The sequence below is a fragment of the Pan troglodytes genome, chromosome 20 (genome assembly GCF_028858775.2).
Source record: "Pan troglodytes isolate AG18354 chromosome 20, NHGRI_mPanTro3-v2.0_pri, whole genome shotgun sequence".
NCBI classification, from domain to species: Eukaryota; Metazoa; Chordata; class Mammalia; order Primates; family Hominidae; genus Pan; species Pan troglodytes.
This window is the reverse complement of record NC_072418.2, coordinates 44,034,556-44,093,660: the sequence shown is the minus strand read 5'-3', so window position 1 is coordinate 44,093,660 and position 59,105 is coordinate 44,034,556. Positions and strand designations below refer to the sequence as shown.

The 59,105-nt window shown below is 45.1% G+C and overlaps 1 protein-coding gene across 1 annotated transcript; it reads right to left on the bottom strand.

Annotated features, from left to right (window-relative positions):
* Window positions 1-31,493: 31,493 nt before the first annotated feature.
* CYP2B6 (cytochrome P450 family 2 subfamily B member 6) lies at window positions 31,494-57,421 on the bottom strand. The gene is made up of 9 exons (XM_016936038.4): window positions 57,213-57,421; window positions 45,689-45,851; window positions 45,406-45,555; window positions 42,794-42,954; window positions 40,471-40,647; window positions 39,728-39,869; window positions 37,394-37,581; window positions 37,063-37,204; window positions 31,494-33,241 (listed from the first exon to the last, which is right to left on the bottom strand). Exons 1-9 carry the CDS (start codon window positions 57,405-57,407, stop codon window positions 33,060-33,062), a joined length of 1,500 nt encoding a protein of 499 aa, XP_016791527.1. The 5' UTR covers window positions 57,408-57,421; the 3' UTR covers window positions 31,494-33,059.
* Between the last annotated feature and the right edge of the window lie 1,684 nt (window positions 57,422-59,105).

Below are 59,105 nucleotides of genomic sequence, written 5' to 3'. Positions count from 1 at the left end.
TCTTCTTCTAATCTTCCTTTCCGGTTGCTCTCACCACAACTCCCAATTCCAAATACTCCCCAGTCCGTTTGTTTGGAGATGGAGTCTCACTCTGTGGCCCAGGCTGGAGTGCAGTGGCACCATCTAGGCTCACTGCAACCTCCACCTCCTGGGTTCAAGTGATTTTTGTGCCTCGGCCTCCCGAGTAGCTGAGATTACAGGCACGTGCCACTGCACCTGGCTAACTTTTGTAATTTTAGTAGAGATGGGTTTTCACCATTTGCCCAGGCTGGTCTCGAAATCCTGGCCTCAAGCGATCTGCCCACCTTGGCCTCCCAAAGTGCTGGGATTACAGGTGTGAGCCACCATGCTTGGTCTTTCCACTCCATTTTTGAGGATAGCTCAGTTGTTCCCACCTTCTATCATTCCGTTTCCAAACTCCATTAACTGACAAAAATGTTCCCTCTTTTTCATTTATTCAGCCAATATTTACTGAATACCCAACAAGTGCCAGCGTAGTCTTCAGGGACTTGGGATCCATCAGTAAGAAAAACAGACAAAAACTCCTGCCTTCAGGGAGCTAACATTCTAGTAAGGAAGGTGGACAATAAAGCATACATGAAATAAATATGCAAATGACATACTGCATTAGAAAAGCAAGGCTGGTAAGTGGGATATGCATTCTGTGATTGGAATTTAAATGGATGGTTAGGGGTGTTTTCACAGGGTGGTGGAGCAGCGAGCTGTGAAGATATCTGGGAAGGGAGTGTTCCTGACAGAGTGATTAACCAACAGCAGTGGCCAGGCGCAGTGCGGTGGTTCACGCCTGTAATCCCAGCACTTTGGGAGGCTGAGGTGGGCGGATCACGAGGTCAGGAGATCAAGACCATCCTGGCTAACACAGTGAAACCTCGTCTCTACTAAAAATACAAAAAATTAGCTGGCCGTGGTGGCAGGTGCCTGTAGTCCCAACTACTTGGGAGGCTGAGGCAGGAGAATGGTGTGAACCAGGGAGGCAGAGCTTGCAGTGAGCCGAGATCCTGCCACTGCACCCCAGCCTGGGCAACAGAGTGAGACGCTGTCTCAAAACAAAAACAAAAACAAAAACACAAAAAACAAACAAACAACAACAACAACAACAAAAAACCAGCAGCGACTGAGCATGGTGGCTTACACCTGTACTCCTCACACTTTGGGAGGCCAAGGCTGGCGGATCACCTGAGGTCAGGAGTTTGAGACCAGCCTGGCCAACATGGTGAAACCCCTGTCTCTAAGAAAAATATAAAAGTTAGCCGGGACTGGTGGCAGGTGCCTGTAATCCCAGCTACTGGGGAGGCTGAGGCAGGAGAATCACTTGAACTCGGGAGGCAGAGGTTTCAGTGAGCTGTGATCACGCCATTGCACTCCAGCCCAGGCAACAGTGAGAGACTCTGTCACAAACAAACAAACAAGCAAGCAAGCAAACAAACAAACAAACAAACAAACCAGCAGAGTCCTAAGGCAGGAGGCTGTGTGCATCCAGGAATCCACAGGGAGCAGGTGTAGCTGGCATGGAGGAGGGAGGCAGAGTAGGAGTGAAGGAAACCAGGCCAGGGAGGCGATGGGGGCCAGACTGTGTGAGGTCTTGTGGGCCAAGGTGAGGTTTTGGCTTTTACCCTGAGAGTGATCAAGGTCTTTGGAGGGATGGTGAGCAGAGGGTGATATGTACTGACATATTTTATAGGGCTCACACTAGCTATCATATGATGGATATGAAAGCAAAGACCTATTAGCAGGCTACTACAACTGGTGATGTTGACTCAGACCCAGCAGCAGCAGTGAAGCTGGGGAGGAGGTGGTAGATTTGAAATCTGTTTCACTCTCTGAGATGGTGGGGTTTGCTACGGTTCTGTATATAGGGTGTGAGAGAAAGTGGGAGTTCAGGCAGGAGTGCACACCTCATCTTTGATCACTTCTTCAACCTGTCACCTCCAGGGAACCTCGGGACCCATAACAGTCAGCTCACTGCAAACTCTGCCTCCCAGGTTCAAGCGATTCTCCTGCTTCAGCCCCCTGAAGTAGCTGGGGTACAGGCGTGCACAACCACGCCTAGCTAATTTTTGTATTTTCAGTAGAAACGAGATTTCGCCATGTTGGCCAGGCTGGTCTCAAACTCCTGACCTCAGGTGGTCCACTTGCCTCGGCCTCCCAAAGTGCTGGGATTACAGGCGTGAGCCACTGCGCCTGGCCAGGGTTCCTATTTTTAAGCAATATAAAGTGACTTTGGTTATTTTAAATAGAAAGGCTGTTAGCTAGTGGAAGGTGATTGTTTAGCTCACAAAATTAACAGCAATTCTGGAAAAACAGCATAAGAATATGAGTAGAAAAAAGAGGCTGTGGTAGGGGACCAACAGCCAAGGTAATGTTCAAAGCTATTCGGTAGGACCTGCTGCCACACCACCCATCTCCTGGGTACTGAACACCTGACCCATCCCCTGGGTACTGCCATGGGACTCTAGACCCACTGACGCCACTATAGATGATTTCCTGATTGTGTCTGTGTTTTTGTCTCACATCCTCATGATTAAGAGTTCCAGACATCTAGCCACGTGTTAAAACCTTAGGGTTCAAGGTGAGGTGAGGAAGAATGAATACCTCCTTCAGCTGTTGTAGTGGGAGGCAAAGCCTTGTCCCTGATCAAGAGCCACACAATAGGAGGTACTCAGAAAATCAGAAAAGAGTTTCGAGACTGTGTATATAATAAACAATAAATGCGGCCAGGCATGGTGGCTCACACCTGTAATCCCAGGACTTTGGGAGGCCAAGGTGGGCAGATCACTTGAGGCCAGGAGTTCAAGACCAGCCTGGCCAACACAGTGAAACCCCATCTCTACTAAAAATAGAAAAGAAATTAGCCAAGCGTGGTGGTGCATCCCTGTAATCCCAGCTACTCAGGAGGCTGAGGCATGAGAATCACTTGAACTCGGGAGGGGGAGGTTGCAGTGAGCCGAGATAGTGCCACTGCACTCCAGCCTGGGCAACAGGGGGAGACTCTGTCTCAAAACAAACAAACAAACAATAAGCACCATTATGTACATTTTGGGAATTACATCTTCTGGGAAGCTGAGACTTAGATGGAGTTAGGGGTCCATCATTTTATTGGAGGGAGGAGGGTAATGCATGTGAAAGACAAAAAAGGAAGGAAGCAGATGACACTAGAAGCAGAAAAAGTCTTCAGACCAGGATGCAGATCCAATACTTGTGAAAGAAAAGAAGGAAGGAAGGAGGATTGGACAGGGACAGGCCAAGACCACCAGGCAGAGATAACAGACCCATAATCCACAGAAAAATGCTGTTGGGGATGGCTTATGTTGGGCAGATAGGGTCATGCCCTGGATCCAAGAGTCCTTAATTACTATCTGGGGCTTCCTTGGAAAAGCATGGGTTCTGCTCCATGCTGAGGTGGGTCCTAATGGTGCTGCAACTGGAGACTCTCAGCTCACTGCCCTTATTGAAGCTGATTGGAAAGTTCTCCATGAATGAAGATTCAAGCAGCACATTCCTATGCCCACCACAGACACCAACATACAAACCCACATCATTAAAGCCTTGGCACCCCTTCTATAAATGCAGCATCTCAGAGCTACAAACACATCTCACAAGTACACAGTACAATGGGCATCAAACATTTTTAGCTGCGAAAACCTTTTTTCAAATGATCTTACGTCCAAATAGAATACATAAAGCAGGCTGGGCACGGTGGCTCACGCCTGTAATCCCAGGGCTTTGGGAGGCCAAGGCGCGTGGATCACCTGTGGTCAGGAGTTCATGACCAGCCTGGCTAACATGATGAAACTCCATCTCTACCAAAAAAAAAAAAAAAAAAAATTAGCCGGGCATGGTGGCATGTGCCTGTAGTCCCAGCTACTCGGGAGGCTGAGGCAGCAGAATCACTTGAACCCGTGAGGCAGAGGTTGCAGTGAGCTGAGATCACGCCACTGCGCTCCAGTCTGGTGACAGAGCAAGATTGTGTCTCAAGGGGAAAAAAAAAGAATACATTAAGCAGGAGAGAGAATTGTTGATCTCTCTTTAGGTAAAGCACAGAAGAGCTATAGGTCCGCAAAATAGCCTTCATTTCTGTTTATGATGCGAGCCTATTAGAAAGTTCCTAGAGGCTGGCGTGGTGGCTCACGCCTGTATTCCCAGCACTCTGGGAGGCTAAGGAGGGCAGATCGTGAGGTCAAGAGATTGAGACCATCCTGGCCTACATGGTGAAAGCCTGTCTCTTCTAAAAATACTAAAATTCGCTAGGTGTGGTGGCACGTGCCTCTGGTCCCAGCTACTTGGGAAGCTGAGGCAGGAGAATCACTTGAACCCAGGAGGCGGAGGTGGCAGTGAGCCGAGACTGAGCCATTGCACTCCAGCCTGGCTACAGAGTGAGATTCTATCTCAAAAGAAAAAAAAAAGTTCCTAGAAATTCTGAGGATATAAGATAAGACATTACATTGTAATTATTCAACACACATCAGGTTCTTTCAAGGGGCCCACAGAAGGACCTAATGACATAATGGTGACCAGGAAAAGCTCAGTGACTCACCACATAGGGCTCACAGCCCAGCAGGGAAGAGTGCTCCATCTCTCACAGTGACAGCCCAGCATAGCCCAGCATAGCTCTGATGAAGGGAGCACGGAGTAGAATGTGGAGGACTGTGATGGAGGAAGCCCAGGTGGATTAGGTAACACCAGGAAGTATGAGGCAGGTTAGAGGGAATCGGTACTCCTGCTATTCCCTGGAAGTAATTCATTTAATTAGAGTAAACATTTCTCAGAAACTAGGTGAATCAATTTTCTTCCTAGAACTAATCAAGACCTACAAGTCAGAGAGGACATTTTCTTTACTGTGAGCTTTTTTACTTTATATCTGTTTCTTTTCTTGTTAAAAAAGCCTTTATTGATATAACTTACAGATCATAAAGTGTACAATTAAATGGGTTTGGGTGTATTAATCAATACTGCAACCATCACCATGGTCAATTTTAGAACATTTTCATCACCTCAAAAAGAAACCTCATACCTTTGTCTTACCGCTTTCCCCCCACACTCAATTCCTCGCCCTGAGTAACCACGAATCTACTTTTCTTTATAGATCCTCTATTCTTTTTTTATTTTCTTTTCTTTCTCTCTCTTTTTTTTTTTTTTAGATGGAGCCTTGCTCTGTTGCCCAGGCTGGAGTACAATGGCATGATCTCTGTTCACTGCAACCTCCGCCTCCCGGGTTCAAGAGATTCTCCTTTCTCAGCCTCCTGAGTAGCTGGGATTACAGGCACTCACCACCGTGCCTGGCTAATTCTTGTATTTTTAGTAGAGATGGGATTTTGCCATGTTGGCCAGGCAGGTTTTGAACTCCTGACCTCAAATGATCCTCCCGCCTCGGCCTCTCAAAGTGTTGAGATTACAGGCGTGAGCCACCGTGCCTGGCCTAGATTCTCTATTCTTGACTTGTATGTAAATTGAGTCATATATTATATGATCTTTTCTGATTGGCTTCTTTCACTAACACTTTTGTAAGGGTTCATGCTAGTCATAGCATGAAGTTCTACTTCATTCCCCTTTGTGGCTGAACGAAATTGCATTGTATGGATATTTATCCGTTTATCCAGGGATGAGTTTATTAGCTTCCCAGGGCTGCCTGGGAACCTAGGTACATATAACAAAGTACCACAAACTTAGTGGCTTAAAAAACAGAAATGGGCTGGGCACGATGGCTCACACCTGTAATCCTAGCACTTTGGGAGGCCGAGGTGGGTGGGTCTTTTGAGTTTAGGAGTTTGAGACCAGCTTGGCCAACATAGTGAAACCCCATATCTGCTAAAGAAATACAAAAATTAGCCCAGCATGGTGGTGCGTGCCTGTAATCCCAGCTACTCAGGAGGCTGAGGCAGGAGAATCACTTGAACCCAAGAGGTGGAGGTTGCAGTGAGCTGAGATTGTGCCAATGCACTCCAGCCTGGGTGACAGAGTGAGACTCTGTCTCAAAAACAAAAAGAAAAACCTACAAAGCAAAAGCAAAAACAACAGAAATATATTGTCTCATAGTTCTGGAGGCTAGAAGTTCAAAATCAAGGTGTTAGCAGAGCCATGCTCTTTCTGAAACCTGTAGGAGATCAATCTTCCTTGACTCTTTCAGTTTTAGTATTTGCTGATAATTCTTAGAATTTCTTGGTTTGGATTTCTTGGTTTTGGATGCATTGCTCCAGTCCCTGCCACAGTCAACATATGGCCTTCTTCTCCCTGTGTGTCTCCCTCGTTCCCTCTGGTGTCAATAAGGACACCAGCCAGACTGGAATAAGACCCACCTCAAGGACCTCATGTTAACCTGATTATATGTGATGGCCCTATTTACAAATAAGGTCACATTCTGAGAAACTGGAGGTTAGTACATCAACATGTATTTTTAGGGGACACAATTCCACCGAAGACAATAGGCAATTGTGTTCTTTCCACCTTTTGACCATTGTGAATAATGCAGCTATAAACACTCATGTAGAAATTTTTGTGAACATATATTTTCTTGTTTTATTTTATTTTACTTTAAGTTCTGGGATACATGTGCAGAATGTGCAGATGTGTTACATAGGTATACATGTGTCATGGTGGTTTGCTGCAACTATCAACTCGTTATTTAGGTTTTAAGCCCCGCATGCATTAGGTATTTGTCCTAATGCTCTCCCTCTCCTTGCCTCCCACCCCCCGACAGGCCCCGGTGTGTGATGTTCCCCTCCCTGTGTCCATGTGTTCTCATTTGTGAACATATATTTTCATTTCACTTAGCTTCATATCTAGGAATGGAACTGCGGTGTCATCTGCTCTTTGTTTAACCATTCCAGGGACTGCCAGACTGTTTTCCACAGCAGCTGCAACAGTTGCATGCCCATCAGCAGTTTATGAGGGCACCATTCTCTTGCTATCCTTGTCAACACTTGGTATTATTGTTTTACTACTTTTTTATTCCAGTCACCCTCATATATTTGAAGGGGTACCTCACTGTGGTTTTGATTTGCATCTTCCTTCATGACTAATAATGTCTAGGATTTTTCATGTGCTCACTGGCCATTTATTTATTTCACTTGGAGACAAGCCCCATTTTTTTAAACTTTTTTTGTCCTTTTTTTTTTTAATAAAGAAAAGAAGTTTATTTCTTACAGTTCTAGAGGCTGGGAAGTCCAAGATCAAGTCGTAGTCCAGGCACAATAGCTCACGCCTGTAATCCCAACAGTTTGGGAGGCCAAGGTGGGTGGATGGCTTGAGGTCAGGAGTTTGAGACCAGCCTGGCCAACATGGTGAAACCCCATCTCTACTAAAATACAAAAATTAGCCAGGCGTAGTGGTAGGTGCCTGTAGTCCCAGCTACTCAGGAGGCTGAGGCAAGAGAATCGCTTGAACCTGGGAGGTAGAGGTTGCAGTGAGCCAGGATCATGCCACTACACTCCAGCCTGGGCAATGGAGTAAGACTCCATCTCAAAACAAACAAACAAACAAACAAACAAGATCAAGTCACTGGCATGCTTTGTGTCTGGTGAGGGCCTGTTTCCTGGTTCATAATCTTTGTGCTGTGTCCTCACATGGTAAAATGAACAAGGGAGCTCTCTGGGGCTTCTTTGTAAGGACACGAATCCCACTCATGAGGGCTCTGTGCTTGTCACCTAATCATCTCCCAAATGCTCCACTTCCAAATACTATCACATTGGGGACTGGATTTCAACATATTGATTTTGTCAGGAAAGAACCATGCAATCTATAGCTGTTTCTTGCTACTCCTGTTTCTTTCCTGATTGTTTTTGTACTTCCTTTAGTTAAATTTATTCCTTTATCATGTGATTATGAATGGATGCTTTCTTAATTTCATTTTTCAGTGTAAAAGATTCCATTGATTTTGTATATAGATCTCATATCTTGCAACCTTGCTGAACTTGTTTTTATTAGTTATGACAGGTTTTTTGTGGGTTCCTTAAAATTTTCTATATTCAAAATCATGTCATCTTTGACTAGAGAGAGTTTTACTTTTTCCTTCCCAATCTGCATGATTTTAATTCCTGTTTCTTGTCTTATTGTCCTGGCTAGAACCACCAGTACAAATGTTAAGTAGAAGTAATGAGAGTGGACATTCTTGTCTTGTTCCTGATCTTAGTGGGGAAGAATTGGCCCTTTCACCTATGGGTTTCATCTATGGGTTTTTCAAAGAGGACCTTTATCAGGTTGAGGAAATACTCTTCTATTCCTAGTTTGTTCAATTTTTTAATACATTGACCCTTTTATCATAATAAAATGTCTTTTTTCTCTATTGATACTTTTGTTTTAATTTCTATTTTGTTTAGTATGAGTATAGGTATTCCAGCTCTCTTGTGGTTACTATTTGCACTATATATATCTTTTCCATTTTTAAACTTTTATTCTATTTGTATCCTTGAATCTAAAGTATGTTTATGGTGGACAGCATATAGCTGAATCACATTTTTCAAACCTAGTCAGAAAAACTGTGCCGTTAGATTTGATTGTTGAATTCATTCATAGTTAACGTTATTTCTATGGTTACATTTACATCTGCCACTTTACTTTTGCTTTCTATATGTGCCTTGTCTTTTTTTCTTCCTCTAGTCCTCCTTTACTGCTTTCTTTTGCATTAAATGAATATTTCCTAGTGTAGAGTTTTAATTTTTTAAATGATTCTTGTACTATATTTTGAGTTTCTTCTGAACATAATATAAAGTATGTTTGATCTAGGTTTTACCTAGATCATCTTAACTTATCAGAATCAGATCCAGATTTATACTAGCTCAACTCCAATGATATAGAAAAATATTACTGCTACACAGCTCTATTTATTTTCCCCCCTTTAGTAGCATTATTGTATACATATTACAACTATTAATATCACAAACAGAACAATATATTGCTATAGTTATTAGCTCATTATCTGTAGTCATTTCCTTAGCTTAATACAGCTTTGCTGTCACCTACCTCCTTTGTGTGGCTATTGGCAAATATATTTCACATATACAGATGTTCCTTGACTTATGATGGAGTTACATCCTGATAAACCCACTGTAATTTAAAAATATCAAGTGAAAAATGCATTTAATATGCCTAACCTACCAAACATCATAGTTTAGTCTAGCCTACCTTAGCCATGCTCAGAACACTTACATTAGCCTACAGTTGGGCAAAATCATCTAACACAAAGCCTATTTTACAATAACGTGTTGAATAGCTCAAGTAATTTATTAAATATAGTATATTATATAGTATCAATTGTTCACCTTTGTGATTGCATGACTAAGTGGGAGCCGCTCATTGCCACCTCCCAGCATCACAAGAGAGTATCATAGCATACATTGCTAACACACAAAAATATCAAAATTTAAAATTCAATGTATAATTTCCACTGAGTGTATATCACTTTCACACCAACATAAAGTTGAAAAATTGTAAGTCAAACAATTGTAAGTTGAGGACTGTCTGTGTCATGTTTTGTCATATGTTATAGGCCCAACAATGTATTAGATACACATATTTTATACAGTTGTTTTAAAATCAGTTGGAAGCAAAATAAATATACATTTATACTGTCTTCTACCATTACATAATTGCCTTTCTGGTGCTGTTTGTTTTTTCACATGGATTCAAATTACAATCTGGAGTCACTTGCTTTCAGCCTGAGGAATTTCCTTTAGTTTTTCTAGTAAGGCGGGTCTGTTAGCAATGAATTCTCTCACTTTTTATCTTGGAAAGTATTTCATCTTCTTATTGGAAAGATAGCTTTTCTGGTTAAAAAATTCTTGGTTAACACTTTTTTTTTCTTTGAGTACCTTGAATATGTCATCACACTGCCTTCTGGCTTCCATTGTTTCTGCTGAGAAATAGGCTGTTATATTAATGGGGTTCACTTGAAACTGATGAGTCATATTTCTTTTCTGCTTTCAAGATCTCCTACTTCTTTTTGAATTCCAATATTTTTTATTATGAGGTGTCCATTTGTGGATATCTGCATTTATCCCACTTGGAATTATTGTGCTTAATGAATGTGTAGGCTATTGCCATTATTTCTCTGAATATTTTTTCTGGCCCCTTTTTCTCTCTCTTCTTCTGGTATGCCCATTATGTGTAGATTGGTGCACTTAACAGTGTCCCACATTTCTCTGAGGCCCTGTATATTTTTCTTCATTCTTAATTTTTCTCTATGCTTCAAGTTGCATAATCTTAATCTATTTTCAAGTTCACAGATTCTTTCTTTTGCCAGTTTAAACCTACTATTGAGAATTCTCTCTAGATAAATTCCCTCTGGAAAATTTCTCATTTCAGTTGTACTTTTCAACTCCACATTCCCATTTAGTTGTTTTTAATTATTTCTATCTTTTTAAATATATTCCCTATTTGCTATAATATTGCCATCATTCCTTTCATTCCTTTACTTCTTTTTAACCTTTTCTTTGATTGTGGTAACAAACACATACCATTAAATTTGCCATCTTAAATATTTTCTTTTCTTTTCTTTCTTTCTTTCTTTTTTTTTTTTTTTTTTTTTGAGACAGAGTCTCACTCTGTCACCCAGGCTGGAGTGCGGTGGTGTGATCTCAGCTCACTACAACCTCCTCCTCCCAGGTCCGAGTGATTTCCCCTGCCTCAGCCTCCCAAGTAGCTGGGACTACAGGCATGAGCCACCATGCCTGGCTAATTTTTTTTTAAATTATACTTTAAGTTCTAGGGTACATGTGCACAATGTGCAGGTTTGTTACATACGTATACATGTGCCATGTTGGTTTGCTGCACCCATCAACTCATCCTTTACATAAGGTATTTCTTCTGACGCTGTCCCTCCCCTAGGCCCCCATCCCCTGACAGGCCCTGGTGTGTGATGTTCCCTGCCCTGTGTCCAAGTGTTCTCATTGTTCAATTCCCACCTATGAGGGAGAATATGAGGTGTTTGGTTTTCTGTCTTTGGGATAGTTTGCTGAGAATGATGGTTTCTGGCTTTATCCGTGTCCCTGCAAAGAACAGGAACTCATCCTTTTTTATTATGGCTGCATAGTATTCCATGGTGTATACATGCCACGTTTTCTTAATCTAGTCTATCATTGATGGACATTTGGGTTGGTTCTAAGTCTTTGCTATTGTCAATAGTGCTGCAATAAACATAAGTGTGCTTGTATCTTTATAGTAGCATGATATATAATCCTTTGGGTATATACCCAGTAATGGGATTGCTGAGTCAAGTGGTATTTCTAGCTCTGGATCCTTGAGGAATTGCCACACTGTCTTCCACAATGGTTGAACTAGTTTACACTCCCACCAACAGTTTAAAAGTGTTCTTATTTCTCCTTCTTAGGTATTTTATTCTCTTTGTAGCAATTATGAATGGGAGCTCACTCATGATTTGGCTCCCTGTTTGTCTGTTATTGGTGTACAGGAATGCTTGTGATTTTTGCACATTGATTTTGTATCCTGAAACTTTGCTGAAGTTGCTTATCAGCTTAAGGAGATTTTGGGCTGAGACAATGGGGTTTTCTAATATACAATCATATCATCTGCAAACAGGGACAATTTGATTTCATCTTTTCCTAATTGAATACACTTTATTTCTTTCTCTTGCCTGATTGCCCTGGCCAGAACTTCCAACACTATGTTGAATAGGAGTGGTGAGAGAGGGAATCCTTGTCTTGTGCCAGGTTTTCAAAGGGAATGCTTCCAGTTTTTGCCCATTCAGTATGATATTGGCTGTGGGTTTGTCATAAATAGCCACAATATTTATGACAAATTATTATTTTGTCTTATTATTATTATTATTTTGAGATACGTTCCATCAATACCTAATTTATTGAGAGTTTTTAGCATGAAGGGCTGTTGAATTTTGTCAAAGGCCTTTTCTGCATCTATTGAGATAATCATGTGGTTTTTGTCTTTGGTTCTGTTTATGTGATGGATTACGTTTATTGATTTGCGTATGTTGAACCAGCCTTGCATCCCAGGGATGAAGCCAAATTGATCTTGGTGGGTAAGCTTTTTGATGTGCTGCTGGATTCAGTTTGCCAGTATTTTATTGAGGATTTTTGCATCGATGTTCATGAGGGATATTGATCTAAAATTTTCTTTTTGTGTGTGTCTCTGCTAGGCTTAGGTATCAGGATGATGCTGGCCTCATAAAATGAGTTAGGGAGGATTCTTTCTTTTTTTATTGATTGGAATAATTTCAGAAGAAATGATACTAGCTCCTTTTCATACCTCTGGTAGAATTCGGCTGTGAATCCATCTGATCCTAGACTTTTTTTGGTTGGTAGGCTATTAATTTTATTGCCTCAATTTCAGAGCCTGTTATTCGTCTATTCAGAGATTCAACTTCTTCCTGGTTTAGTCTTTGGAGGGTGTATGAGTCCAGGAATTTATCCATTTCTTCTAGATTTTCTAGTTTATTTGCATAGAGGTGTATTCTCTGATGGTAGATTGTATTTCTGTGGGATTGATAGTGATATCCCCTTTACCATTTTTTATTGCATCTATTTGATTCTTCCAGCTTTTCTTCTTATTAGTTTTGCTAGCAGTCTATCTATTTTGTTGATCTTTTCAAAAAACCAGCTCCTGGATTCATTGATTTTTTGATGTTTTTTTTTTTTTTTGTCTCTATTTCCTTCAGTTCTGCTCTGATCTTAGTTACTTCTTGCCTTCTGCTAGCTTTTGAATCTGTTTGCTCTTGCTTATCTAGTTCTTTTAATTGTGATGTTAGGATATTGATTTTAGATCTTTCCTGCTTTCTCTTGTGGGCATTGAGTGCTATGAATTTCCCTCTACACACTGCTGTGTAGGGAAAAGAAAGAGAGATCAGACTGTTACTGTGTCTATGTAGAAAAGAAAGACATAAGAGACTCCATTTTGAAAAAGACCTGTACTTTAAACAATTGCTTTGCTGAGATGTTAGTAATTTGTAGCTTTGCCCCAGCCACTTTGACTCAACCTGGAGCTCATAAAAACATGTGTTGTATGAAATCAAGGTTTAAGGGATCTAGGGCTGTGCAGGACGTGCCTTGTTAACAAAATGTTTACAAGCAGTATACTTGGTAAAAGTCATCACCATTCTCTAGTCTCAATAAACCAGGGGCACAATGCACTTCAGAAAGCCACAGGGACCTCTGCCCTTGAAAGCTGGGTATTGTCCAAGGTTTCTCTCCATGTGATAGTCTGAAATATGGCCTCATGGGATGAGAAAGACCTGACCGTCTCCCAGCCTGACACCCATAAAGGGTCTGTGCTGAGGTGGATTAGTAAGAGGAAAGCCTCTTGCAGTTGAGATAGAGGAAGGCCACTGTCTCCTGCCTGCCCCTGGGAACTGAGTCTTGGTATAAAACCCGATTGTACATTTGTTCAATTCTGAGATGAGAGAAAAACCGCCCTATGGTGGGAGGCGAGACATGCTTGCAGCAATGCTGCCTTGTCGTTCTTTACTCCACTGAAATGTTTGGGTGGAGAGAAACATAAATCTGGCTTACATGCATGTCCAGTCGTAGTACCTTCCCTTGAACTTAATTATGACATAGATTCTATTGCTCACATGTTTGTCGCTGACCTTCTCCTTATTATCACCCTGCCCTCCTACTACATTCCTTTTTGCTGAAATAATGAAGATAATAATCAATAAAAACTGAGGGAACTCAGAGACCAGTGCTGGTGCAGGTCCTTGGTATGCTGAGCACCAGTCCCCTGGGCCCACTGTTGTTTCTCTATACTTTGTCTCTGTGTCTTATTTCTTTTCTTAGTCTCTCGTCCCACCCGACTAGAAATACCCACAGGTGTGGAGGGGCAGGCCACCCCTTCACTGCTGTAAATGTGTCCCAGAGATTCTGGTATATTGTGTCTTTCTTCTCGTTGGTTTCAAAGAACATCTTTATTTCTGCCTTCATTTCGTTATTTGCCCAGTAGTCATTCAGGAGCAGGTTGTTCAGTTTCCATGTAGTTGTGTGGTTTTGAGTGAGTTTCTTACTCCTGAGTTCTAATTTGATTGCACTGTTGACTGAGAGACAGTTTGTTGTGATTTCTGTTCTTTTACATTTGCTGAGGAGTGCTTTACTTCCAATTATGTGGTCAATTTTAGAATAAGTGTGATGTGGTACTGAGAAGAATGTATATTCTGTTGATTTGGGGTGGAGAATTCTGTAGATGTCTATTAGGTCTGCTTGGTGCAGAGCAGAGTTCAGGTCCTGGATATCCTTCTTGACCTTCTGTCTCATTGTTCTGTCTAATATTGACAGTGGGGTGTTAAAGTCTCCCATTATTATTGTGTGGGAATCTAAGTCTCTTTGTAGGTCTATAAGGACTTGCTTTATGAATCTGGATGCTCCTATATTGGTTGCATATATATTTAGGATCGTTAGCTCTTCTTGTTGAATTGGTCCCTTTACCATTATGTAATGGCCTTCTTTGTCTCTTTTGATCTTTGTTGGTTTAAAGTCTGTTTTCTCAGAGACTAAGATTGCAACCCCTGCATTTGCTTGCAACCTCCATTTGCTTGGTAGATCTTCCTCCATCCCTTTATTTTGAGCCTATGTGTGTCTCCACATGAGATTGGTCCCTGAATACAGCACACTGATGGCTCTTGACTCTCCAATTTGCCAGTCTGTGTCTTTTAATTGGAGCATTTAGCCCATTTACATTTCATGTTAATATTGTTATGTGTGAATTTGATCCTGTCATTATGATGTTAGCTGGTTATTTTGCCTGTTACTTGATGCAGTTTCTTCCTAGCATCGATGGTCTTTACAATTTGGCATGGTTTTGCAGTGGCTGGTACCGGTTGTTCCTTTCCATGTTTAGTGCTTCCTTCAGGAGCTCTTGTAAGGCAGGCCTGGTGGTGACAAAATCTCTCAGCATTTGCTTGTCTGTAAAGTATTTTATTTCTCCTTCACTCCTGATGCTTAGTTTGGCTGGATATGAAATTCTGGGTTGAAAATTCTTTTCTTTAACAATGTTGAATATTGGCCCCACTCTCTTCTGGCTTGTAGAGTTTCTGCTGAGAGATCAGCTGTTACTCTGATGGACTTCCCTTTGTGGGTAACCCAACCTTTCTCTCTGGCTGCCCTTAACATTTTTTCCTTCATTTCAACTTTGGTGAATCTGACAATTATGTGTCTTGGAGTTGCTCTTCTCAAGGAGTATCTTTGTGGCATTCTCTGTATTTCCTGAATTTGAATGTTGGCCTGCCTTGCTAGATTGGGGAAGTTCTCCTGGATAATATCCTGCAGAGTGTTTTCCAACTTGGTTCCATTCTCCCTGTCAGTTTCAAGTACACCAATCAGACATAGATCTGGTCTTTTCACATAGTCCCTTATTTCTTGGCGGCTTTGTTCATTTCTTTTTATTCTTTTTCTCTAATCTTCTCTTCTCCCTTTATTTCATTCATTTGATCTTCCATCACTGATACCTTTTCTTCCAGTTGATCAAATCGACTACTGAGACTTGTGCATTTGTCACATAGATCTCTTGCTGTGGTTTTCATCTCCATCAGGTTCTTTAAGGACTTCTCTGCATTGGTTACTCTAGTTAGCTACTTGTCTAATCTTTTTTCAAGGTTTTTAACTTCTTTGCCTTGGGTTCAAACTTCCTCTTTTAGCTCGGAGACGTTTGATTGTCTGAAGCCTTCTTCTCTCAACTTGTCAAAGTCATTCTCCATCCAGCTTTGTTCCATTGCTGGTGAGGAGCTGCATTCCTTTGGAGGAGGAGAGGCGCTCTGCTTTTTAGAATTTTAAGTTTTTCTGCTCTGTTTTTTCCCCATCTTTGCGGTTTTATCTACCTTTGGTCTTTGATGATAGTGATGTACAGATGGGGTTTTGGTGTGGATGTCCTTTCTGTTTGTTAGTTTTCCTTCTAACAGTCAGGACCCTCAGTTGCAGGTCTGTTGGAGTTTGCTGGAGGTCCACTCCAGACCCTGTTTGCCTGGGTATCAGCAGCGGAGGCTGCAGAACAGTGAATATTGGTGAACAGCAAATGTTGCTGCCTGATCATTCTTCTGGAAGTTTTATCTCAGAGGAGTACCCGGCTGTGTGAGGTGTCAATCTGCCCCTACTGGGGGATGCCTTCCAGTTAGGCTACTCAGGGGTCAGCGACCCACTTGAGGAGGCAGTCTGTCTGTTCTCAGATCTCCAGCTGCTTGCTGGGAGAACCACTACTCTCTCCAAAGCTGTCAGACAGGGTCATTTAAGTCTGCAGAGGTTTCTGCTGCCTTTTGTTTGGCTATGCCCTGCCCGTAGAGGTGGAGTCTACAGAGGCAGGCAGGCCTCCTTGAGCTGCGGTGGGCTCCACCCAGTTCGAGCTTCCCGGCCACTTTGTTTACCTACTCAAGCCTCAGCAATGGCAGGCGCCCCTCCCCCAGCCTCACTGCTGTCTTGCAGTTTGGTCTTAGACTGCTGTGCTAGCAATCAGCAAGGCTCTGTGGGCATAGGACCCTCTGAGCTAGTCACGGGATCTGATCCCCTGGTGTGCCATTTGCTAAGACCGTTGGAAAAGTGCAGTATTAGGGTGGAAGTGACCCGATTTTCCAGGTGCCATCTGTCACCCCTTTCTTTGGCTAGGAAAGGGAATTCCCTGACCCCTTGCACTTCCTGGGTGAGGCGATGCCTTGCCCTGCTTTGGCTCATGCTCTGTGCACTGCACCCACTGTCCTGTACCCACTGTCTGACAATGCCCCATGAGATGAACCTGGTACCTCAGTTGGAAATGCAGAAATCATTCGTCTTCTGCGTCGCTCACACTGGGAGCTGTAGACTGGAGCTTTTCCTAATTGGCCATCTTGGCTAGACTCTCCCCCATTTCTTGTGTCTTCATATACCTAGTAATTTGAGATTTCATCCTGGATATTACAAGTGATAAGTTGGAGAGAACATGGATTCCATTATCTTCTGTTGAAAAATACTGATTTTGGTTGTTTGTTTAATTTGGAAAGCAGTTAACCTGGCTAATCTCAAACCCTCAGCTCTGAAATCTCAATTAAGTTCCTTTAGCCTTAGCAGGGTACCTGGAGTTCTCCAGCATATAAGTAGTTCAACAATTGGTCAGAAATTTGGACAGAGTTTATTTACAGAATTTGGGGCTCCCCCTCTCTGGCTCTTTCCTTTTTGCAATTCTACCACCACTATCAGCAGATGCTATAATCACCTTGAATTCTGTCCTCTGGTTCTTGAAGTCAAAAAAATTAAAACATCTCTATCTGGGATTAAGCCACCCCACAAAGCACTTTCCAGGGTCTGCCTTTAGGCTGAAAGCATTAAAAAAAACACCCAAAATAGGAAATCTGCTTCATCCAACCCCCTTCAGTATCTGCTGCTTTTGTTCACTCTCCAGTAATTTCAGAGAACTGGGTTCTTAAAAATGTTTTCTTCAGAGTTAATAGCTGTTATTCACGGGATGCTTGATCCAATAGAAGCTACTCAAACATTACCAGAAGAAACTCTCCAGACACTTGGATACTGACACCTTCGCCCTGTTATTTAAAAAGTTGTTCATCCCTGTCATCTACCCAACTTCTTTCCTGCCTCTCTACTCTAAGCCCTGACATTCTACTGGTAGGGAAGCCCTTTATGGCCAGGAATGTGAGCTATCCAAACACTCAGAAAGAAAGAATCTTGACTCTCTTCTCTTCTTTGACCTTCTTCACTCTATTTCAGCCAATACTTCCACAGGCCCACCTTTATCCTTGTCATCACTCTGAAATATGAAACACAGACATTTCACTCTCCGCCCACAACATCTACTTTCCCAACTCCCGCACTGTCTCACTGCCAATGGCCTGAGGGGTATACCAGCTGACCATATCTTTGGTTAATCTTCCAAAGAATGCAAAAACTAGAAGTTGAAGTCTCCCTCCTATTAAAAGACTTTTTTTCCCCCTGACATTTTGGAATCTTTTGTTATGTGCTTATAGGGAAGTTTTTCAAGAACCACAGGAGATTAGGGGCAATTTTCTGATGTTTCATAAAGAAAACAGGTGGGGCTTGGCAGTCCAGGGTGGTGGTTGACAGCATGGACTTGACAGTCACACAAGGCCATACTCCAGCTCTACCCTCATTCATTGTAGAACCCAAAGCAAGGGACTTCCAATTTTGGGAGCCATATTCAACTCATTTGCAAAATGAAGATGATAAAACCAACCTCACAGGCTTACAGTGCAGTGTGTAATTAAGATCATGCTCATAAAAAGCTTCACATGGTTTTTTTTTTTTAGAAGAGAAATGGGTCTGGGCTAGGGCTATTTTTGAATCCAAACACAGAGAGGTAGAGGCAAATACCACATGTTCATGTGTACACAACAGGGCCCACATGCCTGCATACAGACACCAAAATGTATGCATAAAACATCCAAACACTTATATGTAGTCACCCAGTTGTGCATGAATCCACACAAATGTGAACATACAGCCATACATCAGGTTGGACAAAGAAATGCATGTCATAGGTACCCCCCAAGTGGCATAACACCAAGCATGCACTCAGGCTACATGCACAGACAGACAGAGACTGGCAACCATTCAGGAAAAGTGGCAGGAACACACATGCACCTCATCAGGTACTCACAAAGATGTGCATGTGTAGACATAAGTTGGAATGGATGCCCACTTATCAAGCACAAACACACACTCCACAAAGCCTGGTGCATGCATAAATTCATCTGTCAACAGGGACATGCTGAAACATACATGCACACAGGAACCTCAAACATGCACCCAGAGTGACACACACACAGACAGACATATAAATAAGGATAAACATGGCAGAGGCATCTAGGAGAAACCACTGGACAAAATCATGCAAACTTGCAAAGTTGCAGGAGCACACAGGGCAGTTAAGGGTAAGGTTGACTTGCAGGGAACGAGAAAGAGGAAGACAGAAAGACAAGATCAGAGAAAACGGGAGAGAGACAGGTGAGCAAAGTCCTGTGCAGGGCTCCAGGCCCATCCAGAGTAATCTGAGGGCCTAACACTGGCCTTTCTTCCTGCGGATACTGCTTAACTCAGCGCCATGCTCTAGGAGGCAGCCTAAGTTCAATTTCCTATTCACAGCTTCATGGGTAAGGCTTGGCTATGCTAAGGAAGGGATGTGGAGAGAGGTTCCCAAAAAACTCTGTCTCCCTTCCCCCTTCTCAAAGGAAAAGCTTTGATAACGTTAGAGCAGAGAATTGTAAAAGCCAGGCGGGGGCTTAGAGAACATCTCATCCATTCTCTTCAACCTACAGATTAATAGAAACAGCTAATATTCATTGAGCACTTACATGTACCTCCCCTGCTTTGACCCATATACTTCTCACCTAAATAGCTGAAGAGCTAGGAGCTGTTTTTGGCTCCATAAGGTTCAGAGAGATGAAGTCAGCTGGTCAAGGTCACACAACAAAGACGGGATAAGGTTTGGATTCCAATCCATGCCTTAACCTTGCTCTTAACCACTGTACCATCCATCCAGAAAGGAAAACAGAGGCCCAGCAATGGAAAGGGATTTTCCTGGGTTCACCACTAACTCACTCTGAAAGCCTGTACCCGCACCGCCACTGGGACAAGTCCCTCCCACTTAATTTCAGACACCATTCTCTTACTCCACATTTCAGAGTAATCAACAAGACCAAAATTGCTTGACCTCTATGTCCCCAAATACTACAGTTCTCCCAATCTGACTCTCCCCACCCCCACCCTGGCCAGGTCATGGCAGCCTGTCTGAACACTCAGTGCCCTTCCTAGTGCCAAACTCACTGAGAAACAAACTCTCCAAATTTCTACCTCTCTCCTTTTTAAGAAACAAGGGAGAAGAGGAAGGACCCAGGCTTGTGGCGAGCCCAAGTGCAGGCTGGTGACCAGGATTAGATGGATTGATGTCTGCCCAGCTGGTGCTAATCCTCCTTCCCACCTCTTCCCCCACAAAATCAATAAACAGCTTTCCTCTCTCTGCTTTGTTCTCTGCTCTTTGATTCCTCCACACAGGTCTCAGAGCTCAACAGCCAATTTGAGCCAGTTAGAGCCAGTCCTGGGAGTGTCAACCTCACCCACATCCACTTGTCCAAATTTGGTGACCTAGAGGAGAGGTGCAACCCTGGAAGGACCAACCATCAGAGCCTGTCCTGTGGCCATCTGGGGCCCCTCTCAGGATCTGGCTGAGGCTCATCTCAGGCCCACATAGGACCAATATCAACACCTGCCTCATGCTCATGTCACAGCCCACTGGGACCAACCTCAGACCCTATATGGTGCCATTCTTACGCCCTCCTGAAGCAGGACACACTTATGCCCTCGATGACACCTGAAACAACACACAGAGCCCTCTTGGCACCAAACATGACTTCAATATTCTCCTGGTGTCAAGTTCAGTGCCAACTTGTTTCCCATCCTCGCATACACCTGGGGGCAGTCCCAAAGCCAACACGATGCCTTTCCCTCCCTGGACACACCTGATGCTGATATCAGAACCCGCCAATGTCATCAGTGTGTCCACTGCTGATGCCAGTCTCAGCACTCACCTTCTGCTAAGCCTGGCCTGCACTTGACTCCCAGGGTGATCTAGGCCAGTCAATGACGGGGGATGAGAAGAAAGTTCACATCCCAGCTCCCTCACTTATTCCCTGTGTGACCTCACTCAAGAGGATTTATGGAGTCTAGATCTGCTCATCTTCAAAATGAGGATGATCATGATGAACCAACCTCACTGTTACAAAGATTCGACCAGATCATACACACCTAGACTTAATCTTCCCATATACGACCATGCTCACCAAAGGGTAACTGCCCTGTTTACTAAGGAAGAATTTCCCTGAGGGAAGGACAGGAGGGCTACTCATCCCTTCTCCACTCCCACCCACCCCAGGATCTACCTCTGTGCCTAACACTGGAGTTTACCCCAATCTCTTCTGTGATTGTTCCCTCTGCCTGCTAATAGTAGTAGCGCCTGACAAAGCAGGAATCGCCCTTAAAGGAGACTTAACTCACCCTCAAATATGATCTTTTCCTAAATACTCCCTTTCTACTGGTGGGAAAACCAAATCCAGAAAGGGGAACTAAGTACTCAGAGCAGGAGAGATGGGAGTTCAGGGCCACTCATGCATGTCCCCTGCCTACTGTCTGTTTTCTGTCCTCTGTAGACCCTTATATAAAATGAGAAACATAAATAACAATCATAATATTAATAGGGATGATACAATCAATCTAGTGGGTTTCCCTAAGGATCTGGGTTGGAAACCAGTGGAGGTCTTTGTAAATTACAACCCTTGGGACACTTGAGCTTTTTCCACCATTTGGGGGTTGTTGTTACTATTTCTCCAGACCTGGCCAATCCCTCTGCCAACTGATAACACAAGGTACTCTTCTCCAGGTGTGTGGAAATTTCCCTTGAAATATGGCTCTGGTCTTCCACCCCTTTCCCAACCAGAGATGGTCAGTGGAGTTTCCATGGCACCCATCCTGGCCTCACTCTGAGGTTCCAGTGAGGATTCCGGGCATCAAGAGACAGCTCTGGGCAAAAGCAAAATCAAGTCAGCCCCTGGGCCCAGTGCTGGGCTGCTGGGCTTTCTGGGACGACCTACTGGGCTTGCTACACACTCCTCCTCCCAGAAACTCCACACCCACAGCCCTGGGTCTTCCTAGCCCCAAGACTCTCAAGTCCATATGCCTGGAGTCCCCCCTCCTGAGACCCTTAACCCTGCATCCTCCACAACAGAAGACCCCTAAATGCACAGCCACACTTCTATCTCACCCTAATAAAACCCAGACCTTTGCATTCTTCTCCTCGGAACCCCCAAATCCACAATTTTGGGGTGCATTCTCACTCCCAGATCCCAAATCCAAAGCCCAAGTGCTCCCCTATGCAAATATTCCCAACTCCTTTGTTCTACAGCTTATCTGTTGCCCCCTCCTAAATCCACAGCCCTGGGGCACCCCTCCTGAGGTACCACAGATTTAGTCGGCAGGTACCCTCTCTGTTCAGCTTCCCTGGGGTCCCCCTCCTCCTCCTTTGCTGGTTGTGTCCAAAGCTAGGTGGGGTTCACAGAGAGGATGTAGTTGGGAGGTGAAATGAGGTGATTTTATAACCAGCCAAAGTCCACCCCTTTTTTTCAGGCAGTATAAAGGCAAACCATCCCAGCCGTCACCATCTATCATTCCACTGCCACCATGCTGGCCTCAGGGCTGCTTCTGGTGGCCTTGCTGGCCAGCCTGACTGTGATGGTCTTGATGTCAGTCTGGCAGCAGAGGAAGAGCAGGGGGAAGCTGCCTTTGGGACCCACCCCATTGCTCTTTATTGGAAACTACCTGCAGCTGAACACAGAGTACATATGTGACTCCATCATGAAGGTGTCCTAAGGCAGGGAGATGGGTGGCACGGGGTGGGGGCTGCCCAGTTGGCTGGGGCTTTGTGGCAGGGGATTGACCAGTGTGGACCAGAGTCTTAGGAAAGGGAGTTTTGGAGTTTCAGCATCAGGGTCCTAGGCAGGAAAGACAGGATCTTGGGATGTCCAGCTCCCTGACTGTGAGAACCTGGGGGCGAAACATCCCAGTACATGATATCTCGGTGCTGGGCCCATTCAGAGTGGGGGCTGCTCCCTCTAACCACTCCCACCTGCCTCCATCAGATCAGTGAGCGCTATGGCCCCGTGTTCACCATTCACTTGGGGCCCCGGCGGATCGTGGTGCTGTGCGGACATGATGCCGTCAAGGAGGCTCTGGTGGACCAGGCTGAGGAGTTCAGCGGGCGAGGTGAGCAGGCCACCTTCGACTGGGTCTTCAAAGGCTGTGGTGAGGGGGTGCCCAAGAGGGGGAAGGTGGCCAGGCCGACTCGATGGCCTCCGTGTCCGCAGCCTTCTCCCTGACTCTCCTGCCCACTGAAGGCTGCGGCAGAGCCCCCTGTCTGGCCTTCTCTCCCCAGCTCCCTTCATTGCGGCCTCTCCCTCTTGCCTGTCTCCAGCATCCCTGTCCCTGTCCCTGTCCAGATTTCTCCCTGCCTCTCTCACTGGAGTCTCCTCTTTCCCCATCTCTGAGGACAATCCTGGGTTTCTGTTTTCCAACCCTGGTTCTCTGTCTTCATTTGTCTTTTTGTCCTTCTCAGCTTCTGTTCTTCTCTGTGTTTCTCCTCTGTCCACTGACCTCTCCTTCTTCTTCCTCTGTCTTAGGATTTCGCGGTATTCCTACTTCCACATCTCCAGCCTCCTCTCCTGATAACAGTCTCTCCTCCTTCCCGACCGTCTCTGTTTCTCTTTCTGTAGTTTTCTGTCTTCATCAGCTCAGCTTAGGAGTCTTTCACCATTTTTACGCTTGAACCTGGAAGGTGGAGGTTGCAGCGAGCCGCCAAGATGGCGACAATGCACTTCAGCCTGGGCGACAGAGCGAGAATCCGTCTCAAAAACAAATAAACAAACATACAAACAAAAAAGACTCTTTCACCATTTTTATTTTCTCCTCGCATATCTCCCCATACCTCACTTCCCCCCCTTCCATCATCTTCTCCCATCTCTGTCTTTTTCTCTCCCTCCTTCCCTCCCTATGCTCCATGGAGTGTCCGGTCTCCCTCTGTTCTGCTGTGCATCTGTCTGTCTGGCCTGTCTCTTTTCTGATCCTCTTGTTCCTATTCGGTGTCTGTTTCTCTCTGTGTTTCTCTGATTGAGTTTGCAGCTCTCCTGCGCGAGGCTTCTGTGCCTGTCCCCACGGCCTGACCTCTCCCCACCTCTGCGTTCCTCTCCCAGGAGTGACCTGCCGCACCTGGGAGCGCACCAAGCCGCTCAGGCGCTTCTCCATCGCCACCCTGCGGGACTTCGGGGTGGGCAAGCGCGGCATCAAGGAGGTATCCAGGAGAAGGCGGGCTTCCTCATCAAGGCCGTCTAGGGCACGCGCGGTGAGCAGAACACCCCGAGTGTGGAGGCGGGAGAAGGAAAACACCCAGGGCGAGGAACCCGCGCGCGTTCTGTCTGGGGACCGGGCCTCGGTGGGGAAAGGCGCCCGCGCTCCCAGCCCTGTAGTCTGGCGCTTCAGAGCTCTGAGTTGACTCTCTTCCCAACCCCCTTCTCCCCCAATACACCGCCACACCCGCAAGCTCCAGCATCGATCCCACCTTCTTCCTAAGCCGTACCACCTCCAATGTCATCAGCTCCATTGTCTTTGGGGACCGCTTTGACTATGAGGACAAAAGTTCCTGTCACTGCTGTGCATGATGCTGGAAAGCTTCCAGTTCACGGCAACCTCCACGGGGCAGGTAACCGGCTGCAGCCTGGCCATCACGCCCCTACCACAACCTGCCAACTGCTCCCCTACATGGGGACAGGTGCCCCAAACTCCCACCCCCCTCCAGACAGTGTCCCCTCAAAATCAGCCCCCAATATTGGACAACTGGACAGTTGCACCAGAACCCAGGATGGGTGCCCAATACCCAGTCTCCAAGGACACCTGGATAGCTCAACAGATGCTCCCCAAAACAGAGCCTGCTGGCAGGATGCATACCCTCAGCTCAGCTCTCTCACCTGGGCACATGTTCCCATCTCCAACTTACCGTAATTTCTAGCAGATGCTCCCTACCCAGTTCTTCTGAATATTTTAACACCTGGACAAGTGACTGCCTCAACCAGCCTCCTGCATACCTCAACATCTGGTGCTGCAAAATCCAGCCCATCATAATCATTTCACATCTACACAAATGTCCCAGATTAGCCCACTGGAATATCTGGCCAAGCGCCCTCTACTTCACCCACTTAAATACCTGAAAACATGGACACGTGCCCTAACCAATACCCTAAACACATAAATATCTAGACAGATTATTCCCCAGACACCCAAATAAGTGTTCCCCAACCCTTTCCAATCACACACCTTACAGAGGTGCCCCCAGTGCATCCCACTTGGATAGGTAAACACCTCAACAGGTATCCCTTCCTCTTCAACATCTTCACCAGCCCCACTTTAATACCTGAACATCTGAACAAAAGCCCCCAATCCAGACCCAATAAGTATCTCGGTAGTTGTCTTCAACCGGGCCCACCTGAATGCCTACATACCTAGACAGGTGACACTCCCCTCATACCAGCCCCGTCTGAGTAGCTAAACAGTTGAACAGGTGTTTTCCAACACATCCTGCCTTGAATGTCTGAACACCTAGCTGTGCGCTCCAATCCACCCTCATTGAAACCTGGATGTGTGCCTCAGTCCATGTTACCTAAATTTCTGGACAGTAGCCTTCTCACTTAACCCTCATGAAGACTTAGATATATGTTCCCATCCAGCCCCACTGAAATACCTAAACACCTGGGTAGGTAGGTGCCTTTAACCCAGTGCCTTTCTTGCTCTGACACAGGTCCCATTCCCATCAGTTCCTGCCTCCTGACAGCAGTCCTTCCCTTCCCATCCTCTCTCTGCAACCCCAGCTCTATGAGATGTTCTCTTCGGTGATGAAACACCTGCCAGGACCACAGCAACAGGCCTTTAAGGAGCTGCAAGGGCTGGAGGACTTCATTGCCAAGAAAGTGGAGCACAACCAGTGCACGCTGGATCCCAATTCCCCACGGGACTTCATTGACTCGTTTCTCATCCGCATGCAAGGGGTACACCCCAGCAGCCAATGGGAGGAGCTGCAAAGCCAGGCAGAGGGAAATCAGGCTGGCAGTGGGGAGGGCAGACAACACAGGCCCATTCAAATTAGCCCCTGTCATAATAATCCTCACAATCCCAACTATATCAACCACCGCTGTTCCATCTACTGAGCCCTCACCCACAGGCAGGACCTGTGCACGTGAATTAAAATAGCAAGCACTTCTACAGAACTACCATGTGCCAGGCACTGCATTAAGTGCTTTAAGATAGTATCCCCTATAGCACTCACAACAGCTCTTGAAGGAGGTTCAATCATGGCCTCAATTTTACAAATGAGGAAACTGAGGCCCAAAGAGTATAAGTGGCTTACCTGAGGTCACACAGAGAGGAAGCTGAGGTCCCCCAAGCTCAAATCCTGGTCTCTCTGAGTCTAAGGCTGGTGCTTTTTTTGAGACAGAGTTTCGCTTTTGTCACCCAGGCTGGAGTGAAATGGCGCAATCTCGGCTCACTGCAACCTCTGCCTCCTGGGTTCAAGTGATTCTCCTGCTTCCCAAGTAGCTGGGATTACAGGCGCCCACCACCACACCAAGCTAATTTTTGTATGTTTAGTAGAGATGGAGTTTCACCGTGTTGGCCAGGCTGGTCTTGAACTCCTGACCTCAGGTGATCCAAGGGCTGGTGCTTTTAGCCACCACACTCTCTAACCTATCATGCCCTGGTTATCAGACACACCTCTGTGGACAGGTGACCTGGCTTTACATTGCAGGGTCCCCACCTCCATCTGGATGTCAGTTTCTCATGTGGGAAGGCTTAAGAGAGTCTGAAGCTCAGGGATAAAGGATCGAGCTCACACCAGCAGGGGCCTCCCTCACCCACCTCCTGCTCACACCAGCAGGGGCCTCCCTCACCCACCTCCTGCTCACACCAGCAGGGGCCTCCCTTACCCATCTCCCCTCTCTGAGGTGTAGCCTAGTATTTCTCCAGCTTGGAAGTTCCTGTTAGAATCTACCCTTGAGCCACCAGCTGATACTCCCTTAACTACAAAGCACCCAGTACCTGCGCCCAGGCAAAAGGGAAGGAAACATCATACCCCTTTCAGAGGCAGGGAAAACCAAGGCCCAGAGTGAATCAGAGGTTTATTCATCTAAGGTCACACAGCAGATTCTTCATATCCCTAAAAAGTAGATGACGACACAGCAGTCATATTTGCGAGTGTATCTGGAGGAGGGAGCACCTAAACCTCCCATTATTTTTCTAGTACCTCTTGTGTACCAGGCCCTGACAGACCTCTTTTAATCCCAAGATTAATCCCAGATCTCTTTTAATCCCAACAACAAGTCTCAGTGATAATCATTACAGCTCATTCTTACAGCACACAATGATATCCCAGACACTTTTTGCAAGTGCAAAAAGCTCTTTGCACATACCTCACCGAATCGTCAAACAGCCCCACATGAGAGGCGCTACGATGATCTCCATTTACAGAGGCAGAAATACGGCACACAGAGGGCTAAAGTCACTTCTCAAAGGCACCAGCAAGGAGCTGGGATTCAACATCCAGACAATCTGGTTCCAATCGGTGATATTATCTCCTTCATTCCTGAGAGACGGAAAGCTGAGAACTCTAAAGATGTGGCCCCCAGATTTGGAGAAGTGGGAGTTCTTATACAAGCATCAAAAGATCAACCAGAGAAGCCAATGAACACCCTGAAATAGTCGTGCAGCTGGGTGGCATCGTGCCCACCTAGAAAAACTCCGTGCAAGTATTTTGGACCCCTTGAAGGCTCAGCTCTTATTTATTCCACAAATATTTATTGTGAACCCTACTATGTGTCAGGCACTTGTTTCAAAGGGTGGGGGAACCCACAGGGACCAAAGCAAACCATGACAGCAGTAATAATTAAATAAATGAGAACCAGCTAGGTGCAATGGCTCACACCTGTAATCTCAGTGCTTTGGGAAGTCAAGATGGGAAGATCTTTTGAGACCAAGAGTTTGAGACCAGCCTGGGCAAAATAGCAAGACTCTATCTCTCCAAAAAATTTAAAAGCCAGCCAGAGGTGGTGTCACACACCTGTAGTCACCACTAATCGGGAGGCTGAGGTGGGAGGATTGCTTGAACCCAGGAGTTGGAGGCTGCAATGAGCCATGATCATACCACTGCACTCCAGCCTTGGTGATATGGTTTGGCTGTGTCCCCACCCAAATCTCATCTAGAATTGTAGCTCCCATAATCCCCACGTGTTGTGGGAGGGACCCGGTGGGTGATCATTGAATCATAGGGGTGGTTTCCCCCATACTGTTCTCATAGTAGTGAATAAGTCTCATGAGATCTGTTGGTTTTATAAGGGGAAACCCCTTTCTCTTGGTTCTCATTCTCTCTCTTGCCAGCCACCATGTAAGATGCACCTTTTGCCTTTCAGCATGATTGTGAGGCCTCCGCAGCCATGTGGAACTGTGAGTTTATTAAACTTCTTTTTCTTTATAAATTACCCAGTCTACGGTATGTCTTTATCAGCAGCATGAAAATGGACTAATACAATGGACAACAGAGCAAGACTCTGCCTCTATAAATAAATAAAGACAGACGGATAGATAGATATATGATAGATAGATAGATGATAGATAGATAGATAGATAGATAGATAGATAGATAGATGATAGATAGATAGATAGACAGGAAATAAGAACCCTGCCCTCCTAGAGCTGTCATTTTAGCAGGAGAAGGCATTATCAGAGCCAATGCCTTGTTGCTCCTGGAAGATTCCAAACTTGCTTTCTTACCTCTGGGTCTTTGACCTTGCTGTTCCCTCAGCTGAGAAGGCTTCTCCCCACACCTTCCCATGGCCAATTCTCAGAAGTCTTCTCAAAGGAGCCCTCTCTGACCACTCAATCTGAAGTAATCCCCATGGAACCCTTGTACCCTGTTGGTGGTAATGTAAATTAGTAGAGCCACTTTGAGGAACAACATGGAGTTTCCTTAAGAAAAAGAAAAAAAAAAAGTAGAATAGGCCAGGTGCGGTGGCTCATGCCTGTAATCCCAGCACTTTGGGAGGCTGAGGTGGGCGGGTCATCTGAGGTCAGGAGTTCAAGACCAGCCTGGCCAACGTGGTGAAACTCCATCTCTACTAAAATTACAAAAATCATCCAAGCGTGTCGGCGGATGCCTGTAGTCCCAGCTACTCAGGATGCTGAGGCAGGAGAATCGCTTGAACCCAGGAGGTGGAGGCTGCAGTGAGCTGAGATCATACCACTGCACTCCAGCCTGGGTGACAGAGTAAGACTCCATCTCAAAAAAAATGAATAAATAAATAAAATAAACAAACAAAAAGAAAGAAAACCACTAAAAATAGAGCTACCACACAATCCAGCAATCCCACCGCTAAATCTATATCAAAAAAAAGGAAATCCGTATACTGAAGAGATATCTGCACTCCAGTGTATTTTGCAGCTCTGTTTGCAAGAGCCAAGATATGGAATCAACCTAAGTGTTCATATGGTGCCCGTACAGAAGGGAGTACTATTCAACCATTAAAAAAGAATGATATTCTGTTATTTGCAGCAACATGGATGGAACTGCAGGACATTATGTTAGGTGAAATAAGCCAGGCACGGAAAGGCAAACTTTGCACATTCTCACTCATTCGTGGGAGCTAAAAATTATGACAATTTAACTCATGGAGATAGAGTAGAATGATGGTTACCAGAGACTGGGAAGGGTGGAGGTGAGGGACTGGGGATGGCTAATGGGTACAAAAATAGAGTTCGATACAATGAATAAGATCTAGTTTTTGATAGCACAATAAGGTGATGGCCGTCAGCAATAATTCATTGTACTTTTGTTTGTTTGCTTGTTTGTTTTTTTGAGATGGAGTCTCGCTCTGTCACCCAAGCGGGACTGCAGTGGCACAATCTTGGCTTACTGCAAACTCCACCTACCAGGCTCAAGCAATTCTCCCGCTTCAGCCTCCAGAGTAGCTGGGATTACAGATGCATGCCACCATGCCCGGCTAATTTTTTTTGTATTTTTGTAGAGACAGGGTTTCACCATGTTGCCCAGGGTGGTTTCGAACTCCTCAGCTCAGGCAATCCGTCTGCCTCGGCCTCCCAAAATACTGGGATTATAGGCATGAACCACTGTGCCCAGCCTGTGGTACATTTTAGCATAATAGAGGGAATATAACTCTAATGTTTGTAACACAAAGAAATGATGAGTGCTTGAGGTGATGGTTACCCCATTTACCATGATGTGATTATTATATGTGACTATACACTTTATGCCTGTCTACATTGTATGTCTGTGATTATACATTGTATGTCTGTATCGAAATATCTCACTTACCACATAAATATATACACCTGCTATGTAGCCACAAAGATTTTTAAAAATAAAAATAATTGCATAGACTCCTCAAATCCCAATCTCCAGTACTTTTCTTGTCTTGCTCCACCCCAGGACCACATCTCAAAGCCTCAAGTCTATCAGAATTTCACCCTCCAGTCTGTCTCCTCTCCATTTCCCCTTATAAAATTCCAGAAGCTTCTGTAGTTAATATATAAGCCAGAAAGGAACTCCCAAGCTTGTCTGTGGAGTTCCACCCAAAGTTTGACCCCAACTGCCTTGCTGTGTGTGAGCTGTTTCCCATCTACCCACCTCCTCCTTTTCCATCCCTTCCACACTCTCCCATCTCACCACCTGGACAGACTTGAGAAAGCCCTGTGGTTTATTTGCAAAATGCTACCCCAGGAAGGGCAGAGGCCAGGGCCTAGGAGAGAGGCAGCCCTGGGAGGTGGGATGGCCCCAGAACCAGAGTAGCAAGGGGCCACTGGGGACAATGAGGAATGAGAAGGCTGAGGGCACCATGGTCCTCATTCCTCCCGCCTTCCATTCTGCTGTCACTCTTAAAAGACATGTTGCTCTGTTTGTTGTTTTATTTCTGTGGTTGGTGAGGGAAGGTGTGCCATGCATTTGCACAGGCAGAGTCCCTGCTAACTCTTCAGAGGATACAAGGAGCCCAAAGCTGGCAGGTGCTGCAGAAGCCAAAAGGTTAGCATCTCAGGGCTGAGTCCCAGAGACAGCTTCCCATTGGCCACAGGCTGGCTGATGTATCCTTGGGATAAAAGTATTAAACTTGCAGAACCTCCCTCAGGGAAGGGTGGTTGTCCTGCTGGTGGAATGTGTGGAGACTGGATTTATTTATTTATTTATTTTTGAAGTGGAGTCTCACTTTGTCACCCAGGCTGGAGTGCAGTGGGGGGATGTTGGCTCACTGCAACCTCTGCCTCCTGCGTTCAAGTGATTCTCCTGTCTCAGCCTGCAGAGTAGCTGGGACTACAGGTGTGTGCCACCTCACCTGGCTAACTTTTGTATTTTTTTAGTTGAGACAGGGTTTTTGTATGTTGGGCAGGCTGGTCTTGAACCCCTGACTTGAGGTGATCCACCCAACTTGGCCTTCCAAAGTGCTGGGATTATAGGCATGAGCCACAGTGTCCAGCCTGGAGGCTGAATTTAGAGTGGTTCCACTTCAAGAATAGCTCTAAGCTTTATCAAAAGGTGGCATTGCAGCACGGGCTACTGAGAGTAACTGGCAGGCAGAATTGGGGGCATACTGAGCCCTTTGGAGATGAGAATTTATTCTGGGCCAAAGAAGAAAGTGGGGTATGGAGGAGATATAGTCTGATGGAGGAGGCCTAGCTCCATTTTGGGTGGGCTGTGGGGGTAGGGGGTGGCTGATTTAGCCACTCATTCATTCATTCCTCACCAAATATTTTGAACACCTGTCATATGCCACACGCTGTGTTGAGAGTACAGTGATGAGCAAGACAATGGTTTGGCCCTTCACAGAGTTGGCATTGAGGTGAGAGAGGCATTCTCACCAACATTCCTTCCAGAAAAATCCCTAGAGACCCGACAATAAAAGAGTCACACACAAAATGGCACAGATCACCTCTTGGTGTGGGGAGGTCATGCTTTAGCGATGTTTATTTAATTCTCAGCGGATTTGCAGGAACATATCAGGGAATCCAAAGCACCAGTGCAGAATCCCACAGCTCAGGGAACCTGCGCCAAGGAGGCTTTTTGATAGACGGAAGCAGTAGGAAGAGGCAGCTGGGAATGAGGACTGGGGAAGACTACAGCAGTGTGTGACTGTGGTCTACAACAGGCACGAACCTCAAAAATAGCATTCAACATGAAAGCAACCAGACACAAAAGATCACATATTATGCCTGTAATATCAGCACTTTGGAACACTGAGGTGGGTGGATCACCTGAGGCCAGGAGCTCACCACCAGCCTGGCCAACATGTCCCTACTAAAACTACAAGAAAATTAGCCAGGCATGGTAGTACATGCCTGTAATCCCAGCTACTTGGGAGCTGAGACTGGAGAATCTCTTGATCTTGGAAGGCAGAGGTTGCAGTGAACAAAAATTGCACCACAGCACTCCAGCCTGGGAGACAGGGCAAGGCTTAGTTTCAAAAAAAAAAAAAATCAAATATTGTATGATTCTGTTTATGGGAAATATTCAGAATTGGTAAGTCCATAGTGACAAAAACCAGATTGACAGGGGCTGAGATGAAAAAGAGAATGGGGTATGGGGAGTGACAGCTTGATAGGTATGGGTTTTGTTGGGGGGGAGATAATGAAAACATTTGGAGCTAGGAGAATCACCTGACATCAGGAGTTCAAGACCACCTAAAAATACAAAATTTAGCCAGGCATGGTGGGGGATGCCTGTGATCCCAGCTCCTCCAGAGGCTGAGGCAGGACAATCACTTGAACCCAGGATGTGGAGGTTGCAGTGGACAGAGATGGCACCACTGAACTCGAGCCTGGGTGACAGAGTGAGACTCCATCTCAGAAAAAAAGAAAATGTTTGGAACTAGATGGTGGTGGTTGTACAGCTTTGTGAATGAACCACACGCCACTAAATTTTACACTTTAAAATGGCTAATTTTGTGTTATGTGAATTTCAGCTTAATTTTTCAAATTATATATATACATGGCTGGGCACGGTGACTCACGCCTGTAATCCCAGCACTTTGGGAGGCTAACGTGGGTGAATCACTTGAGTTCAGGAGTTCGAGACCAGCCTGGCCTACACGGTGAAACCCCATCTCTACTGAAAATACAAAAATTAGCCAAGCGTGGTAGTGCATGCCTGTAATCCCGGCTACTAGGGAGGCTGAGGCAGGAGAGTTGCTTGAACCCCGGGGGTGGAGGTTGCAGTGAGCCAAGATCACGCCACTGCACTCCAGCCTGGGCAACAGTGTGAGACTCTGTCTCAAAAAACAAGAACATATATATATATATGATTTTGTATATTATAATTTTTCAATAATCTCACTCCTGCACTCACTTGCAATGTGACCTCAGACAACTGGTGCCATGGCGGGGAAGGAAGCTGGCTTGCAGCAGGTCTCTCAGAGGCAGGAAGTTGCGGGGAGTCAGAGCCATTGTCTACAGAGGCGGGGACACTGAATGACCCTGGAATCCTTTGACCCCCTTCCCTCAGCCCCTTCAGCGGGGCAGGAAGCGGATCTGGTATGTTGGGGGTATTTTGCCCACACCACACTCCTGGGGTGTCAGATCGATGTCTTCTGGGGCCTCGGGGCTGGCCACGGAGAAGTTCTGGAGGATGGTGGTGAAGAAGAGGAACAATTCAGCACGGGCGATGCCTTCACCAAGACAAATCCGCTTCCCTGTGGGCACAGAAGGTCACCAGCATGGGCACACTGCAGGTGCATACTCTTTGCTCTGCCATGTCCCTAAGCCCAGACATGTATGTCCACTGCAAGAGATTTGCATAAGACTGGCCTTTAACCTACAATTCAGGATGGACTTTTAGGAAGCTGCTCTGAAACCAGATGCAAATCTTTGAGTGGATGTGCCATGTTCATTTCTCTCTCCCTTTTTTTTTTTTTTTTTTTTTTTAGATGGAGTCTCTCTCTGTCACCCAGGCTGGAGCACAGTGGTGCTATCTCAGCTCACTGCAACCTCCACCTCCCAGGTGGTTCAAATGATTCTTGTGCCTCAGCCTCCCAAGTAGCTGGGATTACAGGCACCTGCCACCACGCCTGGCTAATTTCTTCTATTTTTAGTAGACATAGGGTATCATCATGTTGGCCAGGCTAGCCTCGAGCTCCTGACCTCAGATAATCCACCTGCCTTGGCCTCCCAAAGTGGGATTACAGGCATGAGCCACTGCACCTGGCACCATGTTCATTTTTATATAAGAGAGTTTCTAGCTTCTGTTACAGTTCCAAAGGGTTTGGCGAAATCCACAGAGTATAATGACCCATTTCTGGTTCTGTGTGTGTGTGTGTGTGTGTGTACCTGTACATGTGTGAGTGTGAGCACATTTATGACAACATTCTTAGTGTTCTTCACTTCTCATATGGGGAGAAGGGCACCTCCCTCAAAGGGCTCTTCTGAGGTTAAAAGAGACAATTGTAAAAATTCTTAGAACAGCACTTGGCTTGTGCTAAGGAGGCTTAAGGTTTGGTTACTGCCTTGTGTTTGTTTCTGGGGTATCTGTGGGGTATGTGTTTCTGGCCATGTGTCTGTGTCTGTGTCTCTAGGCTGTCTTCTAGTCTCAGCGTGAGATCCACAGGCTTCAAGAGCTCAAGGGGGGAAAAGCCCAATTGTATATAAATTGTGAATGGGACTGATGCATATGAGACAGGGAGGGTCTATGGCTTCCACTGATTCTCAGAGGTGCAAGGAACCCCCAGTAGATTCTAAACCACAGATTGGGAGAAAAATGAGAACAAAGGGTGCTGGAAAAAGCTGAGGCAGAGACAAAGGGAGCCTTTCCCTTCACTTCAGTGTTTCATAATCTGCAAACCTTGGAAAGGCCATGTCAAGTGTGAGTTTTCAGGCATTCCCTATGCCTGTCAAGTTGTTGGACAAGTGTGTCTATGTGGAGGTGTTTGGAAAAGTGTCCACATCCCTTTGGCACACCCAGAAGGTGGGTGACATGAGCTTAGAAACAGGCAGGTCTCTGGGCTGGTTCTTCTGTAACTATTTGTGTGACCTAACATTTTTCACAACAGCCTGAGGCTTGTTATCTCCCTCTCATCACGCCCTCCCCATCTCTGGGGCCGTCTGTTTGGACACCTTTCAAATTTCTTTGGCTGCAAGTACCCTTTTGGCTTGGGTTATACCTTTCTTTCTGCCCCTGGCAGCCCTACCCCTGTCTTTTTCTCTGTCTATACCTGTCAGACACAGCTTTTCTTCTTTTCCTCTGCTTTTTTTGGCTTTCTTCCATCTTGCTTAACTTCCTATCTCCATCTATTTGAATCTGATTTCTCCCCAATCTCTTTCTCTCTCATTCTTTCTTTTCATCTCCCTCTAAAGATACCTTATTTGTCTTGTTCATTCTTTCTTCCTCTCTTTTTATGTCACTCTCTCTTTTTCCTATCTCTTATTCTGTTTCTCTCGTTTCCCTCCTTTCTCCCCTCCTCCTTCCTTTTCCTACTCTCTCTCCTCTTATTCCTCCTCCTCCTCCTTCTCCTTACGTGACTCTCTCTCTCTCTGTGTCTCTCTCTCTTCCTCTCTGTATATTGTCTGAGGTTTGCCCGCTGTCTGTCTTTCTGCCACTGGCTCCCCATCTCTATCTCTATGTGTTCCCTCTTTGTCCCTAACTCTGTTTCTCAGTCTCATTATCTTTGTTACTTATCTGTCTCTGTCCTTATTTCCCTACATCTCTGCCTCTCTTAAAACAAATTAGCAGGCCAGTCGCAGTGGCTTATGCCCGTAATCCCAGGACTTTCAGAAACTGAGGTGGGCATATCACAAGGTCAGAAGATCAGCACCATCCTGGCTAACACGGTGAAACCCCGTCTCTACTAAAAATAAAAAAAAATAGCCAGGCATGGTGGCATGCGCCCGTAGTTTCAGGTACTCGGGAGGCTGAGGCAGGAGAATCACTTGAACCTGGGAGGCAGAGGTTGCAGTGAGCTGTGATCGTGACACTGCACTCCAGCCTGGGCAACACAGGAAGACTCCGTCTGAAGACAAAAAAAAAAAAGAAACTTCAGATAGCAAAATTGAGAGAAGACATTGACATTCAAGCCATCACCACACATGTTCCCAATTTTCATTGAAGATAAAATGTGGAAGGAGGTCACTGTACTGCGCAAAACCGGGGGGGGCTGGGCCAAACCCTGGATCACTGAAGTCACTGATGAAACTCAAGACTGGGGGTTTGTTTCTGGGGCCTTTCATGGATGGTGCATGTTAAATTCAATTAAATTTGGCCTAAAGTGGCCTCCCTGCATAACAAATTGTAATGTAACTCAACATGTAAACAAACTTGAGAGTATATTCTTGTAACAAGTAACCTTGGACAATCAGGGCAGCCAAGCTTCAGCCAGTCACAGGCTACAAGCTGCCCAGACATGCTCAGATAAGGCAAACACAGAGCTGTAACCAATCAGGCTGTTTCTGTACCTCAGTTCCTTTCCCTGTGGATAAATAGTGCCTGACCACATTGCTGGATGGAGCTCTCTGAACCTTTCCTGGTTCCGTGTGCTGCCCAATTCATGAATTGTTTCTTTGTTCAGATAGACTCTGCTAAGTTTAATTTGTCTAAAGTTTTTCTTTTAACCAGCCAAAGAGTGGAGGATGAGAACTGGGACAAGTCAGAGCACGTCAAGACCTTTTCCACCTTCCCAGTGCTAGACCATAAATCCAAACTCCTCCTGCAACCTTCAAGGTCCTGCCCAGATGAGCCCTTTGTCTTATTCCCTTCTGCAATCTACAGCCAAGGCTCACTGGACTTCCTATAGATTCTCAATGGTACCATCATGTTTCCACGGTTGGCCTTTGTCCTTGCTGTTTCCTTTGCCTGGAACACACTTTGCAATGGTTGATTGATGCTCACCCATGAACATGTTAGCTCAGAAGCCACTTCCTCTGGTAAGCTTTTCCTTACTGACCCACCACAAGATTAGCTACTATTTCCTATTTTGTGCTCCCAAAGCTCCCTTTAGAGCACTTATCACAATTATGTCTAATTATAATAATAATTGCCCTTGTGAGCATGCCCTTTGTGCCAGGCAGTTCTAAGCATGTTGCAGGCATTCATTCATTTCATGAGATGATTATTTTATTATTATTTGATGAATGCCCATCTTCCCTGCTGGACTTTAAATTTCCTGGGGCAGGAACCCTGTCTCTGTGTGACCTGTTTGATGCATTATCTTCAGCCCCCAGTACAGCACTGGGCTTAGGGTAGTGCTCAACAGATTTTTTCTTTTTAAGAAAATGAACTCACTGAGGTTTAGAGATGTTAAAATACTTGCCCAAGGTCCTGCTTGCCAAGATGTGCCTTTGGAAATGTAATATTCTTTCTCAAGCCTCCTTACAGGGTGGTAGTGAAGATGGAATGGGATAAGGCAGGTGAAGCAATCAGAATATATTAAGTGCTCAAATAATCAGTACCTCTCGTTGTTTTTCTCAAGTTGGGGATAGTACCTGCCCTCTGGTGTCTGGGAAAGAAATTGTGGGTCCAGCTTACCTAAGGAGAAGGGGATAAAAGCTTCATTCTTTTTCAGTGCCCCATTGGCATCCAGAAAGTGGTCAGGATTGAAGGCGTCTGGTTTTTCAAAGTAGTGTGGGTCATGGAGAGCAGTGCTCAGGATAAGAAATACTTCCGTGTCCTGAGGGAGGATCACAAGATCAAAAGATATTGCCATTCCCTGCCAACCCTCCACACACTCCACAAAAAAGAAATACAAAAAACAAAAACAACGGGACTCAATTAAGAAGCTAACAAAAGGTTGAGTTCGGGGATTAAGAGAATCCAGGATGCCCAAACAGGAGGGCTATGGGGTTCCAGCCGGTCTTACCTTGGGGATGATGTATCCTCGGAAGCTGGTGTGTTGGGTGACAATGTGGGGCACACCCATGGGGAGAAGGTCAGAAAATCTCTGAATCTCATAGATGACTGCCTCTGTGTATGGCATTTTGGCTCGGTCATGAAGCTCTGGAGGGCGATGTGGGCCAATCACCTGTTCAATCTCCCTGTAGACTCTCTCTGTACAGAAAAGAAGACCAATGAATCTCATTTTAAAGAGGCATTTCAGGCCAGGCATGGTGGCTCATGCCTGTAATCCCAGCAATTTTGGAGGTTGAGGTGGGTGGATTCCTTGAGGTCAGGAGTTCAAGATGAGCCTGGCCAACATGGCAAAATCCCGTCTCTCCTAAAAATACAAAAAATTAGCTGGGTGTGGTGGTGCACACCTGTATTCCTAGCTACTCAGGAGGCTGAGGCAGGAGAATCACTTGAACCCAGGAGGTGGAGGTTGCAGTGAGCCGAGATCATGCCACTGCACTCTAGCCTGGGTGACAGAGCAAGACTCCATCTCAAAAGAAAAAAAAATTTTTTTAAAAAGAGACCTTTCAGCAGGGACACTACTTTCTATTGACCAATGAAAAACCTATAGTAAAGGGTTAGATCCTTGATACCCCTCAAAGTAATCAGCATGGGGTGAGGGGAGGAGGGAGGAAGCAACAAGAATTCTCACTGCTTGAAATCTAATGAATATTACGGATCCTCTTCCCACATGCCCAGGTACACACACACACATGCACACACACACCACGATTTTGCATGGAATTTCAGATTAAGAACTCCAGGCTACAAACCTCTCAAAACACCCACTCTAAGATGAGTAGAAAATAAACTAATATTTATTGTGTTTATAATATAGTTGAGACACTATTCTTGGTCCTCGGGTATATAACAGTGTAATAGAACAATAGATGAATCCATGAACAACTGGATAAAAACATCAATCAATCAATCAATAGATCAATTCATGGATGAAAAGATTGATGAATAAATGAACAAACCAATAAATGGATGTCTGTATTTACTTATCAATTAATAGATGGATTGATTAATTAATCACTAATGAATGGTCCACAGACAAAGAAATCAATGAACCCAATTAATGAATAATCACATGAATGGCTAGATTTATGGAAGAGCAAGTGAATAATTAAATTAGTGAAGTATGAGTAAATAAAGGAGTAAATGAAAGGCTGGATTGAATGATAAGTAGATCAGAGGTGAATAAATGAGTGAATTATTGTGATAAATGAAGGAAAGCATGGATGGATTAAGGGTGAATTGAAAGGTTGACTGATGGAAGGATAAGAGTGAAACCTAGTTCATAGAAGGATGGATGAATGCATGAATGAATGAATGAATGAGCCAATGAATCAATGACAAATAGTCCATCAACATACCACTGTTTCAAAGGATCAACTTGTGGATCAAGTAATCCAAATAAATGAATGACAGCATATGTCCTTAGATGAATCATAAATGAAGGAATCAGTAATTATACATTCTTTAATTAATGAATTAAAGAATGAATAGATGAAATGATAAGTGGATGGATCGATTTTTAAGTGATGGCACAGAAAGTCAAATATTGCATGTTCTCACTCATGAGTGAGTGCTACAAAATGTGTACACATGGACACAGAGAGAGGAATGATACACAGTGAAGACTCAGAAGAGTGAGGGAGCAGAAGGGGGGTGAATGATGAGAAATTACTTAATGGGTACAATGTACACTGTTCGGGTGATAAATACCCTAACAGCCCAAACTTGACCATTACAAAACCTACGCATGTAACAAAACTGCATATGTACCCCCTAAATTTGTACATCATGAGGTCAGGAGATCAAGACCATCCTGGCTAACATGGTTAAACCCCATCTCTACTAAAAACACAAAAAATTAGCCGGGTGTGGTGGCAGGCGCCTGTAGTTCCAGCTAATCGGGAAGCTGAGGCAGGAGAATGGCGTGAACCTTGGAAGTGAAGCTTCCAGTGAGCCAAGAGCATGCCACTGCACTCCAGCCTGGGTGACAGAGCGAGACTCTGTCTCAAAAAAGACAAAAACAAAAAACAAACAAACAAACAAAAACCTTAGAACAAAAAATCCTTAAGTGATGGAAGAAAACAGTGGGAGAACGCATGGACAGATTCTTCATGCATCCATGCATCCACCAACAGAATTGGCTTGGTTGGAATCTAGCCCAGAGCCTACAGTGCTCCCAGAATAGGAAGCCAGCATCCCCTCTCTCATCCAGGTGGTACCTATAGCCCCATTTCTGCAGCTCAGAAGGAGGTCAGAAGACCCCCTTGACTGGCTGTCCCTGGCCCACCTGCAACATGAGGGTATTTGAGCATGAGCAGGAAGCCGTAGCGGAGAGTGGTGCTGGTGGTCTCAGTGCCAGCAAAGAAGAGCGAGAGCGTGTTGAGGGTGAGGTTCTGGTGGCTGAATTCACTGTGTGCGTCGGATTTCTCCTGCGTCCACAGTAGGGAAGGAAGGGGAGGGTCAGGGGAGGCTGTAGCCTTGCTGTGTATACGCTCATCTCCCTGGCTGCCCTCCGTTGGCCTAAAGGTCTTTGACACTATCTGGCCCAGTTTGCTTTTCTCTGTCCTCTACACATCCAGCCGCATATCTCTAACTCATCTCTCTCAGCCTCTCTTTAGTCTTCCTGACTCTGTTTCTATCTCTCTCCACATCTCTTTGATGTGTTTCTCTCTTTTTGTCTCCCAGTCTCTTTCTGCCTCTGTGAGTTTTTTCTCTTGTTGCTGTATTTTTGTCCCTTGCCCGGAATTCCTTCCTCAGCCAGTCTTCTCTCTCTATCTCTCCCTCTGTCTTTCATTCTGTCTTCCCACCTCCCCTCTCTCCCTGTCTCAGTTCCTCCTCCCTATTTTCTCCTTCCTTTCACCTCATCTTTCTTTCCTTCATCTGCTCTCCTCCCTTTCCCTATTCTCCCCTCCCTAGTCTTTCTTCTTCCCTCCCCATCTTCCCCTTCCCTACCCCTTTTCCCTCCCTCTTCTCACCTCTCCATCTTGCCCTCCCTCCCCTCCCTTCCCTTTTTCCTCTCCCAGACCCCACTTTTTCCATGTGGAGCAGGTAGGTGTCGATGAGGTCCTTGGGGGCGCTGGGGTCCAGGGTTTCACGGTGCTTCTCCACACTGTGGCCAATGTAAGCATTGATTTCCTGAAGGTTTTTGTAAACTTGCCTGTGTGCCCCAGGAAAGTATTTCAAGAAGCCAGAGAAGAGCTCAAACAGCTGCAAGAAAGAAGGGGTGGTGAGGTTTGCCTAGGGCTGAGCTAGCAGGTCACAGGGAGAGAGCGCCTCCTGGGCCCCAATCCGTCCATGGGAACCCCACTTCCCCACTCCCCTCTGTCTCTGAACCCCTCACTCACTGACTCTGTCTCCTTTGATCTATCTCACATTTACCTCTTTCTGCATCTTCCTCCCTCATCCTTCTGTCTTTTTCTTGGCCTCTGCCCCATCTCCCTGCCTCTCTCCTATCTCTCTTAGTCTCTGTCTCACTTCCTTTCTGTGTCACTCATTGTCTACCTCAGCCTGTTTATTTGTCTTTCTTATACTTTTCTCTCCCTCTTCCCACCTCTCTTCATCTCCCTTGCTGTGTCAGATATTAATAAAATGATTCTTACACAAGATAAGCCTGCTGACATGTTAGGACTATGTATTTTGGAGGTTATTTCTATTACTTTGATGAAGAATGGAATGCCTAATTTATTGCAAATAATTGCAAAAATGCAAACATATATAGTCAGATGTAAATCTCCTTCTTAATCTCTCTTTCTAGAGATAACCATTGTTAACTGTCTGGTGGGTCTCCTTCCAGACTTTTCTCTGTGGTTCTCGGTGGGAGGAGAACATTAGAATTACTGGTCGGGCTTGTTACAAGTACTCACCTTGGGCCCCATCCCAGACTTTCCAGATCAGACCGCCTGGAAAGTAGGGTCCTGAAAATCCATAACTGTGACAACCCCACATGTGAATCCAACATACACCCCTGCTTAAGAGCTGTAGCTATGTTGACCAGCCTGGCCGACACAGTGAAACACCATCTCTACTAAAAATACAAAAAAATTAGCTGGGTGTGGTGGCGCTCGCCTATAGTCCCAGCTACTCGGGAGGCTGAGCCATGAGAATCGCTTGAACCTGGGAGGTGGAGGTGGCAGGGAGCTGAGATCACACTACTGCACTCCAGCCTGAGTAACAGAGCAAGATACTGTCTGAAAACAACAACAACAACAAACTACAGCTATGCATACTGTTCTGCAGCTTGATATTCTTAAATTTAATATGTAATAGGCATATTTCCAGGTTAATAAATAAGGAGACATTTTAGTATTTTGTTTTAAAAGAGCAGAAGACTACCTTTACAATCTGGGGAAAGTTTAAAAAAAACACAGAGGGAGAAGGAGAAATGGGAGAAAATGAAGAAATGCTGTTCCTTATTGTCATTTATCCTTCATTTTCTTTAGGTGGAGAGCTTTACCAAAGACTGAGAAGCAAGGATACAGAAGAACCAGAAGCAGTCTGGGCATGGTGGCTCACACCTGTAATTCCAGCACTTTAGGAATCTGAGGCGGGCAGATCACTTGAGGTCAGGAGTTAGAGACCAGCCTGGCCAACATGGCGAAACCCCGTCTCTACTAAAAATACAAAAACATTAGCCTGGCATAGCGGCAGGCGCCTGTAATCCCAGCTACAGGAGGCTGAGGCAGGGGAATTGCTTGAACCAGGGAGGTGGAGGTTGCAGTGAGCTGAGATTGTGCCACTGCACTCCAGCCTAGGCAACAGAGCGAGGCTCCGTCTCGAAAAAAAAAAAAAAAAATTAGCCAGGTGTGGTGGCACATGCCTGCAGTCCCAGCTACTTGGGAGGCTGAGGCAGGAGAATCACTTGAACCCGGGAGGTGGAGGTTGCAGTAAGCCAAGATGGCAACACTACACCCCAGCTGGAATGAAACAGCGAGACTCCGTCTAAAAAAAATAAAACAGAAATGACATCCAGGAGCAGAATAGACATGAAGCCCAAAGCCTTATTCGTTCTCTCTCTCTCCCTCTCTTTCACACTCATTCTCATCAACTCTGTCTCTCAGAATCTCTTGATATCTGCTCTTCTTTGTCTTGTTTTTGCTCATCTTCCTTCTCTCAGTCTCTCTCTGACTCTATTTCTGCCTCCCCATCACGCCTCATTCTCTCTCTCAGTGTCTCTATCCCTGTCTCACCGTCTCTCCTCCCTCCAGGTCTCCATGTCCCTGATTCTTCACATGTCTCTGCGTTTCTTCCAGGGATAAGCTGCATTTCTGAGCCCCCAAGACAGGTCATCCTTTTCTCGTGTGTTCTGGATGTTCACCTCACCCCCACACCCCCTCTCCCTCTCCCTCTCCCTGACCTGGCCGAATACAGAGCTGACGAGTGAAAAAGTCTGGTAGAATAAGTTCAGCATCTTCAGGAACTCTTGATCTTGGTAGTGGAATCGTTTTCCAAAGACGATGGAGCAGATGATGTTGGCGGTAATGGACTGGAAGAGGAAGGTGGGGTCCATGAGGGCTCCTAGGAAGAAGCAGCAGGTCAAGGACACAGACTGAAGTGCCTGGGGAACATCAGGCTGTCACCTATCTCTGTGCGATTGTCTGCCATCACTCAGTAATGGTAAACATGAGAATAACCGTAACAGCTAATTATGTACCAGCACGTCACGCGTAATTCCATTGAACTCTCACTACAACAATGTGAGGCAGATGCAATTCGATTATTAGCTCCAGTTTATAGATGGGCAGACAGAGAGGTTGAGTAATTTGACCAAAGTTGCACAGCTACTCATTACTGAGGCCAGGATTTAGACCCAGGCAACACAGCTATTGAGTCCATGCAGCCGGTTCTCACTCTGCACCTCCTCTCAGGCCCCACCTCTGACTCTGGGAGTGAGTACAGTTAAATCCCAGGGGTAGGGGCTGGGCAGAGTAGGTGTTCAATCAATTGCTTGTATAAATTAAAAAGCCCTGGGTGGGCACAGGGGCCCATACCTCTAAACCCAGCACTTTGGGAGCCTGATTCAAAAGGATCAGGAATTCAAGACCAGCCTGGGCAACATAAGGAGACCCTGTCTCTACAAAAAAAAAAAAAAAAATGTAGCTAGACATGGTGGCACATGCCTGTAGTCCCAGTTGAAATAGTCCAGGGGGCTGAAGTGGGAGGATCACATGGGCCCAGGAGTTTGAGGCTGCAGTGAGCTATGATCGTGCCACTGCACTCCAGCCTGGGTACAGAGTAAGACCCCGTCTCTAATTTAAAACAAATAAAAAACCATCTTTCCACCCCTACCTATTACTCCCCCTTAATCTCTTCTTTCCACATCTAGGGCTCTCCAGTCTTCTGGGAATTATTCTGTGCTTGTTAAGTGATACCTGTATACACCAGGCTCAGCACTGGCCCCAGCTGGAGGGAGAGTGGTCTGTAAGGACCCAAGAACATCAGGTTAGTGCAGCCTGTCTCTGGTTCTCACTTGCCTGTCTTCTCTCATTCCTCTGCAGACCTTTTCCTAAGTTTGTCTGTCTGTCTCTCTAATTTTCTCTGCCTCAATTTCTCTTTGCCTTTGTTTCTTTCTGTCTCTCTGTGTGTATATTTGTCTCCCCCCTGCCGTTCTTTATTTTATTATTATTATTATTATTTTTGGAGACAGAGTCTCACTCTATCATGCAGACTGGAGCGCAGTAGTGTGATCTTAGCTCACGGCAACCTCCATTTCCCAGGCTCAATCAATTCTCCTGTCTCAGCCTCCTGAGTAGCTGGGATTAAAGGCACGTGCTACCAAGCCTGGCTAATTTTTGTATTTTTAGCACAGATGCGGTTTCACCATGTTGGCCAGGCTGGCCTGGCCTCAAATGATCCGCCAGCCTCAGCCTCCCAAAGTGCTGGGATTACAGGCGTGAGCCCCATGCCCAGTCTATATATCTCTTTGTTTTGGTCCCTCTATCTGTCTCTTTCCTCCTGCCTGTGTCACTCTGTTTCTTCCTGTCCTTCTCTTCAGTCTTCTTGTCCCTGTTTCCCTATAGCTCCTGGGTCTCTACCTCCCCATGCAGCCTCTGCATTTATATCCCAGAGTCTCTTGAGAAATTTTGATAAGAGAGATGGTAAACACCTGGCATGAATGAGATGGAGGTGCTAGCCAGAGACCCGTCACCTACATGTCCCACAGACACCAAGTTATGGAGAACTCAAAAATAACCTAGTGCTTCATTGATGACCCCTCCAGCTGCACCCGGGCAGAACACCCCACCTGGCCTGTTTGCTCACTGCCAGCTCATCAGCACCTCACCCAGGGCAAGGAAAACACAGTTCATTATTTGTTAAATGTCTGTAGTTTTTTTCTTTTACATAACTTCCGTTTTTGACTTTGACAGACACAATTGATCCATGAAATTATATGTCTTTGAGGGTTTGTTTGTTTGTCTGAGACAGGATCTTGCTCTGTTGTCCAGGCTGGAGTGCAGTGGCACAATCACAGCTCACTGCAACCTCAACCTCCTGGGCTCAAGTGATCCTGTAGTCCCACCTTAGCCTCCTGAGTAGCTGGGACTACAGGCACACACCACCATGCCTGGCTCATTTCTTTTCTGTATTGTGTAGAGACAGGATCTCATTATGTTGCCCAGGCTGTTCTCCAACTCTTGGCCTCAAGCAATCCTCCTGCCTGAGCTTCCCAAAGTACTGGGATTACAGGTGAGAGTCATCACATCCAGCCTCTTTGAGTAACTCTTGGACATTATACACCTGGCATCTCTCTCTTTCCCTGGCTCTCTGTGTTTCTCTCCTGCCCATCCCCATCCCTCTCTATTCCCCTGTCTCTCTCCCTCTCTGTCTCTATCCCTCTGTCTGATGGTGTCTCCAGTTTCGTCTGTCTCTGTCTGTGCCCTTATATACCTCTCTGTCTTTCTATTCCCGTGCACCTGCATCTCTCAGTGTTTCATTGTCTTTCTTTCCTATTCATCCCCCAGGACTCACCCTTGGATTTCCGAAGCTCCTCTATCAGACACTGAGCCTCCTCCTGAATCCGCTCCTCCACACTCCGCTTTCCCATCCCGAAGTCCCTCATGGTGGTCACAGAGAATCGCCGAAGCACCTTCCAGCGGTTTCCATTGGCAAAGATCACACCTGGGGTGCAGGGGAGGTGTGGGTTGGTTGAAGAAGAAGTTGGAAGAAGGCTCTGAGTCCTTCTTCCCCCCATATACTCCCTTCCCTGATGCACCGCCCACCCGCCCCCTCCCAGTGCCTCTGAGGCCCTCACCATATCCCCGGAAGAATGGGTCGACCATGGCGATTTTTCCCCGGCCAGAGAAGGCCTCAGCCTTGTCCACCAGGGCCTCCCGTATGGCCTCTACTCCACACAGCATGACCACGGGCCTCGGTCCCAGGTGTACCGTGAAGACGTCCCCATATTTCTCTCGGAACTGCCAATCACATCCACACCAGGGGTGGCTGTTAGTCAGCATACACCTCATTTGTAAAACTATCAAAATACTTACATACCAGATTGGTAATTAGCCCTTCCCCAACATCCGCCTCCCCAGGCTGCCCTTTCCCCTGCTGGGACCCAGCAATTAAGGGTTAATGGTTAACGCTGTCCAAGGGAGAGAATACAGTCATGGGTTCTTAGTTTCCGTTTCTGGTGGGCCAGTAAAGCCCCTTCCTCATCCTTCCTTTCTGTGTATCACTGGAGACAGAAACTGAAAACCATGGCTTCAGGCTGCTAAAAAGCTAAAACAAAACAAAACAGAACAACAACAACAACAAAATAAGGCAGGTTGGACAAGCTTAGGTTAATGGGTGGCCCAGCCAGGGTCTGCTCTGATTGGCTTGTGCCCTAAACAGTAAAGATGGTTGATAAAATACGATGAATATCACCCCCACCGCATACTTCTTATGATCTGTGGTTTTGCTTTTTGCAGTTTCAGTTACCTGCAGCTAATCGCAGTCTGAAAATATTAAATGGAAAATTCCAGAAATAAAGAATTCGTAAGTTTTAAGTTGTGCATCATTCTGAGTAGGATGATGACATCTCTCACCATCCACTCTGTCCCACCCCGGACATGAATCATCCTTTGTCCACCATGTCTGCACTGTGTATACCACCCTCCCTATATAATGTGATTGTACAGGGAAAAAAAAAAGAGTATGCATAGTGCTCAGTATTATGTGGGGTTTCAGGCATCCACTGGGGGTCTCAGAAGATATCTCCAGTGGATAAGGTGGGATTACTGTGCAGCCACTTGGGGAACTGCTGGGCAGTATTTCCTGAAGCTGAACAAATGGATACCCAGGAAACCAGCCACTTCACTCCCAGGTACATGCCCACCAAAAATGTGTATGTGTGTTCACCAAAAAATGAACAAAATATTCACAGAAGCTTTCTTAATAAAATGCTCATCAATATAGATATAGACAAACAGTGAGGGTTCTCACAATAGACTAGTATACAGCAACAAAAAAGAACAAACTACAGCTACAGGCGACAACGTGGCTGAAACTCACAGGCATAATGTTGAGTGGAAGCAACTAGGCACAAAAGAGTCAATGCATCATAATTTTATGTGTATGAAGTTCAAACACAGGGCCAGGCGTGGTGACTCACATCGGTAATCCCAGCAATTTGGGAGGCTGAGACGGGCTGATCACGAGGTCAGGAGTTTGAGTCCAGCCTGACGAACATGGTGAAACCCCATCTCTACTAAAAATACAAAAATTAGCCAGGCACGATGGCTCTCACCTGTAGTCCCAGCTACTCGGGAGGCTGAGACGAGAGAATTGCTTGAGCCCAGGGAGGCGGAGGTTGCAGTGAGTCGAGATAGTGCCACTGCACTCCAGCCTGGGCGACAGAGCAAAATTCAATCTAACGAACAAACAAACAAAAACAAAAAAGAAGTTCATACACAGATAAAATCAACCCATGATCAAGATGGTAGGTGGATAGTGAATAGAAAAGAACAGGGTGCAGGGTTTCAGGGCATTCTTGCTACTTGGCCTGCATGTCAATTACATGAGTATGTTCAGTTTGTGAAAATTCATTGAGCTGTGCGCTTTTTACAGTGATGTTCAACTTCAATAAAAACTTGACATAAAAGTCATAAAATTTGTTAAGTTTACTTACAAATGCCCTGCATTGATCTCTGCAAAGCCCCTTCACTGGACTTCTGGATTACATGCTTACTCCACTTAACAATTGTTTCACTGCCCCACAAGCCAGGGTAACCCCACTAAAATGTAAAATAATTAATATCCATATGCTCACCAAGGCCTACAATATTCCCACTTTGCTGAGAATAAGATCTGAAGTCTCCACTGATGGTTCACATGGTCCTACATGACGTGGCCCTATTACCGCTCTGACTTCTCCTCCCACTCATTCCTCCATGTTGTTCTCTGACATTTTTCCTGTTTCAGGATTCTTGCAGCCACCCCTGCCTCCTTCTAGTGCCTTCCACCTGAATCTTTCATTGTCTCTGCTCAGAAAAAAAACAAGACAGTCTTCCCCTAACCACTCAATCTAACGTAGTTCTCATCACTTTCTGAAATATCCCCCTGCTTTAGTTTAATTGTAGCTCTTCTCCACCTAACATTTACTTATCTGTTTATTTTTTGCTTATCTGTCTCTGCCAAAGGACTGTCCATAAGTGCAGTGACTTCGTATGTCTTGTCCAAGATGCCACATCATCAATTCCTAGACTATTTTCTGGTATATAGAAAGTGCCCAGTGAATTGTTATTGGATTCGTGAATAAATGAATGAGTGGATCAAGGTAGTTGCCATTTAATGAGCACTTATTATATACTAGCTGTATGCAATATCCCATTTAATCCTCACAACCACCTTAGGGGCACACATTCTCATTGTCATGATCTTAACTGACAGAAGACAAAACTGTGACTCAATGCATAAGAGTTGAATCTGAGACACGAGCCCACATCCCTCTGACATCAAAAAGAATCTGGAAGCTTATTGGGAAATGGAAAAGCAACAGCACCACCTTCCTCAGCCCTGACACACACTTGCTCATGCCCTCCCTCTTTCCCCCACCCCCGAGAGATGCAATCATAATAGATGGTCGTGAATACCTAGAGGATCCTCAGAAGGTTTATGAAAGAGTTTTAGGGAGTGTGTGAAGCCTCACAACTTTATGCAAACATGTATTTGCCTATTTGGAAAAGAGGGGGCCACAGCTTTAATCAAACTCTCAGAGAATTTCATAATCCACAAATTGTTAAGCAGCTTTAGTCTAGGAGGGCTTTGGAGACAGACCTCCTGCTGGATCTCAGCTTCCCCTTTTCCCAGTTGTGTGCCACTGGACAAGTGCTTTCCCCAGGCTGAGCATCACTATCACTAATTTTTTTTGTTTGTTTGTTTCTGTTTGGTTTTTTTTGAGATGGAGTTTCACTTTTGTTGCCCATGATGGAGTGCAATGATGCAATCTCAGCTCAGGGCAAACTCCGCCTCCCGAGTTCAAGCAATTCTCCTGCCTCAGCCTCCCGAGTAGCTGGGATTACAGACATGTGCCACCATGCCCAGCTAGTTTTGTGTTTTTTAGTACAGACAGGGTTTCTCCATGTTGGTCAGGTTGGTCTCGAACTCCCGACCTCAGTTGATCCACCTGCTTCAGCCTCCCAAAGTGCTGAGATTATAGGCATGGGCTGCCATGCCCGGCCACCATCCCTAATTCTAAGATGAGGGTAGCACCTCATCTTGTCCACAGGTAGTTGTAAATGACACCTGGAAAATCCCCATGACAACACAGATAATTCCTAGACACATTACTCTAGTGAGAAAACTAAGTCCATTGATTCACATGATTGCGTGATACTCTTGTCACACATGGAAAATGATGAAAAGAAAACAATAGGCACTTGGGACCTTTACCTGTATGATGCAACTCTATTTGGTGAAGAGGGATCCCCAGATCTGCAACCCCCTATTGAGGGCCAGGCAGCACTTTGCAGGCCCTGGCTGACTGCCAGTTCCGCTGAGTCAGGCTTGGAGCTTTCACTCACTGACTCCTTCATTTGTTCCTGTTCACATATTTACTAAATGCCTATTGTGTACCAGGTACTATGTTCAGCACTGTGCTGATACCTCACAGGCCTTCCTTGTCTGGAAGTGTGAGGGAGAGCTCAGCCACAGGATCACAGGTAAATGCAGCATTGTCAAGGACATAGGCTCAGTAAGGAGGGGGAGCTGGTGTATGAGGGCATATGGTGGGGACCTGAGGGTCAGGAAGTCTTCTCAAGGGAGCTGCTGCCTAGCTGAAGAGCTAAGGAACCCCAATAATGAGGAGCAGACACCGTTCTTGCACTGACATTAACCAAGATGACCCACCCACATCCTCAAATAACAACAACAACGACAAAAACAATTTGCCCCAAGTCCTCCCTGTGAGAAAATGGAAATCTTTGCCGCAATAAAGGAAGGGAGAGGGTCAAACATGTCTATGCAAAACTTATCCCAATGCTTTGGGAGGTTGAGGCAGGAGGATTGCTTGAGTCCAGGAGTTCGAGACCAGCCTAGGCAACATAGTGAGACCCTCCCCCAACACGTCTCTACAAAAAACAAAAAAAATAGTGGGGCATGGTGGCTCACACTTTTAGTCCCAGCTACTCTGGAGGCTGGGGTGGGAGAATCTCCTGAGCCCAGGAGTTCAAGGGTGCAGTGAGCTATGACTGTGCCATTGCACTGCAGCCTGGGTAACAGAGTGAGACCCTGTCTCTAAAACAATTTAAATGAAAAAATTCTTTAATATCATTCCTGACAAGCCTCCACTTTCTATGAACTAATAAGGTAGCCACAAAGATCCTTTTGAAAACTCCTTTTAGGCAAATACAAATTTCATTGACAGTTTTGCTTGTTTCCAAATTTGTAAAGGATTGGGATATTCAATGACCATACCAGCTTTCATAAAGAAAGCGGGCAGTGGGATACCAAGAGCTAGAAGGAACAGCAAATTCTGTTAACAGAGGCATGATTTGTGCCCAGATAACGTCTGCAGAGCTTGGAAAAAAAACCCTTAAAGAGAAAGTTCAGTGAATTGTGTAGGATGTCTTTGACCAGAATTTAAACCTATGCACACTTTCCTAAATGTTATCACTCCTCACATTGCAGATGATTTTTTTTTTAAGAGACAGGGTCTTGCTCTGTGCCCAGGCTGGAGGGCAGTGACATGATCATAGCTCACTGCAGCCTCAAACTACAAGGCTCAAGTCATCTTCCTGCCTCAGTCTCCCAAGTAGCTGGGACTACAGGCACATGCCACCATGCCTGGCTAAATTTTTTAAAGTTTTTGTAGAGACAGGGTCTTGTTTGGTTGCCCAGGCTGGTTTCTAACTCCTGGCTTCAAGCGATCCTCCCACCTCAGCCTCCCAAAGTGTTGGGATTACAGGTATAAGCCACCACCTCTTTGAGTGTTGCCCAGTGGTGTCGTGAGCCACCCAAACAACATCTTACCTAATCATAAGACTCCTTGGCTCCCTCCATGTCATTCCCCTGAAAAATCTAAATGTTCCATAATTTGAGAGTCTGTGACCAATTACCTTGTATCTTCCAGGTAAAGTGACAGTGTCTAACTGATAACCAAAGACCACATGTTTTGACTAAGTGTCTAAGATAAATATATATGTATGAAAATTATCACATTCACCATTTGTATGTCCATGTATTCTGTCTAAGCAAATAATTTAAAAATTCATGGTAGTATTGGCATATATACTCTGTACTTGGTATCATTAAAAAGACCATTGATCAGAAATTTAAAAAATAACTTAATAGTAAAAGGATAACGAGCCTAAGATTCAGGAGTATGGTCAACATGGGAGGGGGAAGGGGAAGAGGAGCTGGAAGGTATTGTCAGTGTTCTAATTCTCCCATTGGAAAGTGGGTTGATTGATTAGTAATAATAAGTAGATAATTAATCATAAAATCACGCATGGTAAGCAGTGATAAGCCAGGTAAATACTGAGCAAGTGACAGTTGCTGTTATAGGGCACTATGTGTACTGTTGATTAGCACTCCCTACCCAGACTCCTTTCCTGTTCTCCCTCTCTCCTCCACTCTCCTGGCACTGACATGGGCTAGTCTGCTCTCTCTCATTGACACAGCAAAATCTATTTGATTCGTGCCACCACCTCTTTTACCTCATTCTTTCAGTGGCAGGCAGTTACCCAAAGACATAACAGAGGATGGCAGAGAAGAGTGAAATTCTACACCTGTGGCTCATACCCAGACACCTCTTCATGCCCACTCACCCCTCCAAGGACAGTGCCCCCATGCAGTTCCAATTCAAAGACAGGGTCTCAATCTGTTACCCAGGCTGGAGTGCAATGGCACCATCAAATTACCTATGATAACCTATTTAATAAACCAGTGTTATATACCTGAATTAGAGAAGCATAAATTGCTACTCATGGTATTAAAATTTGTACTTTAGAGTCTGTAATTCCAGTGTGAAGCATGCACTCATGGAGACCCTAGATGGCCGACTGGTCCTTCCTGAGTTCTTAAAATTTCCATTACTAAAAGCTCTGTATTCCATGACTCATCATAGAAGAGAGAAAATGATCCAAACTGTGAAAAAATATTGATGAGGTGACTGTTCTAAGATTGCTAAATGGTTTATAACTAATATTTGGTTTATCAAATCCATAATTCTAGTAAGACAACAAAAACCTCAGGTGATATATTTCTGGCACTTGGTGGATCATTTGAACACTTGAAGCTGGAGTTAATTCAACTGCCAGCTTCATTGCATGTTTTCTGGTTGTATTAAAGTGTTTCTATGCACAAAGATCAATCAATGCCATAACAGTAGATAAAAGGTTATTAGAAAATGTATTTCCTTACTGGGCATTCCTGGAGAACTCTCCAGTGATAGAGGTACTTGTTTCACTAGACAAGTGGTAAAACAGTTAAATAAGGTATTGAAGAAGGAATTAATGAAATCAACTATAACCTAATAGTAGTAGTAATATAAATTTTAAAATCCTCTTAAGGTTTCTGCAAAGTATGACCGCACCTTACATTCAAGTTAAAAGAGAATATTAACAGCCTGTCTTCTCTCTGTGGACAGTGGACCTTACCTATACTCCCCAACTCCACATCCCTCAAAGTTTATTACAGGTCCAGTGAGTTCCTGCACAGCTGCAGGGTCACAGGACCGATAAGGTTAGGTTGCAAGACATGTCTTTCTCAAGATGTAAGAAATGTTATTTAACTGCTTTGTTTCCCACTTCTGAAACTGGCTTCCTGCCTCATGTAGTTCCCACCTTAATATGTTTAAAAGTAGGAAAAGCCCTTTGTTCAGGGCTCAGACTTTCTGGATGTATGTCTGGCTGAACCGGTGATCACCTTAATTTAATAAACTCTCCTGAACCTTTTTTGGTCTCTCCAGTCTTTGATTGTCCTGCAACAGTATTACAAACAAATATCACTAGGCAAAGCATGCTGAATTGATTGGAGTCCCTTGGTCTAAGGTATTATTGATTGATGGCAATCAGATCCACTCCTACTGGAAAGACATAGATAGATCTCTTGTAAAATAGTAATAGAAGGCCTATGCCCCTAATAATAGAATCTCATGTATCTCCCACTCTTATAAACTCTGATATGACTCAATAAGGCAAGGCTATAATACTTTATGCCAAAGCATGTTTTCACCAGGTAAAATGAGTCATTGATGACACATCGGTTGATGACAACCAGACCTTTCATGATCTAGAATTTAGAGGTTGGGCCCTTTGGAAATGACACCAGACAAACTGTCCTTGAGCTCCATTGGAAGAGACTGTACCAAGGTCTTCTAAGACTGTTCCTTGTACTCCATTGGAAAGGACAATGCCAAGTTCTTCTCTGTAGCAAAATGTCAGGGTCTCAGATCTTGGATCCACATCTCTCCTTTGGAAAGGACCCTTCTAGACTCCTAGAACTGTATGTCTGTTGGAGACTTTAAGGCAAAGCTGACCAGGGAAGTTTTTCCCAGAAGCAGTTGGCATCTTATACGCGCACAGCTTTTCCAAGATTGTGGATCAAGATTTCTCTTCCATCATGAAAGCATTATCTTTTATCCTTTCTTCCCCATTTCTTGCTGTCCTAACCCTTTCCCTTTCCTTACAAGAAAATCCATAGGACTATAATCTGTGAATGGCTTTAGCAAAGGCTTATACTCTAGCAAAACAAACAAACAAACAAACAAACAAGCAGTTGTTGAGTTTGTGAGCCAATGCCCCAAAATCAGGAAATAATTTCACTGGTGCCAATGCCTCTTCATGTTCCCAATGAGAATCACCCAGAAACTCCAAAGGAGGAGTGGAAAGCTATGTCTTGATATTCTAGACATCAATTGCCACTTGCTTTTTTGCACTCACTGGAAATATTTGGTAGTGATTATGTTATTAGTTAGTTAATATAATAACAGTATGAAATAACATACTATTAACTAGCTAATAACATAATCACTACCAAATACAGAAAATGTATCTGAATAATGGCTGCAAAAGGCATATTTTGCTTCCAGGCATCCCGTATGCAAGACCTGGTGACTACCTATGGGGGTATGGGTAATTGCGTGTGTAATGTTACTGGATTAAATATGTAAAGTGGCCAGGCATGGTGGCTCATGCTTGTCATCCCAGCACTTTGGGAGATTGAGATGGGAGGATTGCTTGAGGCCAAGAGTTCAAGATCAGCCTGTTCAACATAGAAAGACCCCAGTGCTATAAAAATAAATAAATAAGTAAATACAGTAAAGTCTCTTTCCAACTAAATGTGGTTATGCACCTTCGCAGCATGCTGGAATAAGACCATAAAAAAGTAAGTTTCCCACTTTGTTCAGGAGCTATGCAGACTTATGGGTAAACAAATCTAACTGATCTCTGCTCTAATGCCAGTAGGTGACCCTCTTTTCCAACACCACGAGTGCCTACCTTGAGTATCCTGAGGTTTGCTTACTCTGTTCTTTCTCCTCACTGGTCCAGAACTTGCTATTTGGCCTAGCTCACTGCTGCTTTCCAAATTGTTTCCCTGAGAGTTTCCTAAAACCTCCCGTAGTTAAAAGCCAAAACAGTCAATGACTGAAATTACTATCAACCTCAAAATCAATGAAGATAAGTTGGTTTCTGTTCAGAAAAGGTTCCAATTGGGTTCCTGGGTGCTCACTCTTGGTGGTATTTGGGTGACAGTTGTATGGAATCTGAGGCTAAGTTATACATTAAGGGACATCTTGAAATTTGTAGCTAATTGAACCTCCAAGGAGTTCAGATGGGTAGAAGCCACTCTCCAAAAAGGAGATGAGAACATTTGTGGCAACAAAAATGCTTAATGGAACATCATGCAATTTTAGATCTCCTCTATGCCTATCTTGGAGGCTTGTGTATGGTGCTGAAGAAAACAAAATATTGCTCTTATCTTTCCAGTGAATTCACTAGTGCAGATAACTTAATTTAAAATGCGGCTGACACTGCTGTTTCTCTAGACACTGCCACCAAATACACTAAGGACATTTCTCAGGGGAAAGAAACAGATATGTGTTTACAGGTGCAGCTAACAGTTGGTTTGCAAGCATCCTGAATGGTGATGGTAAGTGATATGGTTTGGCTCTGTGTCCTCACCCAAATCTCATCTTGAATTGTAATCCCCAGGTGTGGAGGGAAGGACCTGGTAGGAGGTAACTGGATGCTGGGGGCGGTTTCCCCCATGCTATTCTTGTGATAGTGAGTGAGTTCTCACAAGATCTGATGGTTTTATAAGAGGCTCTTCCCCCTTGGCTCTCTCTCTTTTTCCTGCCACCTTGTGAAGAAGGTACTTGCTTCTCCTTCACCTACCATCATGATTGTAAGTTTCCTGCTTCTCATTCATCTTTTGCCATGAATTGTATTTTCCTGGGGCCTCCCCAGCCATGTGGAACTGTGAGTCAGTTACATCCCTTTTCTTTATAAATTACCCAGTCTCAGGTATGTCTTTATAACAGTGTGAGAATGGACTAACACAGCAAGCCTGGCTATCCCAAGCTTTTCTACTCTTAATGTTTCTTCTAGTGGGTCTCCAGGATACTATGATATGTGTTACCAGGCCAACTACAAATGAATGCCTCTATAAATCAAGTTATTTTATAGCAAGCTCTGGTCCTTAATCACCATCATGCCCTGAACAAAATCTACGACTAACTAGACTCTAATACTATTGAACTATCTTTATTGTCTGAACTTTGAATTATTCGATTTTGATCAGTTTGGCTCATGGACACACTCAAGTTAAAAGATACTATTAACAGCCTTTCTTCTCTCTGTGGACAGTGGACCTTGTCTATACCCCCAAGTCCACATTCCTCAAGGTTTATTACAGGCCCAGTGACTTTATTTTCTTTGTATTACCCTCCTGAGAGCCATCATAACAGTCTCCCTGATGTGTTGTATTTTCTCAAGAGTCTTGGCCAGGTGCGGTGGCTCACACGTGTAATCCTAGCACTTTGGGAGGCCGAGGCAGGTGGATTGCTTGAGCCCAGGAGTTTGAGACCAGTCTGGGCAACATGGCAGAACCCTGTCTCTACAAAAAATACAAAAATTAGCTGGGCGTGGTGGCATGCACCTGTAGTTCCAGCTACTTGGGGGGCTGAGGCAGGAGGATCACCTGAGCCTTGGGAGGTCAAGGCTGCAATGAGACGTGATCATGCCACAGCACTCCAGCCTGGCTGACAGAGTGAGGCCCTGTCTCCGAAAAGAAAAGAGTCTTAAATGCTCATATGCAGCCATTCTTTGTACATCAGTGGTCTCATTACAGTGGGAACAACAAAAACATGAAGAAAACGTAAAGAATCACTCAACTACTTTGACATTGTCCATTGTGAATTCCATACTGAGAGCAAACAAGTCCATTATGATGGTGATAGAAGTAATGTTGATGCCCAAGGTTTTGGTCAATCTCAAAATTTTGAGGCTGACCAAAAGGGGAGAATTGTTTAATTAAATTAAATTTGATCTAAAGCTCTCTCTGTATAGAGTGAACTGCAACCTAACTTGGGAGTATATTCTTTTTTTTTTTTTTTTTTTTTTTTTGAGAAGGAGTCTCGCTCTGTCACACAGGCTGGAGTGCAGTGGAAAGATCTTGGCTCACTGCAACCTCTGCCTCCTGGATTCAAGTGATTCTCCTTCCTCAGCCTCCTGGGTAGCTGAGATTACAGGCACGCACCACTATGCCCAGCTAATATTTGTATTTTTAGTAGAGACAAGGTTTCTCCATGTTGGCCAGGCTGGTCTCGAACTCCTGACCTCAGGTGATCTACCATCTCGACCTCCAAAAGCGCTGGGATTACAGGCATGAGCCACTGCGCCTGGCCCAAATGAATATATTCTTGTGACAAGTAGCCAAGTGTTGGCTAATCAGAGCAGCTGAGCTTTCAGTCCACACAGGCTGCAAACTGCTCAGATTGTGACCAAGTAAGGCAAGCTGTGATCTGTGGCCAATCAGGCTGTTTCTGTATGTCACCTCCTTTTTCTGCCTGTAAATACCACTTGACCATACTGCCGTGTGGTGTCTTTCCTGGTTTAGGGAGCTGTCCAACTCATGAGTCACTTCTTTGCTCAAATAAACTCTGCTAAAATTTAATTTGATGTTTCTCTCCTAATGATACCACTCATCATGCTTCACTATGCTCCGTACTCACCAACCATCCCCGTGCCACCCGTGACTCTGGAAGTCTGCCTCATTCTGTTTGGTGAAGCATCCCCAAGTACCAAGGCAAGAAGTAGCCCACCCTCAGACCCCATTCATCTGTGTCTTACCCTCAGAAAGGATTTGAGTAGGCCTCTTCTATCCATCTGCAGAAGGTTCCCCAAAAGGGGCAGAGGGCGGGGCCCTGGTGGGAGGCGGCCATGGGTGTTAGGGTGGCGCTGAACCAGGAGTAGCAAGAGTCCTGTGAGGAGTGCAAGGAAGAGGAGGACGCTGAGTTCCATGGTCCTGGTCTGACTGCCCTGCATCCCGCTGCAGCCTCCAACTGGGCCTTTTATCCTGACCCTGCCTCTCCACCCAGTTATGAAATTTCATCCATTCCCCACCTCCTTTTTCATCATTGTCCAGGAACATTAGCTTAGAAAAAGTTGTTAGGGAACCCAGACTTCCTGCTTGGGCAACCCAGTGACCTGATGCCTATCCCTTTACCCACTCTGTAGATATTGGCAGGGATACAGTGGTAGAGATATCAAAGTCCACGTGAGCAAGTGAATGTGTGGTGTGTGGGTTTATGGGTATATGTATGTCTATTTTTGTAAGCATAGGTGAGCTTGCACTTTTTTACTTAGCTTTGTCTGTCTGTGCTTGCATACATTTTCCATGCCTGCTTGCATCCGTGTATGTGCTTATATGATTTTTACATGTAAAGGGGTGTTTGAATTTATGCAAATGTGCTGGCGTATATTTCTGTGGTTGAATCTGGGGGTGCTTATGTGTGTATCCTTCCATGTGTGTGAGCTTCCTTGTATTTATACAGTTTTATATATGAAAGTGCATTTACATTTGTGTGTTGTGGAGGTGGTGGTAGTGCATGTTCAAAACTGAGAGGCTGGCTGGGTGTGGTGGCTCACACCTGTAATCCCAGCACGTTGGGAAGCTGAGGGGGGCAGATCACTTGAGGTCAAGAGTTCGAGACCATCCTGGCCCACATGGCAAAACCCCATCTCTACTAAAAACACAAAAATTAGCCGGGCGTGGTGGTGGGCACCTTTAATCCCAGCTACTCGGGAGGCTGAGGCAAGAGAATCACTTGAACCTGGGAGGTGGAGGCTGCAGTGAGCCAAGATTACACCACTGCACTCCAGCCTGGGTGAGAGAGCAATACTCCATCTCAAAAAAAAAAAAAAAAGGAGAAGCTGATGAAAATAAGGAATTATTCAATTCAATCAAATTTGGCTTACTGCCTTTGTAGCATAGCAAACTGTAACCTAGCAATATATGAACCAATTGTGTGTATCTGTGTGTGCTGGTGTATTTGTGCTGGTGTGTTGGTGGATCTCCTAGCCCCTCTCTTTGGAAGCCTGCAGATGCTCAGAGTCTATCTCCAGTGTACCCTCCTTCATCCACCCTTCTGTGACAGCCACAGGTGGAAGTGATTGGAGAAACAGAAGGAGGAGCAAGAGATGCAGAACTGGTGAGTCTCAGAGGAAGAGGCGGTCAGTTGGAAGGAGACAGAAACTGAGACCTGGCAGGTACAGCGATCAGGTACTCTTGGTTTCTAATCACTCTAACTAGTGCTGAGGAGTTTCTTCCCTGCCTCTGACTATCTTCATGGTGCAGGAAATTTCTCTGGCTCTATCTCTCTCTAACTTTGTGTCTCTGTTTTCCCCCTGGAGACTCTTGAGCTCCAGGTGTGTGGAAACTGGGTCCAGTTTGATTGATGTCTACTGGACTCCCATATGTCTCTATCCTCACTGTGCACCTTCACCCACACATCCTCTGACAGGGTCAGTCCATCTTTGCAAAATGTGGGTGTGAATGTGTGCATGTCTGCTTGTCTCATCCTACGCCTGATTTTGACCATGAGGCAACATCTTTCTTGCAATGTTAAGCAAACCCTTTGCTGGATCCAGGACACTGACCCTGAAGTTACTTTGACCCAGGAGGAGCAGACAAACATTCCTATTTTTAAGAGGAGGAAACTGTACTTTCCTGACCCTGGAGAG

Coding starts and splice junctions, on each gene's coding strand:
- CYP2B6 (XM_016936038.4), bottom strand. CDS start 57,407: ATGCAGGGCAGTCAGACCAGGACCATGGAACTCAGCGTCCTCCTCTTC. Junction 39,870..40,470: donor ACCTGCTCCACATGGAAAAA/GTGGGGTCTGGG, acceptor CTGTGGACGCAG/GAGAAATCCGACGCACACAG. Junction 37,205..37,393: donor GAGGATACATCATCCCCAAG/GTAAGACCGGCT, acceptor ATCCTCCCTCAG/GACACGGAAGTATTTCTTAT.